At 36.7% G+C, this 72089-nt stretch overlaps 4 protein-coding genes across 4 annotated transcripts in view; all 4 read left to right on the top strand.

The window, feature by feature from the left end:
- The first annotated feature begins 19955 nt into the window (after positions 1-19955).
- Positions 19956-24941, top strand: LOC115421294 (transmembrane emp24 domain-containing protein 6-like). The gene is made up of 4 exons (XM_030137107.1): positions 19956-20633; positions 23461-23587; positions 23666-23832; positions 24556-24941. The coding sequence occupies exons 1-4, from the start codon at positions 20433-20435 to the stop codon at positions 24775-24777; spliced, it is 717 nt and encodes a 238-aa protein (XP_029992967.1). The 5' UTR covers positions 19956-20432; the 3' UTR covers positions 24778-24941.
- A 5114-nt stretch (positions 24942-30055) lies between these two features.
- LOC115421198 (mucin-2-like) lies at positions 30056-34987 on the top strand. The gene is made up of 2 exons (XM_030136971.1): positions 30056-30101; positions 33815-34987. The coding sequence occupies exon 2, from the start codon at positions 33826-33828 to the stop codon at positions 34780-34782; it is 957 nt and encodes a 318-aa protein (XP_029992831.1). The 5' UTR covers positions 30056-30101; positions 33815-33825; the 3' UTR covers positions 34783-34987.
- Positions 34988-39816: 4829 nt separating this feature from the next.
- Positions 39817-57988, top strand: LOC115420470 (mixed lineage kinase domain-like protein). Its single transcript, XM_030135715.1, has 11 exons — positions 39817-39922; positions 44904-45353; positions 47685-47783; positions 52497-52674; positions 52767-52867; positions 52953-53088; positions 53836-53920; positions 54001-54143; positions 55531-55580; positions 56562-56699; positions 57696-57988. Exons 2-11 carry the CDS (start codon positions 44906-44908, stop codon positions 57743-57745), a joined length of 1428 nt encoding a protein of 475 aa, XP_029991575.1. The 5' UTR covers positions 39817-39922; positions 44904-44905; the 3' UTR covers positions 57746-57988.
- Positions 57989-63197: 5209 nt separating this feature from the next.
- Positions 63198-72089, top strand: part of rfwd3 (ring finger and WD repeat domain 3) — a 20057-nt gene continuing 11165 nt past the window's right edge. Inside the window, exons 1-6 of the mRNA XM_030137071.1 lie at positions 63198-63410; positions 64875-65161; positions 67393-67655; positions 69642-69697; positions 71681-71878; positions 71978-72069. Coding sequence (XP_029992931.1) covers positions 64875-65161; positions 67393-67655; positions 69642-69697; positions 71681-71878; positions 71978-72069 — 896 coding nt within the window. The 5' untranslated portion in view covers positions 63198-63410. The remainder of the gene's footprint in view (positions 63411-64874; positions 65162-67392; positions 67656-69641; positions 69698-71680; positions 71879-71977; positions 72070-72089) is intronic.

Genomic DNA, 72089 nt, shown 5'->3' with positions numbered 1-72089 from the left:
GTCTTTAAGGTGTGGCGTTCTCGGTCGTCTGTTTACCTCCGCCAAGGAGGTTATGTTTTTGCCAGGGTTTGTTTGTTTGTTTGTCTGTTTGTTTGTTTGTCTGTTCGTTAGTGTGCAACATAACTCAAAAAGTTATGGACAGATTTGGATGAAATTTTCAGGGTTTGTTGGAAATGGGATAAGGAAGAAATGATTAAATTTTGGTGGTGCTCGGGGGTGGGGGGGCCCATGGGGGGGCCCACTGATCAGCCTTGGCGGAGGTCTGCGCTCTCCGAGTGCTTCTAGTTATTATTAGTCTAGTCAACGAGACGATTTTAGGCACAGGTGTCAAACATACGGCCCAGGGGCCAAATCCAGCCCGCCAAAGGGTTCAATTCGGCCTCTGGGATGAATTTGTGAACTGCAAAAATTATACTGAGGATATTAACAATCAAGGATGTTAAAATTACTTTAGGTCATTTCAATCTAAAGTGGATCAGACCAGTAAAATACTATCATAATAACCTTTAAATAATGAAAACTGTAAATTTGTCTCCTAGTTTTAGTGTAAAAAAAGTACAATTACACAAAAATGTTTACATTTACAGACTAGCCTTTTACAAAAAATGTGAATATCTGAAATTTCTTAAGAGAAGTATGTGGAATTTTAATAACACTCTCCACTGTGATCTCTAAGTTGTGATCCACATGTATAAATGATAAACTCAGGCATATTTTTGTTAACATTGTACTTATTTTACTAACAAATTTTTAGGTTGTTCATATTTGTTCATGTTATGTTCAAGTACAGTTTGCAGATTTAAACATTTTCATTACAGAATTAACTTTTTTCACTCAAAAGTTCTTATCCTATTATGTATATTATTTTACTGGTCCGGCCCACTTTATATCATATTAGGCTGAATGTGGCCCCTGAACTAAAATGAGTTTGACGCCCCTGATTTAAGGTGTGTGTGGATCATTAGATTGTCCTGCCATATTAAGTCTACTGAAGAAGCAGATCAAGGTTCTCTGGCACAACTTCAAATACTTCCAAGGTGCCGAGATAAGAGAAATCTAACGTCAACAAGAACAGACTCAGAGTTGTACTCGGGGCAGAACAGCAGGTCAGCCACCTGAAGGGCATTTCCACTGGGAACCAAACCTCACATCATTATAATATCATGTAAAGACTATTAAACCATTATAGCTTCAGTGAGGAAAGTCGTCAGTATTACCTGCTCCAAAATGCATATTAGGTTTCAGTTTGAGTCTCCCTGTTCTGTCATATGTGACAGATACACCAAGGTGTCATTTTTAAATGTGTTATTGTTCTCTTAATTCAGGTTGAAAACAGTTATGAATGATTACAGATATGTATGATACATTTAGGAATAAAACTATCAAGTTGTTAAAAAAATATACCAAAAAAAAGTAAAGGTGTAAAAAGTGGAAATCACTCATGAATAAGTACAAATATTTATGTTAAAAAATTAGGCAAGGCAATGAAATTTATCAAGAGGGAAATAAATTACAAAGTGCTTCAGCAATTAAAAAAAAAAAAAAAAAATCTGAATATTTTAAGGAAGGAAAAGTAAGTTGTCAAAAGTAAAGTAAGTAAAGTAAAGCAAAGCAAAGTAAAGTAAGTAAAGTAAGTAAAGTAAGTAAAGCAATGTAAAGTAAGTAAAGTAAAATAAAGTAAAGTAAAGTAAAGTAAAGTAAAGCAAAGCAATGTAAAGTAAGTAAAGTAAAATAAAGTAAAGCAAAGTAAAGTAGTAAAATAAAGTAAAGTAAGTAAAGTAAAGTAAAGCAAAGCAAAGTAAAATACAGTAAAAGTAAAGTAAAGCAGAGTAAAGTGAGTAAAGTAAAGTAAGTAAAGTAAAGTAAAGTAAAGCAAAGCAAAGTAAGTAAAGTAAAATAAAGTAAAGCAAAGTAAGTAAGTTAAATAAAGTAAAGTAAGTAAAGTAAAGTAAAGTAAAGTAAAGTAAAGTAAAGTAAAGTAAAGTAAAGTAAAGCAAAGTAAGTAAAGTAAAGTAAAATAAAATAAAGTAAAGTAAAGCAGAGTAAAGTAAGTAAAGTAAAGCAAAGTAAAGTAAACTAGGTAAAGTAAAATGAAGTAAAATAAAGTAAAATTAAAGTTAGATTGCGGTAAAGTGTTCTCCTTGAAATTTATCTCAGACATTTGTCGTGTATTATGTAAATTACCAGACTGGAAGCGAAATTTCACTCAAAACAGCATAAAACTAGAAACAACACAGACATTACACTAAAATGGAATGTGTTATAGTACTTGTAGTTGTTATACTGCTTTTGCAGGTTAACAGAGGCTGGAACAAACACCTTGTACCTGAAAGCAGCGGTTCATACTCAAAATTTCAACCTTTCATATGCGCTTTGCTCCTTTGTGGTTAAGATCATCTTGCTTTACTCTCAAATAAAGGTAAAATAATCAAATGTAACTTTGGGCGTCAAAGGAGGAATTAAAAAAAAAAAAACTAAAATTAAAAAATGAATTAAACCAAATCTGAAGACAATTAGAGCACATTTTCTGTAGACATACTGTATGAAAGTTAAATTTCCCTTCTTTTCAACTGAAAATATACTGCTTAAAATGAATCTACAGTTACTAAAATAATCCAAGTCTGCTTTTTAAGTAACATATGCACATGGTTCTGTGTTATTTTAATTTAGAAACCAAGTGAAGGATAATTTATTGCATCAAACTTTCTTTATTATTATTTTTACTTCGTCTTAAAGATTCTACTTATATTAGATAGCAAATTTTATGAAACTTTTTTTTTTTTTTTTTTTTTTTTTTATAAATTGTTGCAAATCATTGTAATGTGCCAAGTGAAACATTTTTACATCATGGTTAATGACCTCAGAATGTTATGATCTCAGCAGGATTTTAACTCATGTGCACTTAAAGAGAGAAAAGTGTCCTTAGGTGTGTGTTTTTTAAATTTTTTTATTTCAAATATGATATGTGTGTATGGACTGTACTCCATTTTATAAAATATAAATATAATATAGAATGTAAATCATTTATACTTTAAAGTGCTATAAGATTCTGATGCCAATGTGCAGTGGTCTATCATCATAAGCTAAAATTATATTAAATTTGCACTATTTCCTTTATTTAATGTCCCTGTCTTTTGCAGACAGCCATGGAATACGTGGGACAGATCTTATCCCAGTGCCGGAACATCTCCTGGTCGGTTTCTGAGGTGAAGATATTGAAAAAGCGCTGCCGTCTCCTCTGTGACAGAGTCCGAGCCTTGGAGGAACTGGTCCAGGGCCTCCAGCAGAGGGGCTCGGGCTCCATGACCCCCTCTGTGACCAGAGCCCTCCATAAGCTCTGCATAACTCTGATGAGTGCCGAAGACCTGATCAAGAAATGCACCAAGACCAGACTCCTGTCTTCCAAGTACAAAAGCGAGTTTAACAGTGTGAACGAACAGCTGCGTGACGCCTTCATGGTCCTCTCCAGCGTTCCTCAGATGAATCAGGGGGCTGCGATGCACCCGATCTTTCAGGATTTCTCTTTGGATGATGATGATGAAGACTTGGATCTTGGACTTGGTCAGGTGGTCCCTGTGGGGTCCCGGGGTGCCATGGCTCCTGCAATGGCCCCCAGACCTTTGCTAGGTGCAGGTCCCCCAGTGACAGCTGTGTTTGCATCCGTGGTGGGGGTGGAGGATGACACTGTGGTTGTCACAAAGGCTTTCTTTATTTCTCAATGAGGTGGATCAGAAAAGACCACCGCTGAAGTCTAAGAAACAAGGAATGAGTTCTTTTCAAGGTTATTATCGTTAACGAAAACGAACGAAATGACGAAAACTAAAATTGAAATAACATTTTCGTTAACTGAAATAAATAAAAACTCTAATTAAAAGAAAAAAACGATAACTAACTGAAACTGTATTGTGAGTTTACAAAACTAACTAAAACGTATAAAAATTATGGATACAATTCCCTTCGTTTTCGTCTTTGTCAATGTCGGATTGATATGAAATTAATTTATTCCGCTCCAGCAGTTTGAGCTGGTGACACCATACGACACTTCACAGTCTGTCATGTCTGGTCACTGGTGGTTTCCAGTCATCTTCTGGTCCCCACTCTACCTGGAACATACAGACTAAAGCTGGGACAAAGCAGCACAGTCCTGTCTGGGGTCTACTGTAGTGATATATGGGTCGGGTTTTTTTTTTTTTTTTTTGAGGGGGGGCGTACCGTGTGTGTGCGCGTGAGTGACAGAGACAGACCAGAGCTAAAGGACAGAGTCAAACAGGACTAGCATCCAGGTTAAAACTGGAGAGTTTATCACCATGAAAAGGCCTTCCAAGCCCTGAACTGCACAGTTTAGAAGAGGAGAAAAGAGGAGGATGAAAACTAATCCAATTACAGAGGTACGGAACCTGTTAGAATGTTAAAAAACGTTTGATGTTACTAGCTACAGCTAGCTGAACTGAACTGAAGCAAAGTTGGCTAATAATGGAACTGGAGATGATTAAGATATGAGATATCTGCTAAGGTGTGGTTTACTGATGATGGACTGGGTTATATATGTTTATAAGTGGTTTATATATGTTTCTGTCTGCTTTAACTGCTGGTTAGCTGGTTTATATATGTTTCTATCTGCTTTAACTGCTGGTTAGCTGGTTTATATATGTTTCTATCTGCTTTAACTGCTGGTTAGCTGGTTTATATATGTTTCTATCTGCTTTAATTGCTGGTTAGCTGGTTTATATATGTTTCTATCTGCTTTAACTGCTGGTTAGCTGGTTTATATATGTTTCTATCTGCTTTAACTGCTGGTTAGCTGGTTTATAATATGTTCCTATCTGCTTTAACTGCTGGTTAGCTGGTTCATAATATGTTCCTATCTGCTTTAACTGCTGGTTAGCTGGTTTATATATGTTCCTATCTGCTTTAACTGCTGGTTAGCTGGTTTATAATATGTTCCTATCTGCTTTAACTGCTGGTTAGCTGGTTTATAATATGTTCCTATCTGCTTTAACTGCTGGTTAGCTGGTTTATATATGTTCCTATCTGCTTTAACTGCTGGTTAGCTGGTTTATATATGTTTCTATCTGCTTTAACTGCTGGCTGCTTTGTGCATCTGTCATGTCTGCTCCCAGACTGTGTCTGTCTTTTCTGTTTTCTCTGTCATTTCCTGTTTTATTTTGCTAAGTTTCCCTCTTGTGTCATGTCTGGTGTTTTTACTTCCCCTCCTTGATTGTTTCACCTGCTCCTGATTACCTGACTCCTCCCTGATTATCTCCACCTGTGTCCAATTGTCTTCCCGCCCTCTTGTGTATTTAAACCCTGTGTTTTCCCCTGTTCCTTTGCCAGTTTGTGTTCTACCTTTGTGTGCTCACTTACCAGCGTTTTTGGATACCTGTCAGTCTGTCTGCCCGTTCTTGACCCGTTTTTGCCTTCCGACCACCGATCCTGCCTGTTCCTTGTCTGCCTGCTCGTCTGGTTCTGACCTGGTTCGTACATCGACTTCTGATTCTGCCTATTCCCTGACTACCTCAGCCTCCAACGTGTTACCTTGTGTTTCGACCCTCGCCTGGACCTTGACCGTGAGTAGCCTTTCCCTCATGTCCCGTTGCCTCCTGAATTGCCCTCCTGTGTATGACCTGGCTTGTTTTTTGACTATCCTCTGTTTTGCCCTAGTCGGGGTGTTGACGGGAATCCTCCGGCTCGGCCGTGCTGACCATCCATATTCTCCGCTCACAGCCCGGACGAAGAGTCCAGTATCACACGCCTTCACAGACGTGTTAACAATTTTGTGCTGTGTTTTTACTACCGTGATTGTGTTTAATAAACACTCTCAATTGGTCATCTGTGTTCTGGTCTTGCATTTGGGTTCAGCCTTTGTACTAGTCCCATTACAGTACAAACTGGCCAATAAGATGAACCCAGCAGACCTAGACCAGGTCCGGGAGGCAGTTCGGTCCCAGGGGCAACGCTTAGGGGGACATGAACAGATTTTGCACTCCCTAATGGATAAGATGAATCAGCTGTCCGTTCAGTTTTCCCAGTATTCTGGTAACCAGGCTTCTGCTCCGGTCCCGCCAGTCGAGAATATTAACTCTGTCTCACCCGTTAAAGCCTTGGAGGAACCCAACATCCCACCTCCATCTAAGTACACAGGTAACCCTGATACTTGCCGTAATTTTTGTACGCAACTGCAGCTCATTTTTGATTCCCAGCCCCGCCGTTTTGCTAATGAGTTAGCTAAGGTTGCATATATTGCTAGCCTGTTGGAAGGCCCTCCTTTAAGCCTTTTCAACGCAGCCTATGAACAAAGGTCTCCCATCACTCAGTCAGCCTCGAGTTTGATGGCTGAGCTAAAAAGGATTTATGACCATCCTATCCGTGGACCACAGGCCGGTCAAAGACTCATGAGGCTGAGGCAGGGAGATCGCCCCATAAGGCAGTATGTCAGTGAGTTTCGTTCGTTGGCAGCAGAATCTGAATGGAACGAGAAGTCTCTGATCTCTGCATTCCAGAGCGGTCTTAACCGCACTATCGGTCGTGAGATGGCGCTCCGGCAGGAACTCCATTCACTGGATGAGGTCATCGAGGCAGCTATTCGGGTCTCTGACCAGTCGGCGTTTTGGCAGCCAGAACCATCATGGAACCGCCAGCCTTCTGTGAGTAAGCCCCACTCAGAACCCCCTCACCCAGTACCTGAGTCCAGCGGGGGTTCGAAGGTGGAACCGATGCAAGTGGGTCGGACTCGTCTGTCAGCAGAGGAGCGTCATCGCCGTCTGGTGGCTGGTCTGTGTCTTTACTGTGGTCAGGAGGGGCACCGAGTCAGCAACTGCCCAGTGAAGCCTAGAATGACGGCAGGTGAGGACTCTCTTTTGAGCAGAACGTTCTGTGTGTCCAGCGCCTCTCGTGTTCAGCCCTTGGTCTGTGTGTGCTCTAACTCTGTGTCTCTGCAGCTTCCAGTCCTGATAGACTCCGGGTCAGACGCTAATCTTATGGACGAAGAATTAGCTAAGCAGCTCCACCTCAGTCTGCTCCCGGTTCTGAAGCCCCTGGAGGCGAGGGCTTTAGACAATCACATTATCTGTAGAGTGACTCAACGGACTCAACCAGTTACTGTCCGGTTCAAAGATGGTCACTCTGAGGAAATCAGTTTTCATATTTACCACTCTGACTCTCACCCTCTCATATTAGGTCACCCCTGGCTTTCTTTCCATAACCCCTGTATTAACTGGCAAACGGGGGAGGTCCAAGCTTGGGGAGAGAGGTGTGGTTCCTGTCGTGAGGGGGTCCGGGATCCTGACCCTCTGTCCAAGCCAGTCCAGGTCACTGTGGCTCCTGTCATTTCTCCGGAGGAGCTGGAGACGGTGTTTCCTGCTCTTAGTAAGGTACCTGAGTGTTATCACGACCTTAAAGAGGTATTTAATAAGTCACGCGCTACTGCGCTGCCCCCTCACAGACCGTATGACTGTGCCATTGATTTGCGTCCTGGTACCTGCCCCCCTAAGGGGAGGCTGTATTCTCTGTCTGGTCCGGAGACGGCCGCTATGAAAAAATATATTGATGAGTCCCTGGCGGCCGGCCTGATTCGACCATCCTCATCTCCAGCTGGGGCAGGGTTTTTCTTCGTCGACAAGAAGGATAAGACGCTACGCCCTTGTATTGACTATCGTGGCCTTAATGACATTACCATCCGTAATAGATATCCGTTACCCCTCATGTCTTCAGCCTTCGAACTATTACACGGGGCCAAAGTATTCACCAAGTTAGACCTCCGTAACGCATATCACTTGGTGAGAATCAGAGAAGGGGACGAGTGGAAGACTGCCTTTAACACCCCAAGTGGACACTATGAGTACTTAGTGATGCCGTTTGGTCTCACTAACGCCCCAGCTGTTTTTCAAGCATTAGTCAATGATGTGTTACGTGACATGCTCAATGTTTTTGTATTTGTGTATCTGGATGACATTCTTATTTTTTCTTCGGATGAGAGGTCACATGTCCAGCATGTCCGCCAGGTGCTCCAAAGACTGCTTCAGAATCAACTGTTTGTAAAAGCTGAGAAGTGTGAGTTTCACCGCCCGTCTGTTTCCTTTCTGGGTTTCATCATCGCGGAGGGGAGTGTCCAGATGGACCCAGACAAGGTCAGTGCTGTCAGGGATTGGCCCACGCCCACCAGTCGTAAGGATGTCCAGAGGTTCCTTGGATTTGCTAATTTCTACAGGAAGTTCATTAGGGGGTTCAGCAGTGTGGCTGCCCCTTTGCATGCTCTAACCTCTCCCAAGTCCGTTTTCAGATGGAATCCCGAAGCTGACGCAGCATTTGTGAAGCTGAAGAGGGCGTTCACTTCGGCCCCCATTCTGTCGGTTCCGGATCCAGCTCGTCAGTTCGTTGTGGAGGTGGACGCCTCTGATCTGGGGGTTGGGGCAGTCATTTCGCAACGCTCCCCAAAGGACAACAGACTTCACCCATGCGCTTTCCTCTCCAGGAGACTGTCGAAAGCGGAGATTAATTATGACATCGGCAACAGGGAGTTGCTAGCCATCAAGGTGGCCCTGGAGGAATGGCGCCACTGGCTGGAGGGGACCGAAATACCATTCATGATCTGGACGGATCACAAAAACCTGGAGTATCTGCGGTCGGCTAAGAGACTCAACTCCCGTCAGGCCAGGTGGGCTCTGTTCTTTACACGATTCAACTTTTCACTGTCATATCGGCCTGGCTCTAAAAATGTGAAACCTGACGCTCTGTCTAGACTCTTCATGCCCGTCAACTCTGATTCTGAACCGGGACCTATCCTCCCTGAGACCTGTGTGGTGGGGGCGGTACAGTGGGAGATTGAGAAATCTGTTATTGATGCTTTACAAGACTGTGATATCCCGGCTGGCGTTCCGCCAGACCGTCTGTTTGTCCCTGATCACCTCCGCCCGCAGGTCATCCACTGGGCTCACACATCCAGGCTGACATGTCACCCGGGAGTTCAGCGGACTGTTTTCGTTATTAAACAGCGTTTCTGGTGGCCTGCTTTGGAGAAAGAAGTGGCGGAGTATGTCGCTGCCTGTCCCGTCTGTGCTGCGTGTAAGACCTCCAATAAACCTCCGGTTGGTCAATTACACCCTCTACCTGTTCCCAGTAGACCCTGGTCTAATGTGTCACTAGACTTTGTGACGGGGCTGCCCCCGTCTGATGGAAATACCACTGTGTTGACCATTGTTGACCGTTTTTCGAAGATGGCTCACTTTGTTCCACTACCTAAGCTCCCCTCTGCTAAGGAGACAGCAGAGGCGATCTTGTATAATGTCTGTCGATTACATGGTTTTCCCAGAGACATTGTTTCGGACAGAGGTCCTCAGTTTGTCGCACGTTTTTGGCGTGCTTTTTGTTCCCTTATTGGGGCATCTGTTAGTCTGTCCTCGGGCTATCACCCACAGTCCAACGGTCAGACTGAGCGGCTCAATCAGGTGCTGGAGGCCGGTCTTAGAGTTTTGGCCTCCCAGAACCCTGCTTCCTGGAGCCGCCAGCTGATCTGGGTTGAATATGCCCACAACTCGCTGCCCTGTGCTTCTTCTGGTCTGTCTCCTTTTCATGTAGTTTGTGGTTATCAACCTCCTCTGTTCCCGGCCCTGGAGAAGGACGCCAGTGTCCCCTCAGCTCTGGCGCTGATAAGGAGATGCAAGAGGACCTGGATTCGCGCCAGACAAGCTCTGTTAAAGGCCTCGGGGGTCTACAAGGCAGCTGCAGACCGGCACAGGACTCCAGCCCCGGTCTACCAGCGCGACCAACGTGTGTGGCTGTCAACCCGTCATCTTCCCTTGAGGGTGGAGAGCCGCAAATTGGCACCCAGGTTCGTGGGCCCATTTCCTATCTCAAAAATTATTAATCCTGTCTCTGTCCGTCTGAAGCTACCTAGGACCATGAGGATTCATCCTACCTTCCACGTGAGTCAAGTTAAACCGGCTAAGGAGAGCCGGTTAGTTCCTCCCACCCAGCCACCACCGCCACCCCGGATCATTGATGGAGGCCCAGCCTACACTGTACGCCGGCTCCTAGCGGCCCGTCGCCGGGGAAGAGGATTTCAATACTTGGTGGATTGGGAAGGATACGGCCCTGAAGAGCGTTCCTGGGTGCCCGCCTCTTACATCCTGGACCCGGACCTGATCCGGGACTTTCATCGCCACCACCCGGAGGTTCCTGGGCCGTCCGGTGCCGTCCCCTAGAGGGGGGGGTACTGTCATGTCTGCTCCCAGACTGTGTCTGTCTTTTCTGTTTTCTCTGTCATTTCCTGTTTTATTTTGCTAAGTTTCCCTCTTGTGTCATGTCTGGTGTTTTTACTTCCCCTCCTTGATTGTTTCACCTGCTCCTGATTACCTGACTCCTCCCTGATTATCTCCACCTGTGTCCAATTGTCTTCCCGCCCTCTTGTGTATTTAAACCCTGTGTTTTCCCCTGTTCCTTTGCCAGTTTGTGTTCTACCTTTGTGTGCTCACTTACCAGCGTTTTTGGATACCTGTCAGTCTGTCTGCCCGTTCTTGACCCGTTTTTGCCTTCCGACCACCGATCCTGCCTGTTCCTTGTCTGCCTGCTCGTCTGGTTCTGACCTGGTTCGTACATCGACTTCTGATTCTGCCTATTCCCTGACTACCTCAGCCTCCAACGTGTTACCTTGTGTTTCGACCCTCGCCTGGACCTTGACCGTGAGTAGCCTTTCCCTCATGTCCCGTTGCCTCCTGAATTGCCCTCCTGTGTATGACCTGGCTTGTTTTTTGACTATCCTCTGTTTTGCCCTAGTCGGGGTGTTGACGGGAATCCTCCGGCTCGGCCGTGCTGACCATCCATATTCTCCGCTCACAGCCCGGACGAAGAGTCCAGTATCACACGCCTTCACAGACGTGTTAACAATTTTGTGCTGTGTTTTTACTACCGTGATTGTGTTTAATAAACACTCTCAATTGGTCATCTGTGTTCTGGTCTTGCATTTGGGTTCAGCCTTTGTACTAGTCCCATTACAGCATCTCCTCTCATGCTTTGCACATCTTCGCATTGTTTCACGTAAGTGACGTTGTGTATGGATTGCACCTCACCTCAACCTGCTATAGGGAATTTATACATTGTACGGTACATTGTGTCTCTGCTCAGTCCATGAGCCGCCCTAACCCGACCCCCAAATAAAGTGTCCAGGGTAACCCATATCTGCACCTCACTAATTTCTTTGAATAGGATGATGAGGAAGATAAAATATATGAAATAACTAAAACTAATACTAAAACTAAACTAAACTAAAACTAAGCATTCAGAAAAAAACGATAACTAATAAAAACTAACAAACCTGCTCTAAAAACTAATTAAAGCTAACTGAATAAGAGAAAAAAAAGTCAAAACTAATTAAAACTAAACTATAATTAAAAATCCAAAACTATTATAACCTTGGTTCTTTTGAGCCTTTCTCGTCTTTTTAAACACATTTGATTTCAGTATTAAAAAATGTTTTGGAAAATCCCCATATTTTGACTTTTCTGAGAGTTTAAGAAAAATCACTTTTGTATTTGAATGAATGAATTTATTTTTTAGTTTTAAATCGATCATTGTACTCAGTATATTAATTGTAATAAACATAAAAACCATAAAAGGAATAGGCTAGAAGCAAAAGCTAATTTTTTTGCCTATCCTTTTCCACTAATACACTGCTTATATCAACTTAAATGTGTACAGCATCGAGCATTCACACCATAATAATTTTTTTAAAAAACAACAAAAACATATCTACCATCTCTTTTCAATATTTCTGAATAATTTTAAATTTAAGGTACTTTTTGTTTTTTTTTAAACTTCGCCAAAGGAGTGGATAACTTAAATGCATCATGAGGTCCATTCCATAATTTCACACCCACAGTCCCAGTTCATGTAGACTTCACATTTGTCCTCACTCACACATATGAAAATCTCTGAAATTCAAATTACTCTCTCTTAATTGCAAGACCCACAACTGGTATTTGAGACAATACTATTTTTGTCCTTCATGTTCCATATACCTATTTTCCATTCCATTTTATATTGTATATCCGTTAAATTACAAGTATATTATTCTTCTGGATTAGGCAGCATTGGACTTTCCTGTTTCTAGAGTTGGTGAATGGATATCAACAAAGGAGGGTTTTTTTTTTTTGGACTTCACAGATAATTTTGGTTTACACTATAAAAAATGGTTGTCTTTTTTCTCTATATGAGGAAGATGATGTCCTGAATTTAACACTATAAACTCACTGTCAGAAATAAACCCTAGGAAATACCAAACCACATGTGTTAGTGCATCTTTTCATACTTTATATTTGCAATATTTTTGTCGACCTGCTCAGTTTCCACTAAGATATAACTCATTTAAACCTAATCACAAATACAGCTCTGGATCCTACTACACTGTTGACCATAAAGATAAAATCAAATATTTTTACCTCTTCTCATGAAATTAATAATAATAATAATAATAATAATAATAATAATAATAATAATAATAATAATAATAGCTTTATTTATATAGCACCTTTTTGAGCCGCATTATATAATAAATTCCCATTATGTAATAAAAGTTCAAAATGTAATAAGAATGTCACATCATCTTGTAATAAAGCCACATTATGTAATAAGCTAACGCATTTTGTAATAAACTACGTCAATGCATTATATAGTAAAATTTTTCACATTATGTAGTAAGTTATTACAATTTGAGAAATGTATTACAAAATGCACTTGACACGTTTTTATTAAAAAAAAAAAAAAAAGTAATAACGTGTTTCATTATGTATGTACCAAAGGTGTAACGGTTTAGCTCTTTTTTTATATCCAGAAATGTTGTTTACATTGTTAAAGACACTTTCCTGAGTTGTTTTTTGTTTTTTTTTCAACTGGCATAGACACCTTATATTGATCAAAATATTTAAATTTGCCTTAAAAAGGTCCTGTTTAGAAATAAATCCATTTATTGGTCAACATCAGCGTTTTCTACTTTGTGTGTGCATGTTGGAGTGTGTGGACTAATTGCGAATGTAATGCTAATAGGAAGGCTATCATTCCCACTACTACAACTACGAATCTGCAGGGCTACTTCAATTAAAGAGGGCAAAAAAAAAAAAATCTACTTGAGTGTCGTTATTACGTAATGAACCATGTTATTACATTTTCCTGAAAATAAAAATGTGTCAAGTGCATTTTGTAATAAATTTCTCAAATTGTAATAACTTACTACATAATGCGAAAAAATTAACTGCATAATGCACTGAGGTAGTTTATTACAAAATGCGTCAGTTTATTACATAATGCCGCTTTATTACAAGATGACGTGAAATTCTTATTACATTTTGAACTTTTATTACATAATGAGAATTTATTACATAATGCGGCTCAACACACCTTTAAAAACAAAGCTTATGAATTGCTGTGACAGACAAAGCAGAGGGCACAACAGCAGGATACGAGCTGCAAGTAAAAACACTAAAACAGAAGCAACACAATAAGAGAGATGTGTAAAACAAATGCAAAAACATGACACTCAAATAAATTAAGTGAATCGGAATAAAGAGGGCAGGGATAGCATAACATGATGCTGTCAAATCAATGCAAAATTGAAGAAATGAGATAAAGCAACATTATGTATGAGAATATACGTGATAAAATTCAAATTAACTCTTTCATGCATAGTGGTTACCACAGTGGACAGCTGTTCTACAGCTGTTCTCTGGTATGTTCATGGATTTTGTTGTTCTTTTCGTTGTTTTTTTTTTTTTTTTTTTTTTTTTACACATATCTTTATTAAAGTTTTAAGACACTACATATCTTTTCTGACACGAATTGGTAACATTATGTGGATCTCTCTTGAGCCAAACCCCCAGAATCACAAGCCTTCCCCATAGTTTTCACACAATTTATCAGTAAATATATGTTTCTGTGTGTCAAAAATTAAACGTGTGGTGTCCAGCTGAGTGGATATTTTTGCAACTTCATGAAAAATAGGTTCATAAGAATTTTTTTGTCATTATTACTTTTTAAAATATATTTTTAAATTTTTTTTACAATTATTTTTATTTCATTTATGTATTTATTTATTTTTCAGAAGAAAATTTTCAGTCACAATGTTTTTTTCATGCCCAAACAGGAATAAAAACACTCAGGAAAAAATTTTGATGAAGGTTCTCATAATTTGTGCATGAAAGGGTTAAAAAATGAAAATTAAAAATTAAAAAGGGACAAATATCACATAAAAGCAAGTCTATAAAAATGTGTTTTAACAAGTGATTTAAAAGATGTTAATTATCGTACTACAGTGATTTATTCTTGATAGATAAAGTATAACTGGGATTCAGTATGTAATCATTGAACCAGGTCAAAGGTGATTACTGATGTGTAGAAATAGGAATAAAAAGAGGAATGTGCCTGAAAACTAAACTATTAAAATTTTATGAGTAACAGTGTATTTATATGCAGTAATTTTGTTTATGCCAGGAACAATATTCAGTCAAATTTAAAATAAAATATTAACCCTTTTATGCATGAATTATGAGAACCTGAATCAAGCGTTATTTCCTGAGTGTTTTTTTATTCCTCTTAAGGCATTAAAAAAACAATGCGATTGAAAAAAAATTTTATGAACCTATTTTCCAGGGAGTTGCAAAAATGTCCACTCAGCTGGACACCATGGATATAATTGTTGAAGCAAAGAAATATGTATTTACTGATAAACTATGTGAAAACTATGAAATAAAAACATTTTTAATGCTGCTAATCTGATGTTTTCTCACATTTAAACATACTCTAATACTAGTCAGTACTCACTTCATGGAGATATAATATGCAAAAAAAACCCTTTTTGTTTAAAAAAAAAATGTTAATTGCAGTCTAATAACAATAACAAGCAACCGAATTACACTGAAACATGTTACTGCAGATCAGGTTTATCAAGAACAGCAAAGTTACAGTAATGGTATGAATGTCAGTGTATTATGGGATGGTGCGTAAGCATCCACTGTTTTGGCTGATATGGAACTAAAACAACAAACCCATGAATGTACAAGAGAACAGCTGTAGAATAACTGTTCACTTTTATTTTATTTTTTTAAATAAATAAATACATAAATTTAAAAATATATATTATTATTATTATTTTTTTAATTTAAAAAAAAAAATTGCTGTCCACTATAATGACCACTATGTATGAAAGGGTTAATATTGAAGATTTTTTTTTTTTTTTTGCAAAAAATGACAATTGTAACAACCGTGTCAGAAAATAACATCAGAAACATCCGTGCATTTCTTTAAGATGTTTATTCATTCCTCCTTTTTACCCCATGATGTTAAAATTTCCTCAGTAAGAATAAACTAAACTAAGTGTTACATTTATTATAATATTACATTGATGAAGTTTACAGGACAGTTTGTTCTAAATGTGATGCTGCGGAGGTAAACCCTATGAAACCTGACCCTTCAAAAACTATATACCTCATATACCTGCTGTATGAAATGTGATACATGCATATTTAACACAATTTAATACCACTATGAAGAATCAATTATGAAGGAACTATGCACTGTTTCAGTATATTAAGTATTTATAAGAAAATAATAATTTAAAAAAAGAATAACAATATAAATGTTCTTCTTAACGTAACTTTTTTAAAATTACCAAAGACTTTCCTGCAAAAACTGTGTGGATGATTTAACGATAGTGGCTATATTGAAAAAGAAAAGAAAAAAGAAAAAAAAAAAAACAACCTTCTAATGGCTGCAGTGGGTTGATCATGGGACAAAAAACACACATCCGTTAATATACAACAAGTTAAGGAAAGTATTGATCTTGTATTATTTTTATTCAGTTATTTTATTTGGTATTGGTTTACTGTTCTTATTTTTTGTTGTTTTTAAATGTACAGCTTTTTATGTTCTTAATCTTTTCTTGTATTTTATTCTTTTATTTAGGTTTTATCTATTCTTCTGTATTTTTATTTATGCTTTTTTTTTTTTATAGTTGTCCTATGTCTTTTAATCTATTCTTGTTTTGGTTTTTATTTATTTTCCTGTACAGCACTTTGGTCCACTGTGGTTGTTTTAAAGTGCTTTACCAATGAAGTTGGATTGGATTGTTGATGAGATAGAGGATCCCATAACCTGGCGTAGCAAATGTGATACAAATGGTTTTACAGGGTTTAGCTTAGTGGATAATTGAATTTTCAGACACACCGTTTATTTCTTTATTCACTCATTGGTCTTTTTAGTTCTTTATTTCACTCCTGCAGATAAAATACAAGCAGCTCAGCTTTGTTTCATAATCTGTGATCATCCGTTTTTCTCTTGATCACTTTTCAGAGGTTTCAAAGAGCTTCAGGTCTGAACTTCAGCAGACACCTGCAGAGCTGCACATAGTCTATACTGTAACTCAAACAAACAGGAGGAAAGAGTGCGTCTGCGCTTTAGTCCACGTTTGTTGAGTATTTCTAGCAGCAGGATGTGGTGCAACAAATGCTTCCTTTTTTTTTTGTTTTCCTTTGTCATAAAACAAAAAATAATATGGGAAGAACAAATTAAAAGGAAGAAGACCAACATGTACAAATGTTCTTTTTTATGTGTTGAAGGGACAGTGGTCAGGGGAGGTCACAAGAAGCACAAACAATCGTTGCTATAATATAATAATATTTAACTTCAAATCCTTCAACCTGAATGAAAAAAAAACAACAAATAAAACAGATGAAAACAGCAGATAAAATAGAGTAAATTAAACATAAGAATCAAAAAACATAGGGGAATAAATTCGGCTAAAAAATGTAGGTTTAATATATACCAAAAAAAAAAGTGAAAATAGAAGGGATAAAATTTTTGTCAACATTTTTTAACACTTTAAAAATCATTGCAATTAGAAGTTTACGTTCTTGCTAGCAGTTATTTAAAACATTTTTGTGCTGTTTTTTGTTCATATTTAAACTGTAGTTGAGTTCAATATTTTTCAGCGTTATTTATTCCCCTGTGTTTTATGATTCTTTTGTTTATTTTACTTTATTTTATCTGTTGTTTTTGTCTGGGTGCTTCTATGAAACTGGTCCCTAAAAACAGGACATTCAAACCAGAAGCAGAAGCACTTTGGGTCTATTTTTAAAAATGAATATGGACTGAGATAAAAGAGAAACAACTTTTCAGATAAAACACATTTTTTGTATTTTTAATATCATTTTTTAATACAAAATCTGCATGTAACATGTTAAAAAGGACATGAAAATTATGTGCAACTATTTTTTTGAATATCTTTTTATTCTCTCACAGGTACATTTTGGGAATCAAAGTGAATATGCAAGGCAGAGTGTTTAACAAAATGACCGCTGTTGCAAAATCATTCACAATTTATTTGTGTTTAAATGGGCAGGTTCCGCATGTAACACCAGTGGACACGATGGGTTACACACGAAACCTGCAATGAGACTGCAGAGTCATGAAAAACCCACGTCTGGATTAGAAAAAACACTAGGATCGACACATTTAACACAGTGTCTTAATTTATAGTCTATATAAGACCATTTACAGCTATGTTTTCCAGATTAGATTTACTGACACTTAGGTAGCTTTTCCTGTCCCAATTTTGGTCCTATTTTTGGCCCCAATATTTGATAAAAAAAAAAAAAAAAAAGCATTAATTTTGGGATGGCTCAGAGCAAGAGTATATCATTTTTTGGCATTTATCAGAGTTCATCATTAGGTTCATCCTGAGGGAAAATATGTCTAAATTTCTCTTTTATTATTGGTTCTAAAAAGCTGTTACAGTGCCAGACACTAAAATAAACCAAATTCCGTAGAAACATCTATATGTTTTATTTGCTGTCTTTTTCTGTCACGGGTAAGGATTTTAAGCTAAGTATTATAGTATCACAGCAACACAAGTCTGTGCTCCTTGCAAGGTTATAATAGTTTTGGATTTTTAATTATAGTTTAGTTTTATTTAGTTTTGACTTTTTTTTCTCTAATTCAGTTAGTTTTAATTAGTTTTTAGAGCATGTTAGTTACCGTTTTTTTCTGAATGCTTAGTTTTAGTTTAGTTTAGTTTTAGTTATTTCATATATTTTATCTTCCTCACTATCCTATTCAAAGAAATTAGTGCGGCGCGAATCAGCGGGTTAGTCTGGACACTTTATTTGGGGGTCAGGTTACGGCAGCTCACTGACTGAGCAGAGACACAAACACATGTACATTATGATGTATAAATTCCCTATAGCAGGTTGGGGGTGTGTGTGTGATCCATACACAACGTCACTTACGTGAAAACAATGCAAAGATGTGCAAAGCGTGAGAGAAGATGCACAAAGCAGCCAGCAGTTAAACCAGACAGAAACATATATAAACCAGCTAACCAGCAGTTAAACCGCATAGAAACATATATAAACCACCTAACCAGCAGTTAAACCGCATAGAAACATATATAAACCAGCTAACCAGCAGTTAAACCGCATAGAAACATATATAAACCACCTAACCAGCAGTTAAACCGCATAGAAACATATATAAACCAGCTAACCAGCAGTTAAACCAGACAGAAACATATAAACCAGCTAACCAGCAGTTAAACCACATAGAAACATATATAAACCAGCTAACCAGCAGTTAAACCGCATAGAAACATATATAAACCAGCTAACCAGCAGTTAAACCGCATAGAAACATATATAAACCAGCTAACCAGCAGTTAAACCGCATAGAAACATATATAAACCACCTAACCAGCAGTTAAACCACATAGAAACATATATAAACATATCTAACCCAGTTCATCATCAGTAAACCACACCTTAGCAGATCTCTCATCTCTTAATCATCTCCAGTTCCATTATTAGCCAACTTTGCTTCATTTCAGTTCAGCTAGCTGTAGCTAGTAACAGCAAATCAGCGGGTTAGTCTGGACACTTTATTTGGGGGTCAGGTTACGGCAGCTCACTGACTGAGCAGAGACACAAACACATGTACATTATGATGTATAAATTCCCTATAGCAGGTTGGGGGTGTGTGTGTGATCCATACACAACGTCACTTACGTGAAAACAATGCAAAGATGTGCAAAGCGTGAGAGAAGATGCACAAAGCAGCCAGCAGTTAAACCAGACAGAAACATATATAAACCACCTAACCAGCAGTTAAACCGCATAGAAACATATATAAACCAGCTAACCAGCAGTTAAACCGCATAGAAACATATATAAACCACCTAACCAGCAGTTAAACCGCATAGAAACATATATAAACCAGCTAACCAGCAGTTAAACCAGACAGAAACATATAAACCAGCTAACCAGCAGTTAAACCACATAGAAACATATATAAACCAGCTAACCAGCAGTTAAACCGCATAGAAACATATATAAACCAGCTAACCAGCAGTTAAACCGCATAGAAACATATATAAACCAGCTAACCAGCAGTTAAACCGCATAGAAACATATATAAACCACCTAACCAGCAGTTAAACCACATAGAAACATATATAAACATATCTAACCCAGTTCATCATCAGTAAACCACACCTTAGCAGATCTCTCATCTCTTAATCATCTCCAGTTCCATTATTAGCCAACTTTGCTTCATTTCAGTTCAGCTAGCTGTAGCTAGTAACAGCAAACTTTTTTTTTTTTTTAACATTCTAACAGGTTCCATACCTCTGTAATTGGATTACTTTTCATCCTTCTCTTCTCTCCTCTTCTAAACTGTGCAGTTCAGGGCTTGGAAGGCCTTTTCATGGTGATAAACTCTCCAGTTTTTACCTGGATGCTAGTTCAACACTGACTCTGTCCTTTAGCTCCACTCTGTCACTCACGCGCACACACAGTGGGCACAAAAAAAAAAAAAAAAAAACAAAACAAAAAAAACCCGACCCCACACATCACTAAAGTCAATCCCAGACAGGTCTCTGCTGCTGTGTCCCAGCTTCAGTCTGTATGTTCCAGGTAGAGTTAGGACCAGAAGATGACTGGAAACCCCAGTGAGCAGACATGACAGACTGTGGAGTGTTCTATGGTGCTGCAGCTCAAACTGCTGGAGTTAAAGAAATCCATTTGATATCAATGCGACATTGACAAAGACGAAAACGAAGGGAATTTTATACATACTTTTTATACGTTTTAGTTAGTTTTGTAAACACACAATACAGTTTCAGTTAGTTATCGTTTTTTTCTTTTAATTAGAGTTTTTATTTATTTCAGTTAACGAAAATGTTTTTTCAATTTTAGCTTTCGTCATTTCGTTCGTTTTCGTTAACGATAATAACCTTGGCTCCTTGTGAGTTTTTCTTGCGGCTGATTGGTCCTTATGTTACAGACAGACTCAGTATTAGTGATATGGTTGTAGATGGAGTTAATAATTCTCCTGGGGTTCATATCTGAGAGCTAACAGAAGAAAGTGGTGCGCTCCTTGTCCTCCACAGTGAAGGTAGAGCCATGCTGGTGCAGACTCTGCTCATACTGGTGGGCTCCCAGTGTCTCTGGGCCAGAAAGTCCGAACCCTTCCTCGGAGAAGCTGACGCCGGTGTGTTCAGGGGATCAGATAAATATGACTTTGCCATCGAGGTTCCTGCTGCAGGGATGGAGTGTTTCTGGCATTTCGCCCACCAGAGTGGAAGCTTCTACCTGACGTTCATGGTGAGACTTGAACGTCTGTGATGGGTGTCATCCTGTCTGGAAGATAAATATGTTTGGAATTTGTGCGATGAAATGAATTGACTATAAGAAAACTAAGGGTGTGAACATTTGACTTTTCTGTTCCTTGAGCTTATCACAACAGTTCAAGGAGATTTAGTCTGACATTCAACATGAGACATGGGTACACAGGTGGAAAGTAACTCAGATTATTTTAGTATTTCTATTTCATGTTACTTTATGCTGCTATTCAGCTTCATCAGTCAAATATTGAACTATTTACTCCATTACATTTGCCTGACAGCTTTAGTTAATTCTCAGGTTTCAGTTTTCACTCTTTTCCCATCCTGTGAAAACCATATATCTCCAAATGTGTTGATTTTTAATGTTTGTGAGTTTAATCCTTATTGTGGTAACTTCCAAAACAATTTTCTCCATACAGCCTTTCCAAAGAGAGTTTTCACTATTAATTATGTTGTCATTCTATATTTAACTTACTGACCCTATAGATATTCATTAAAACCCATGCCACTCAATGTCTTTTTGTTAATTTAATGCAGCCAAGCAGAAGGTTTGGAACTTCTCCTGTACTGTGTAAGTGGTATTTTAAAAAAAGATAACAGTTCCATAAAATAGAGATCTTTAACTAACAACTGAGCCCACTTGATAAATGATATGTGAAAATGTACTTTTTCATGTTGATGCTCACTTTCACTCGATCAGACCGATATACTACTGTATGAACTTATTCTAACTCTACCAGTCATGCTAACATGAATGTGTTATTAACATGTTACTGCATCAATTCAAATGAACCACCCATAACATTTATATGTCTAAGGGAGACAGCTTGTGAAGTGTGTATTTTTGGTTTTAGGACCATATTTCTGCCTGTGAATACCTTTAAATGCAGGGTCTAGGAGTGAGAGTAGAGTCCTGAAGACTTTTAAAGTACTTCTGTTCTGTACTGATCCCAGGTAAACAAGCTCTTTTTATAGAACTATTTACTCCTCTGCTCTCCATGTAAATGATCTCATCTCAAGGTCTACAGCAGAGTGTGTCAACCTTGGGGTCGGGACCCCACATGGGGTCACCTGGAATTCAAATGGGGTCATCTGAAATTTCTAGTAATTGATAAAAATAAAAATAAAAAACTTACTTATAAAAAATATATGGTGAGTTCTTGTTTGTTCAGTATTAATTGTCAGCCTTGTAAATCCAAGCTGGACTGACTGTACATATCCTGACCAAGGAAAATAAAATTCTCACTTTGTGCAGTAATCTACACCTGGCTTTTCTGCCTCCGTCCATAATAATATACATTATACAGAGTAAATGTCATCTAAAAATTAACGTTTATTTGCAACGTAGTACAGTAAACTATTACATGACCAAAAACAAATTAATTTTAGCCAAAAAAAACGTCTGTTTTGAATGTCTGGGGTCGCCAGAAATTTGTGAAGTTAAAATGGGGTCACAAGCCTAAAAAGGTTGGGAACCACTGGTCTACAAGGTCATACACTCTGCAGATTATTTACACTGATATCAAGAAAAATCATCTAATTTCAAACTACCTACATCCAGATGTTTTCTCAGCTTCCACTGATGGTGTGAATTAAATGGAGCAGCTGAGTTCAGAAGAACTCATCTAACAGTCACACCTGCTAACAACAGTTTTCCTCCTGTAATATGAGAGCTTATTTCATCACTAGGAAGGTTGATAAAGGCTGGGAATCTGCCATAGGGTTAGATTTATTGGGCAAAATCAGAATAATGCTCTGGATGTTTGGCACACAAGAGTTTAGGCTTTAAAAAACACTTTTCTGAACCACTTAATCCTCACGAGGGTCGCTGGAGCCTGTCTCAGAAGACAGAGAACACCCTGGACGTGTTACCAGTTTATCACAGAAATCACTCAAGATTATACTGTATTTTTTATTTAACCTCAGCATGTATTTGCATAAATTGAACAACAGCAAAGCAGTGATTTAATCAACAATTTAAAAAAACAGATAGTTATTTCTATTTGTTTAACCCATAAAGACCCAGTGCTACTTTTGTGGCAGTTCCCAAATGAATTTTTCTCTCCATTTAACCTTTCTTAAGTGATTTATCGCCATTTATTATAATATTACCCTCTGTATTTTGCATTTCTTCAATAAAAATCTGGTATTTTCCCATATTTCTTTTACTGATTACGTAGATGTCTATAAAAGCTCAGATTGAAGGTAACTGTCATAATATCAGAAACAGAGAAAACTTAAGATAACTTGACCTTTTCAACAAAATTTATCATTAACTGAACGTGAACCAAGTGTCTCCATGCACTTTCATTGATCAAACTCCATGGGTTTTACTGGTGAATCAATGTTGTAGAAGATGACAGTGTTTCTGTGTTCACTACGGAACCTCTGAACGTCCAGATGGGTCATATCTGATGACCATGAAAAGATGACAAACTGTATTTTACACCAATTATTAACATGGATTGATAGGTTTAATGGATCAGAAGTTATCAAACATTTCATATTGGTAGATGATTTTGATCACCAGTGGTTTTTTGGGTCTTCATGGGTTAATCAATAGAAATGACCTCATTCATGAACATCCTTATATTTACATGATTCATCCAGTTTTGGCATCACTACAATAAAATGCAATCTGCTTTAGTGTTATTTAACTGGTTCATTTTTATATGAAACTTTTGTGTCCATGTTATCGTAAGTCCAATGCATGTCATTTAGAGGTAGTAGTTTCTCAGTATGTAAATATAAATATGTTTATATTCTGCTGGTTTGAATATGTGGTTCATATGTGTCTGTGAACACAGGTCCAGTGGGTAACAGGGATGGCCAACAATCACAGGCTGTTTGTAACAGTGAATTCACCAAACGGCGCCCTCATCACTTTGAAGAACGAGGCAGTTGGACACATGAACTTTCAAACTGAGGTGACAGGTAGGAAACACTGACCACCTGCAGTTTGGTAAATATCTGAAACTCATCTCTGATGTTGATGTGGACTCTCCCTGCCAGGTTTTTACCGACTGTGCCTCAATAACCATGGAAACCAGTTTGGTGGCGTCAGAGTCTTTGTGAGCTTTGGTGTCATCTATGAAGGGACTGTGGCGTCAGATGGAGTGATGGAGAAGGAGGAGGAGGAGGAGAGGAAAGTCCTCAACAACACTTTGGCCAGCATTGAGGTGTTTTTTTTTGTTCTCTTTAATTTTCTGTTTCATATTTTTATTGAAGTGTATACAAGAGAAACAAAGGTACATACATGTACCAGGGCACACTCATGTCAACATTAACCATGTTTATATACACTATTAGATTTAGATTTGCATATTTTTAACAACAAATAACAATGAAACCTGACAAATAATACAATGAAAAGAATACTAGGGCAATCTGGTCACTTAAATATAAGAAAAAATTAAAATAAAAGAAAAATGAAAAATAAAGAAAAGAAAAAATAAAAATAAAGAAAAGAAAAAATAATAATAAAGAAAAGGAAAAAAAAAAAAATTTGTTTTGACTGATTTGTTTGACCTGATTTCACTTATTTAATGCAGTAATAATTACACATCTTACTTACTGCGGTTTATGTTAACCCAAATATTTTAAGTGATTAATATCACTTAATTAGGGTTCCTCAGCTGCAAATTAAAGGGTTAGGGTGGATTCGATTTTTTACTTTGATTAAGATCATGTATGACTTTCACAGTTATTACGAAGTACAGCAGATCAGCAACCAGGTAATAAAAAAAGGTAAAAAAAATAAATAAATAAATAAATAAAAAACTATCTCTGCTCACAACACTAACTTTTTCACACATCTAACTCTGCAATTACTTCTCACCTCTGTCATCAATAGTGTCTTACAAAGTTTTATAAGTGATATTAAACAGTTATTTTTTTTTTAGGAAAGCATACAGAAGCTTCAGAATCGGATCTTCCACATGTGGCGGCACTACAACTTCGCCCGCATGAGGAAGGGGAAGGACCACTACCTCCTGGAGTCCAACCTCAACTACGTGGACTGGTGGTCGGCGACTCAGAGCGTCGTCATCGTCCTGTCTGGATACCTGCAGCTCCTGGTCCTCAAAAGACTCTTCTACACAGACTCCAGCAGACCACGATGCTGAAAGACATCTGCTAAAAATAGAATAGGTTTGAGTTCTGCAGAGGCTGCACCTTTAAGTTCTTAAATGTGGTTTCACTCAAGTACTGTAGGGTCAAAACATAAATCTCTGACGGGACATTTTAGAGACAATTTGACTCATTATTGTTGCTAAATGACCCAGATTTTTACTTTTAAATTCATTTTTGCTTTAGTTGGACCATAAGGGATTATACAAAACAAGGAACTACTTCATATTGAAATAAATGTTGGAATGGCAATGAATTAATGTTCGCTCTCTGACGGGACATTACTGTGTTTTGACCCTGTACAAAAGTTAAATATTGAGCTACTTGTATTACATTTCACAGACCAGTATTGTACTTTGGATTATACTGTGTTTATATGACAGCTTTTCAGAAGAACTTTACACAATAGATGATATACAAAACAAAATACAACAAATTAAAGATTAAACCAGTGTGTTCAGTCAGATCCCATTTCATTTCATTATTCTTTAAATACATTTCCACTACTGATACGTTCATTTACAAACATTAACAAAACCAACTGATGCCTTATGATAAAAAAAATAAACCTGTTGACTAAAAGTGAAAGTAAGATAACATCAAAACGTGCGTAGGTTTGACAGTGAACAGATACCTGAGGTGGTTTGGGCACATTTTTCTCTGGCAGCAGCTGATGATTCACTGCATCACGTCAATAAGAAAATGTCATACAGTTTATATGTTGTGTCTGTTGAAACGTTATTGCAGTGGTTCCCAACCTTTTTTGGCTCGTGACCCCATTTTAACATCACAAATTTATAGCAACCCAAAACATTCAAAACAGAGACATTTTTTTGCTAAAATTAATTTGTCTTTGATCGTGTAATAGTTTGCTATACTATGTTGCAAATAAATGGGAATTTTAGATGACATTTATGTTTATGTTCATGTTTATGCATTTGGCAGATGCTTTTTTCCAAAGCGACTTACAGGGGAAAACCAATTAAATCACTCAATCAATCAAATTTTATTTATATAGCGCCAGATCGCAACAAAAAAGTTATCTCATGACACTTTATATATAGAGTTGGTCAAAACCAGACTCTAAGCCAATTTACAGAAACCCAACAGAATCCTCCAGGAGCAAACACTTGTGAGTGGTGACAGTGGAAGGAAAAACTTCCCTTTAACAGCAGAAACCTGGAGCAGACCCAGACTCCTGGAGGATGGCCATCTGCCTTGACCAGTTGGGGTTAAAGAGAGAGGGTAAAGAAAGAGAGAAAGAGAGAGCAATAGAGATAGAGACTGGGGGAGAGGGTGGAGAAGGGGAGTAGGGGGAGACACATGGAGGCAGTTGAGGATAAGTGAGTGATGATGATGAAGGCAGGAGAGAGGCAGGACCACTGCAGCAGGTCCAGAGATAATCCTGGGAAAATCTGTGATAAGTCTGGGAAGAACTTTATTAAAATATTTAAAATGGAATGTCTGCCAGTGCTAGGACAGGAGGTGCTCCTGGAAGAGCTGGGTCTTCAGGAGCTTCTTGAAGATAGGCAGGGATGCCGCTGTTCTCATAGTACTTGGTAGAGCGTTCCACCAACGTGGAACGACCCATGAAAAGAGCCTGGATTGTCTTGTACAAGGTCTGGGGACCACCAGACAATGTTCCCCAGACAAGCGGACTGGTCGTGGGGCATTTAGTCTATATAATGTATATTATTATGGACAAAGACAGAAAAGCCAGGTGTAGATTACTGCACAAAGTGAGAATTTTAGTTTCCTTGGTCAGGATATGTACAGTCAGTCCAGCTTGGATTTACAAGGCTGACAATTAATACTGAACAAACAAGAACTCAGACTATGAATTATGAAAGAGCTGCAGCATCTGAAACTGACCACAATGAACATTTGACAGATAAACAGTACCACAGTGCTTCAGTTTCAGCTTCACAGTTTGTCATGTCTTTTATATATTGGGATTGTCTCTGTCAACTCACCATATATTGTTTTATTAGGATTTTTTTTTTAATCAATTACTAGAAATTTTTGGCAACCCCATTTGAATTCCAGGTGACCCCACATGGGGTCCCAACCCCAAGGTTGAAAAACACTGCATTAGTGACTAAAGCTGTGAGCACTGGAGTAAAATTATATGTAAATCAAAATAATGACCATAAAACTACACTTTTTAGACACTGGCATAGCTAAGTCATTCAAGATGGAAATTAAGATTTGGTGATAATCTTACGTGACGCTCTCTTTTTATTCTGCTTCTCCCCCTCAGTAGTTTTCCACCTTTCTGGTCAATCCTTTACTCTGTCCAATCTCTTATCAATATAATATAAATATTCTGGAAACAACAAAGAACTCCAAGGCACTCTCATAGACCCATGAAAACGATTATACTTCAACATGTTTTGACATTAATCCATAAAGATCCAGAGTTAATTTTGTGCCAGTTCCCAATTGAATTTTCCATCTATTTTTAACCTTTCTTAAGTGATTTATCACATTTTTACCTAATATTGTTCTCTGTATTTTGCATTTTCCAAGGCAAGGCAAGGCTGGTTTATTTCTATAGCACATTTCATATACAAGACAATTCAAAGTGCTTTACAGAAAACATTAAAAGCATTACAGCAGAAGCAATAAAAAGTATAGGCATGAGAAAAACAAACAAACAAAAAAATCAGATAAATAAATAAAACCAATCAACAGATAAAACAGACAAGCAGATGAAACAGATGAAAAAATTTTAGCTTAAAAGGAACAGTGCAGGTCTGAACTGATGAATATAAACTCTATTCAAATGCAGCTGAGAACAGGTGGGTCTTTAACCTGGATTTAAATAAACTAAGTGTTTCAGCTGATCTGAGGTTTTCTGGTAGTTTGTTCCAGACATGTGGAGCATAGAAGCTGAACACAGCTTCTCCGTGTCTGGTTCTGACTCTGGGAACTGACAACAGACCAGATCCAGATGACCTGAGGGGTCTGGTGGGTTCATACTGAGTCAGGAGGTCACTGATGTATTTTGGTCCTAAACCATTCAGAGCTTTATAGACCAGCAACAGAACTTTAAAGTCTATCCTCTGACGGACAGGCAGCCAGCGGAAGGACCTCAGAGTTGGAGTAATGTGGTCCACTTTTCTGGTCTTAGTGAGGACTCTAGCAGCAGAGTTCTGAATGAGCTGCAGTTGTCTAATGGATTTTTTAGGTAGACCTGTAAAGACACTGTTACAATAATCAAACCGGCTGAAGATGAATGCATGGACTAGTTTTTCCAGGTCCTGCTGAGACATCAGATCTTTTATCCTTGAGATGTTCTTAAGGTGATAGTAGGCTGATTTTGTGACTGCTTTGATATGTTTTTCTGTCTGAGTCCATCACTACACCCAGCAAAAATCAGGCATTTTCCTATATTTAATTCACTAATCATTCATTTATTTTATTCATTTTCTGAACCTGCTTTATCCTCACTAGGGTCACGCAGGTCACTGGAGCCTATCCCAGCTACTTTATGGGTGAAGGCGGGGTACACCCTGGACATGCCACCAGTTCATCGCAGGGCTGACATATAGAGACAAACAATCACTCTCACATTCACACCTATGGGCGATTTAGATGAACCGATTAACCTATCAGTGCATGTCTTTGGATGGTGGGAGGAAGCCGGAGTACCCACAGAGAACCCATGCAGGCACAGGGAGAACATGCAAACTCCACACAGAAAGGTCCCACCTCCCATCGACTGGTGTTGTAATCGAACCCAGGACCTTCTTCCTGTGAGGCACGTGTGCTTAGTGGATAGAGTTCTTTGTTTTCCGACTATATTTCCTCATTTAAATGGCATTTCAAACAAAACAACCTTCTTGAGTCCGAGACACAGTCCTGTTCCAACATTTCATAACATAGTATGAATACTGCCCACTCATCTTCCCTGTTCATATTACAGTACTCTTTCTCCAAACTGTGAGTTAAAGCTTTGTTACTGTCTCAGTCTAATTTTAAGTACAAATTCACATATTTTATTGTTGTAAAATGTATTCTGTGAAGTCAAACCATGTTACTGTATAGGGCGACCAATGCTGGTGGTTAAACCTTAATAAACTGACACTGCTGCTGTTCCTTTACCCACCATATGATTCAGCTTCTACCTGTATCTTTTTCACATTTGGCTCAAATACAGCGAGTAAGTCAGAAGGAAAGTAAAGTCATTTTCTGAAGTCATTTTCAGACCTAATGAAGCAGCCTTTAGTTCTCTGAGATCTGCACAACTACTACTATTATACTACTATGACTAAAACTAATACTAATACTATGTTTAGGTTCTTTTTCTTATTTGTTTTCCATTTCCTCTACTGTCAAAAACTATAATTTATTTTTATTTCACTTATTATAACAAAGTTAGATGTGGCCTCACCTTGTCCCAGTTATATCTGATACAACCAGTAGATACAGACTGAAAATAGGAGTTCTCTGTGTGAACCATCCATTCCAAAAGGTGGGTTGTGAGTCTCAGGACATTAAATTTGGGCTAAGACAGTCATCATAGCTGCATTTGCATCTGTAAGGCAGTAAATTACCTTCACAAATGACTAAAAAAGCCACCTTATACCTTCGATTACGCAACTGAGATCTTATAACAATGAGGAAAATTAGGCTCTTACATGAAAATACTGCTGTAAAATAAAGAACTAACAAAAAGAACATGCCTCCTTTCCTTTGTCCAGTTTAATGTTATAATTTTACAGAGTTTGGAATCACTGGGTCACATGACATGGAAACAAATTCAAAGAAAATCAGATGAATGTGATTAATGTTAATATAAAATAAGACGTCTATGTTCTTATTGGATGTTAGAGCTTCTTCCTTTTCATATTAACACAAGATCTTATTGTATAATACAATGATGTCTTTTCTGCTAGTTATTAGATCAGCATCAGAAAGAAAAAGTGTCTAAATTTGTTTCTGTTTAGTGAATTAATATACTTACAGTATGTGCAACAAATAGTGTGTGAAACCACTGAGGACTAAATACTGTAACACACTGCAAAAAAAAAACTGTGGATGACAAAAAGATGACACTGTGTGGATGTTTTGATGCTTTTTCTTAGACACAAACTTCCTTGAACAAGTCAGACAGGTTTGTAACATTCTATTGTGATGTGTTTTGCAAGCAGATTCCACAGATGATGTTTCAAGGAAGATGAAACATGAAATATGCAAGTTATCTGTGGTGAAAGGAGGCGCTAAGGGGCTGAAACGAAAGACGAAAGTAAGAAATTCTCAGTCTGATCATTTGGAACGAGTACACTGTGATGTCCACAGGAACATCCACATACAGGTGAATAATATTTTAGGATTTTTCTTACTTAAACTGTCATTGAATTCTGCTGCTGTGTGACATTTACCTATAATACATGTACATTAATTAATAGTGATATAGAAAGATTTTGACATTGTTTGCGACGGAGCAGGAAGTTTGAAATTTCCATGCTGTGTGTAAAAGTGAAAGGGAAAAAAGTAAGAACTAAGATGTGGCATTTTATGATAATATTCCCTTATTGATCCTCAGGGGAAGGTAATTTGCTGTAATCAATCCTGTACTGATTTATAGTGACACTCAAGGCAGTTACAGTCGTAGTTTTGCAGAGTTATAATGTGCATTTATAACAATAAATATGCAGGAAACAAACACATAAAATGAGAACACAATAGCCTCTTCAGGTAAAATTAGTATTAGTGTGATGTATGTAGTGTGAAAGTACATACATTCATTTCTGTTAATGATTTTAAAAGTATTATGGAGAATGCAGTGAAGGAGGAATGTCACTGTTTTTTCTTGATGCCATTATGGTTGAATAGTTGTTAATGTGTTTTAATGTTCATTGTGTATCATGTATGTGTTTTATGTTGTTTGGACTTTGTATGGCTGCTACCTTGGCCAGGTCTCCCTTCCAAAAGAGATTCCTAATCTCAATGGGACTTCCTGGTTAGATAAAGGTAAAAATAAATGGATAAATTTGGATTCAGTACATCATCAACTCTTTTGGGTTGACTGTCTGGATGTTTTCATGGTCTTTTATCCTTTTCTTTGTCCAGATGATCCATATGACTTCTAAAATATTCAGATTTTTTTTTTAAATGCATGACCATACATGTATTTCTCAGTCTTTGTTGTAACATATATGCAACTGGGAAATGCAGTAAATATTTAACAATGTAAAAAAAAAAAAAAAATGCATTTCAGTAAAAAGATATTAATATTTTTTAAGCTAATGGGATCATGTGGACAGAGAAAGGAATAAAAGACCATAAAAGCCTCCGGGACGATCTGAAGATGTTTAATATAACACAAGATTATCTAAGAAAACATCCAGACCGTCGACCCAAGAGAGGTGACGATTCACCAAATCCAAATCACACTAATACGGACTTTACCTGCAGATTTTTTTTTTTTTTTCTCTCTCTCTTTCAATACTGTTCTCATGTATATTTCTTGTTAGAAATAAAGATGCATGTAAATTATAACCTTGAAAAAACAAGAAATCTAAAGGCTGCTTAAGTCTTCTGCACAGTACTATACATGTTAATGATGCACCATGTTAACGAAACTTAAAATTTGCTTTGAATGTATGAATGTGAAAACTATTTATTTTATTTCATTTGTTTCAATTAATTATAGTAAGGGCTTATAATGATATATGACACACAATATGGTAGTAATAGAGTTAATGTTTAAAAGTGTTGAAAAGTCAGTGCATTTTACATTTTTACTTAAACTAAACATGTGAAGGATGTTCATGACCGTGGTATTGCTTTACTTTTGGGAATTACACCAATTTCCCGTAACCTGCAACCTTTAACCACAGAGATACCATTTTATGAAGTCTGAACAAGACTGACTTGACAAACTGGAATGCATATGCATGCAAAGACGATCAGAACTGTACAGAAAAGCACAGATACGTGTCATTATCTATTAAATCGAACTGACTTAAGATGGAAAATTAATTTAAGTTGTTAGAGAATTATGGCTTAAATCTTAATATGTGTTAAAACTGGATCAGTTTGGCTTTATTCCACAAGCAAGAAGCAAAAGACAAAATAAAAGAGAAGACAGATTTCTTAGGGTGAATTTGCACAAACGTGAACTGTGCGAACTCTAAAGCACCAGAAAAGGTTCAAGGTGGTTTGTCTATTACCACAGAGTCAGTCAGCTCCCTTGTTATATCATGTGTAGACTGGTAACTTGTCACGTCCTGAAACATCACATCCTGAAAAGTAACAAGGCAATCAGATAGCCAATAGGTCAAACTTCAAAACAGTGGATGTTCAGCTCAGAAGGTAAAGCTTCAGACTGTCATGCAGAAGATTAGGGTTTGCTACCTGGTCAAAGCAGCATGTTTTTTTTTTTTCTGCAGCAGCATTTTTTTTCTGCAAATTTTCAAAGGGGGTGTGGGGTGGTGGTGGTAGGTAAATTCGACATTGATATATATCAGCCACTGAGACAATGTTCAGAGTGCAGAATTCAGACCACGGCACTCAATACACTACACTGACACAGAACTGAGAAGTCACATGACACATGTAGCTCCACCCACCTTCTCATGCCTCAATCTCACTGACTGCACAGAGAAAAGAACACCATAAAACAACAACACACAGAGCATTTACAACAATTATTTCTATTCTATATTATCACTATTTTGTCATTCCTTCCCTCAGTTGTCACAGTACTGTGGTAGCAAAATGCACAAAAGAATGAACTGAAGTATACGCCATATATCACCACAGTACTGTGGCAAAGAGAGGAGAATGAGTTCATGGAGCAGTATCCACGATTGGTTCTAGTACAAATGTTAACATTTAACTGGCTCTGTGGCAATAGATAAACCGATATTTTGTGGCACAGTACTGTGGCAGTAGTCATTGCCCATTTATTATTTCAAATAGTCACATGAATAGAATTTTCAAAATGTAAATATAAAGAATAATAAAACTAAAACAGTAAAAACCCAAGAAACATTCCAATATCATGTTTCAGTCATTACGTTTAACCTTGACCTTTGACCACCAAAATGTAAACAGTTCATCCTTGAGTCCGAATGGATGTTTGCACCATTTTTTTTTTTTAATGCATCATTAATATATAGTAATATGTTCTGTTCATAAACACAGACAAACATGAGGTCAAACCAAGCTTGACATTTGACCACCAAAATATGCTCAGTTCATCTTTGCTCCCAAGTGAACATTTGTGCCAAGTTTCCCTCAAGGCATCCTGGGATATCACAAGAATGAACAGATTAGAGGACCAGCTCCACCCAGGACATAGTACAACATGTCACTGTTGGAGTTGGTGGAGGAGCAGCTGGTTCACCAGATAATCCTGAAGGCTGGTGGGAATTGGAGAATAAGGAGTGTTCAGTTTTGGACTTCTCAGGTTTTTTTTATTTTATTTTGGTGAAATGATTTGAACATTTATTTAAGAATCAGAATCAGAATTTCCTTTATTGTCATTTGATAGCACAGAGTATATCATATGAAATTACGATCGATGATTAGGGACATCGAGCCACTGCAACAAAGTGCGCTGCCATAGAACCCTTTTCTTCGAAATTTGCAGTGATGAACATGGGAATAACGCAAAGCACAGATATAAGACATCATACAGTTTTCACACATTACACATGGACACATGCTGGTATTTTTTCTAGGATTTGATAGGATTTGGGGGATAGGGTGAAAAAAAACCAGAGTTTGAGAGCAGAACAAGGTTGGGAGTGGGGAGGGGGGAGAATGTGTGTGTGTTGTGAGAAATTTGGAGGGGAATTACTATTTGGGGGAACTGTTAACGATGAAAGATGACCAGAGGACTAAACAGTTGGATGATAAGTACTAAAGCTGTCAGATAAATATGGACCAAAAAGTCCATTATCAAATATATTGAGTAGATATACAAACGTGCAAAAAATGGAAATTCTCAGAATAAAAGAACTACTGTATAACTTTCTCAGCGTCACTCACTGAAGCAACCTGCCTCTGTTTTTACAGCTCAGCTCACAATGGAAGTGGACCACGTCTTGACCTTATGCACGTCTATATATCGTATAGTTGAGAACGCCAAAGCCAACAAAGAGCGCTGCCAACGAGTTGCCAAAAGAGTCAAAGCTTTGGAGGAACTCGTTCTGACCATCAAACAGAGAGGATTGTGCCAGTTCTCAGACCCGGTGAACAATGCTCTGAGGGAAATCTACCAGACTTTGTCATCGGCCAAGGCACTGATCACGAAATTCACTGAAGCAAAACCTGTAATGAACATTTTGAAATCTAGCAGTAATGAAGACAAGTTCGCCAAGATTAATGAGAGACTAAACGATAACTTCCAAATTCTCAGTGGGGCTCTACAAATTGAGCATGGAGATACACTCAACAGAATGTGTCACACTCTTTCAAGGTGCCGTTCGCTTAGCCAACAAGGAGATACACCCGACAGAATGTATAACACTCTTCCAAGGTCCCATTCGCTTGACCACCCACCAGAAATTGGATTTGGGAATCCAACAAGTCTTATGTCTCAGGACTCTGTTTCGAGCCCCACAGCACCCCCCATGACTCCAAGGCCACTGATGAGTCCTACAGCTTCTCCTATGATCACACCAGCTATACCCGTCACCACCCCCACAGCTGCCATGCCTGTCCGCAGTGTGATGCCTCCCATGTCTCCCAGTCCCATGATCCCCATGCCCACTCCCAGCATCATGCCTGTTAATAATCCCATCATGCCTGTGAATTTCTGTAGACCCATAGCACCTTCAGTATTCGCTCCAACAGTTGTGTCCCAACCTTACGTGAACACCGTCTTCATCCCCCCCAAACCTGTCATTCGCACCATTGCCCCAGTGACTGTGCGGCCAGTGCACACAGTAACCCAGATGTTCCCTGTTAATACTCCTCAAATGGCATTTTCTCAAACAAACCAAACTGTTGTAACAACTTATGTGGTGAAAAGGCCTTTTTAATCTTGATGGCTTAGTGAGTAAGTTTTAGAAGGGGTTTGCTGTTGTTATCTTACAGTGTTTCAACAGTAGCTCAAAATGGACTCCTTCTTTTATCTTCTTCTTCCATTTTATAATGGGTAACATCAGCGTTCAGGTGTATTAGTGTTACCAGCCATGTTTGAGTGATTACCAGGCTTATTACGTTTAAATCAAACACTGGCTCTAATGGGGATTTTTTTTTTTTTTTTTTTTTTTTTTTTTGTGGCCACCATAGGGGAAAGTCAGGCAAGAGGTATTTAGAGAGTTGCAATCTGCTATTTCACCAATAGATGTCATGAAATATTAGACAAAGAAATTTAAGAAAAATGGACCTTTGACATCGGAGGGTCACAGTAGGACAGAGCTCTCCCTCAGAGGGTGGTATAATCAGTGTTGAAGAAACATAAGAGAAGACAATAGCTGTTGTAGTTTATCTCACTAAGCCAGAATATGTTTGCACAAAGTACTATTTGGCAATATCTAAAAGGTACAAAATGTAACACTGGTTTACTCACATAAGGCCAGCGATGCTAACAGACTTCTTTTTTTACCCCTTGGTCAACTTCTGGCTGAAGGGGTATTGTAATCGTTTTGTCGTCTGTCCGTCCGTCCATCCGTTTGTCCGTCTGTCCGTTCAACAACATAATCGCATTATCTGAAGAGAGCATTGAGATATCTGCTCCAAATTTATACTGTGGATGCATCTTGGCATGGAGCAGAAGTCTATTGAAAATAGGTGACCTTGACCTACTTTTTCAAGGTCAAATGGCCCTGTGCCATGTGCAGTTATAATCTCTCTCTTTTTTTTGGGGTGGAGTATTTATCTTTTTTGGGCAATGTAACAATACTTACGAAGAAGTGGAATTACAGTGTGTACATTGTACTTTGCCTTTTATACCATTTTCCCCCCATGCCCAAACCAACCCAAGGCCCTCTGAGAGGGGGCAACAGCAGGAAAAAGAACATTATAACAAAATCTCTACGCAGTAGAAAATTAAATTAAGTACAAACAGTAACAAATCTGTGATATACAAAAATAATAACTGCAGTTATAATACCTGAGTACAAATATAAACATGTATGTAATAAGTTTTACACAAAGACAATCTAATCTAAATTATAGGACAGTAACTTTTAACAGCATCTTATACCATATTTAGCCGTGGGGTATTAAAAGTGCACATCATGTTATGTTAAGTTAAATGTAAATGTTTTTCAATGCCTTTGTAGAGGAGAAGAAGAGAAGAAATGAGTAACTCATGACTAAGCACTAGGATTATTCTGCATAGAAATCTGTGCAGGCTGTTGTCATGGATGTAGGAAACCTAAACAGTTGGAGAAAGTGTTAATTTTCTAAGATACATAAAAGCAGCAAAAGTAGAAATCAGGGGGGAAAACCCCAGAAACTCACAGTACCGGTACATCTTTCCACCACACCTATCTGCTCTTTGTTCGAATAAAAAGATTAGAGTATAAAACTATTAATACTGGGTGGTACGGTGGTGCAGTGGATGGCACTGTTACCTGGGTTTGATTCCAACATCAAGACCCTTCTGTGTGGAATTTGCATGTTCTCATGTTCTGTGTTGGCATGGGTTCTCTTTGGATACTCCGGCTTCCTCCCACCATCCAAAGACATGCACTAATAGGTTCATTGGTTAATCTAAATAACCCACAGGTGTGAATGTGAGAGTGATTGGTTGTTCGTCTCTATTCGTCAGCCCTGCGATAAACTGGCGACACATCCAGGGTGAACCCCACCTTCGCCCATAGGTAGGTGGAATAGGTTCCAACACCGCAACGACCCTCTTGAGGATAAAGCGGTTCAAAAGATGACTGACTGACTCTAAGTACGCTGTGATGCTGTATTATGCTGCTGTGCAAAAGAGAAGAAACTTTTCCAACCTTCCGTCACCCCTTGCCCAACATGTTTTGTAATTTTTCGCCCTGTTATCTCTCTGTAACCATAACCAAGTACTGTCAGTGACTAAATGTAATATTGAAAGTGTGAAATAAGGATCTGCAAATGTTACTTCATAGAGACATGGCTGAAAAGTGCAGTTAGAGCACAGTGATAGACATGACTCTAGAAATGTTGAGATGAAACAAGAGGTTATGTGTAATTGTCTGGTTTATGGGTATAGACATTATTAATGAAGTCAAATAATGCACATTATCAAAAAGACTAACCTATATTTTACAGTTTGCACATGTTTATTTGTATTATGTATAGGTGATTGTACTGTTACTCTTATAAAGTTTTGTATTTGTATTTCTATGCTATCTTAATTCAGATTGTTTTGATTGTATTATGACATTATCAAATTATTTTACTGCTCCATCCGAAGCACTTTGATTAGGCACTATGTCTTTACATGGACCATTATATATATTTTTTAATTCTTTTAAGCACATACTCCAGTTACTCTATATAGGAAAAAGGGGTCAGTTTGTGTTGTCATCTATATATACTGACAAAAAAAATCTGTGCATTACAAAGAAAGCTCTGTATTAAAGAAGCAACGATTAACTGCACTGGACTGAGTTCTTTCTTTAAGTTTTTAAGTCAAAGCTCATTAGATTAAAACACAGAAAACTGAAAAAAGGTCATTTTTTAGCAAATTGTATCAATTATTGAACAATTATAACCACTGTCATTTGTCAAATTTCATGGGTTTTACTGATGAATCAATGTTGTAGATCAGGGTTGTCAAACTCATTTTAATTCAGGGGCCACATTCAGCTAAATTTGATCTGAAGTGGGCTGAACCAGTAAAATAATAACATAATAATATCAATGGCCAGAATACAAATCCTCCTATCTGAAAAAAATCACTTTTTTTTAGGAATCAAAAAAAAAAAAAAAAAAAAAAAAAAAAAGTTTAGTTTTATTATAGTATGGTCTTTGTTAAAGATATCCGAGCATATTCTACTGTTCTCAGACTCTCTTTCTCTATTATGTGTTAACAATACATACTAGGTATTTATGCCTCCGAAAGTGGAGTCCATTTAATGTGAAAACTCAAAATCTAAAAATTTGCAGATAGGAGGTTTTGTTTTTTTGGCCATCGATACATAAATAATGTCAACTCCAAACTTTTCTCCATGTTTTAGAGTGAAAAGAGTAAATTTATATTATGAAAAGGTTTCCATCTACAAACTGTCCTTTCAAAAGATGTGAATAACATGAACAAACTGAAAAAAAAAGTGTAATTTTAACAATATTATGCCTCAGTTTATCATTTACACATGTACATTATAACTTACAGATCACAGTGGATCTACAAACACACAAAACATTTAGTTACAAGCAGAATTTTGTTAAAATTGTAATCACTTCTCTTAAGAAATTTCAGGTTGTTCATATTTGTTCAGATAATTCACTTTTTTTTTTTTTTTTCAAAATTATACTTTGTTTTAGTGTAAATACATGAAAATATTTACATTTACAAAGAGAAAAATTTGGAGTTGTCATTATTTATATGTTATTATGATAGTATTTTACTGGTCCTGCCCACTTGAGATTGAATTGGTCTGAATGTGGAACCTGAACTAAAACGATTGTTCACATCTTAGTGTAATTTTTGCATTTCACAAATTCATCCCAAGGGCCGGACTCGACCCTTTGGCGGGCCGGATTTGGCCCCCAGGCCGCATGTTTGACACCTGTATTGTAGAAGATAACAGTGCTTCCATGTTCACTGCTAAGCCTCTAAACATCCAAATGGGTCATATCTGATACTGTTATTTTAACTGCATTATTTCAATGTATAAAATCAATGGTTTTAACCCTTTCATGCATACTGGTCACTACAGTGGACAGCTATTCTACAGCTGTTCTCTCGTATATTCATGGATTTTGTGTTTTTTTGTTTTTTTGTTTTTAACACATATCTTTATTAAAGTTTTAAGACACCACATATCTTTTCTGACATGAATTGGTAACATTATGTAGATCTCGCCTGAGCATAAACCCCCAGAATCACAAGCCCTCCCCATAGTTTTCACACAATTTATCAGTAAATCCATGTTTCCGTGCATCAAAAATGAATCGTGTGGTGTCCAGCTGAGTAGACATTTTTGCAACTTCATGAAAAATAGGTTCATAAGAATTTTTTTTTTTTCATTATTGTTTTTTTTTATGTATTTTTTAAAAAAAAATTTTAAAATCTTTTATTTCATTTATTTTTTAAATTTATTTTTCAGAAGAAAATTTTCAATCGCATTGTTTTTTTCATGCCTAAAGAGGAATAAAAACACTCAGGAAAAAATTTTGATGAAGGTTCTCATAATTTGTGCATGAAAGAGTTAAAGTTATTAAACATGTTAGGTCACCAGTCACAAGTTTTTGCTCCTGGAGGATTCTGTTGGGTTTTTGTAAATTGGATTTGATTTTGATTTGATAAAGCACTTTGTGACTCTGTGAGTGAAAAGTGCTCTATAAATAAAATTTACTCACTTAGATCAGTAGATCCTTGTCATTTCCGGCAACTGTTTAGGTCTGAGGGTGAAAAAGAGTGTTGAAACATGAATCTGAGCTATACCTTTCTAGGAATATGAAAAAATAATTGCATGTGCTCATTACTTAGACCTGAAAATATATGTATAACTGTGTTTTTTGTGTTTTACAGTTTGTTTTCTCCTATAACAAACCTTTTTTTCATCTAAATTTATGAAACAATCTGTTCTCTTGGTGGTACAAATGCATCCTCACCTTTCATGATATTTATATAAATATAAAGTAAAACATAAATGACTTTAAGGGCAGAGCATTATCAATACAGGTGCTATAAAAGTGTAATAGTGTAATAACAGTCAACTCAGCAGGAGTTGAGGTATTGGTGTTTCCAGCTGCCTCAACAGATGATCAATACACTGATGGTCAGGATTACAGGGGTATGGAAGCCATCAGTCATGGTTCTGCTTTAAGGATAAGATACGTAAATAAATCTGGGGCGTGTCAGAGCAGGGAAGCAATGAATAACTCCGAGAGAGGAACAGGAAATTGCGAGTGCAGAGGGAGGAGCTGAAGCTGAATCTGAAACCGGTTTCATGTTTTTTCTCAGCATTCATACATACACCTTGGTGTCGGCAGGCAGCGTTCACTGACGTCTTCTTCCAGGTAAATACTGTTTTTATTCTGTAACAGTCTATCACAAGTCACTCCTCTTGGTTTGGGGTCTTTGGGGGGATGACTCAGCTGTAGATGGAATGGACAGGATCTTTAAAATAGTGCATCGTTTCATAGTAACTGTATGAACAAGATGAAACCTGACACTAGTTATTTACCTTTAAGGCATAGAGAGCTATAATTACACCTAATTGTCCAGTGTAATAATAAGCTTTGGGTGTGATTTGGGGCTGATTTTCTAGTATGAATGTATGAAAACAAAGATGTATAGTAAATGATTTGTCATGTATTGGAAGGAGCATGCCCAGTGGAAGGAAATCACAGTTTTGAGTCACTAAAATCTGGAAAAACAGACAACAAAGAAGAGAAAGAAACAGTAAATAATGTGCAGGAAAACAGTAAATAAGCTTTTTGAGAGTTGCTGCAGGACTGGCCTGATGGCTAGAAAGACAAGTCTTAACAGGTTCAAGTGCATTTTTTTTGCTGCCTGTGCATGCTGAATGGTTATATTTATTACTCTGTTTGGATATCTATCTTATTGTGACTACAGTTGATATTTGTAATAATATTGCGTTAAATGCGATGGAACATACAGACTGAAATGTGAAAGGTACTGCTTACAGTGTTCTTTTAGGTCACATCAGGCAGGATTCAAGGTGTGGAAAGCTGTAAAAAGTCTGCAAACCATAAACAGCACACCTACAGGATGAGATGTATTTTCCTCAGCTTTAAAAGGGGAATAAACAAATGCATCTCCTATGGAAAAACAGAGATATGGAAAGGGAAAGATGAAGATTAAGATAGAGTGAAAGTGTCTGTTAGATAAATAGGTGAATAAACAGCTATTCCTGAACATGTTTGAACAAAAACAAACACACCAAAGCCTGGTTGTAGTAATTTTCTGTAAATTGAGAGAAAAAAAAAAGTGACACAGTAAAAGTGGCTGTGTCCTACTTTCAGTAAATAAAAGGTTTCACTTCCTGTTGTGGACAGATTTTCAGAGACGTCAGGGTGTTGAGATGTGAAACTAGCAGAGACAGAGGGTGGACTGCAGCTCAGGGACATATTTTACTGTCAAAGTGAATTATTAGTGGACCGTGCCTTCATTCACCTGAAACATCAGATCAGAATTACACTCATGCCCCCTGGGAAATTTACTGCTGAGATGATCTGCTTTAGCATCAATTCAATACATAGCAAGTGTCTGATAGAGTGAAAACTGTGCTTAGCGGGGCAAATGGACTGATGGATGGATGACAGAAAACAAGTTATTTCCCTTCAGGGGAAAGAAGAAATGTCGTTATTTCTTTTCAGCTTTTAATCGTCAACATGATAATAAGAGCTTTGGGTGCGAGGTGTTGATAGATACTTTATATAAAGACTGTTTTCAGGGTTAATCTGTTTTATCTGTTAAAGATCCAAAGTGTATGATTTGGGGGGGGGGTTGGAAGCTCCACTTGTAGAAATTGAATATTCATAATTATTTTTTCATTTATGTATAATGCTTCTACAATTGGTCTACAATTTTTTCAATAAATTATCAGCCTCAGAGGTAAAAAATGTGCTGAATCTTACATACTGTAATAAGATGAATTGGAAAACAAACTATTAATGTGCAGGTATACTAATGTTTTCAGTGTATATGGTAAAGGGATATTAGACAGACAGACAGACAGATAGAACGATAGAACGATAGATAGATAGATAGATAGATAGATAGATAGATAGATAGATAGATAGATAGATAGATAGATAGATAGATAGATAGATAGATAGATAGATAGATAGATAGATAGATAGATAGATAGATAGATAGATAGATAGATAATCAATCAATCAATCAATCAATCTATCTATCTATCTATCTATCTATCTATCTATCTATCGTTCTATCGTTCTATCGTTCTATCGTTCTATCGTTCTATCTATCGTTCTATCGTTCTATCTATCGTTCTATCTATCGTTCTATCTATCATTCTATCGTTCTATCAATCAATCAATCAATCTATCTATCTATCTATCTATCTATCTATCTATCTATCTATCTATCTATCTATCTATCTATCTATCTATCTATCTATCTATCGTTCTATCGTTCTATCGTTCTATCTATCGTTCTATCTATCGTTCTATCTATCATTCTATCGTTCTATCAATCAATCTATCTATCTATCTATCTATCTATCTATCTATCTATCTATCTATCTATCTATCTATCTATCTATCTATCTATCTATCTATCTATCGTTCTATCGTTCTATCTATCTATCTATCTATCTATCTATCTATCTATCGTTCTATCGTTCTATCGTTCTATCGTTCTATCTATCGTTCTATCTATCATTCTATCGTTCTATCTATCATTCTATCTATCGTTCTATCTATCTATCTATCTATCTATCTATCTATCTATCTATCTATCGTTCGTTCGTTCGTTCGTTCGTTCGTTCGTTCGTTCGTTCGTTCGTTCGTTCGTTCTATCTATCTATCTATCTATCTATCTATCTATCTATCTATCTATCTATCTATCTATCTATCGTTCTATCGTTCTATCATTCTATCGTTCTATCTATCGTTCTATCTAGCTATCTATCTAGCTATCTATCTAGCTATCTATCTATCGGTCTATTGTTCTATCGTTCTATCGTTCTATCTATCGTTCTATCTATCTAGTAGATCTGTCGCTCTGTGACAAATATTCCTTTTGAGTAAAACCCATTTTTATTAATTTTCAGAATTTCACAGTTTGACCCAAGACTGTATCTTGGAAACTACAGCTAGCCAGAATTCTTTTCTATTTTATTTTATTTTTTTGATAGGTGACTCAAATGTAAAGTTTCACTACTTTTTTTCTGGAGCCATTTTACTTGTAGAATGTTGGTGTTTTCATTTCAGAAGTGCTTGAGTGTGAGCTGGAATTCACTAAAAACTCCAGAACACTGACTCAGACTTGACGACATTTCCATGTTTTTTGTTTCCACCACAATAGGAACAAGAAAGTCATTTTCAGTTTCAATGTGCAACCACATCAGTAGATATCTTTAAATATCACACACTGACCATTAAAGATCGCAGAAAATTTTAATTTGCTTAAGACCAAGATATAACATCTAACTTTACAAAACCCAACAATATTCTCTTTATTATATATTCATGGCAACTTTATTAGTAGACAATGTATACTTAAAAACAATCACTTACTAAAAAAGAATGATATTATGATGATTTTATTTGTTTTATCTATCCTTTATTTATCCAGGAAAGTCACACTGAGACACAACACCTGTCTATCCAGGGAGTCCTGGTCAGACTGACATTTTCTAGAGAAATTATATAGAGCAGCAATAGGGTTTTTCATGACAACTGGTATCATACATTCTAGTAATGGGATGATGTTCTGCAATTCATAAATGCCCATGGTGGAAAAACAGAAAAAGTAGTTTTCACTCTGAGAAAGTTCTGAAAAATTCAAGCCATTGATCTAGTTCTGTAGAATGAAACTGGAGAACTGGAGAATTGGATAAGTAATTAATTATGCCATAGCAGTGAAAAGCTTTTTTCTCCATTGATTTAAAGACAACCATTGTGCAGATTCATCTAAAATGTAGTGGTGAGTGCATGAAGCAGCATTTCATATTAAGTGTACGCATCAATTATAAGTTAGGATGTAGCTGCATGGATCTAAATCACATCACCATAATCTAAACAATCATAATCTAAACACAGATAAAATGAACAATGCACATTTGTCTTTATGGCCTCAGAAAGAACATGTGATTTTAATCACAGAACAGAAAAAAGTGTTTAAGGTTGAGCTTTTTCTGTAGATTGTAAAGTTTCACATTAAATACCAACTTTTCATCAAGTTATAAGAGATAACTCTCCATTCATGTACCATCTGATGTAGAAATACTGAAAGCAGCTGTCTTAGAGTGGGAGTGAGTGAAGGTCATGATTTTTTTTTCCCTTTTTTTTTTCTTTTTTAATGTAAACCTCATTTTAATTTTAACAAGTGTTGCTGTGCGTTAAAATTACCCTGCAGGTGCTCTGTGGTTTTATTCAAAGAGGCTGCCACCCTATATATATATGTGTGTGTGTGTGTGTGTGTGTGTGTGTGTGTGTGTGTGTGTGTGTGTGTGTGTGTGTGTGTGTGTGTGTCTGTTATCTGCATATAAACGGAATTTAGCAGCAATTATTCCATTACCTGAATTATTCACTTTTGCCCATGAAGCAGGAAAAAATTTGTTTTCAGACATATTTTTTGTTTTTATTGCTATTGATACACATTCGTAATCACCTTTGAACTTGTGCAATGATTACATACTGAATCAGTTACACTTTATCTACCAAAAATAAATCACATTGTCACAATCATTTCATTAGAAGAGATAAAAATATTTTATTCCAACTTAAAAGACGCAGTAGTACAAATGAAAACAGGCAGCAAAACAGGCACTAAAATAGATCCTTGAGGGACACCTATGTTTAAAATAAGCAAGGCCGATGTATAACTTACTAGAGTGATAGTGAATGTTTTAGATATATAGGCTTCGATCCAATTTAGAGATAATTTATTAAATCGTCTATGACTGAGTCTCTGTGGTCCCAGTTTGTAATCTACAAACTGCAGAGCTCTGCTGTTTTAGGCAAATCACCAGAGCTGCACAGTGCTGTTTGCTGTTAAGATCTCAGTGGTGACTGTCATAGCTGCTGTTAATCTACTATGGCCCGATCAGAAACCTGACAGTATTTTTGACCTAAACAACAAATGATTGAGATGTTGTTATTTTGATTTACAGAATCTTTTCTCTAGACAGCAGCAGAAATTAGTTTCAGAAAACTGTGGTGCCAAAAAGAAAATTATTTGTGATTTTCAAATGATAAAATAATATGTGTAACACACGGTAACACACTGAAATAAGGCTAATTTTATTTTTATTATCTCATGTATTCTTCCTTTTTCTGACTCTAGCCATGGACATCATAGAGCCCATCCTGTGTGTTGCGTCTGAGATCTACAACCTGGTTGAGCTTGTGAAGGCCAATAAGAAGCGCTGCCGTCGAGTTGCGGACAGAGTGAAAGCTTTAGATGAGCTGGTGAGGTCCATCCAGCAGAGGGAGAGGGTCCGAACCTCTGCAGATGTAGTGACAGCCCTCAACGAGCTCTCCATCACTCTGAGATCAGCAAAGGAGCTCATCATCAAATACACCTCTGCCAGCTGGATGGAACGCATCCTGAAGTCCAGCAGCCACGGAGACGAGTTCACCAGTGTGAATGACCGGTTCAATGACGCCTTCCAGGTTCTGTCTGGAGCTCTGCAGGTGGAGCAGGGGAACATGCTGTACCAGGTGTTTGAACTGACCTCCAGGGAGAAGCAGGATGAGGTGGATGGAAGAGAAGATGACGCAGAGCTACAGAAAAGTAAAACGCTTATTTTGACTATATGTAAACTAAAGTGAAAACAAGTGGTGCCCGTCACAACAAACCCCGCCCCTCGCACGTATTGTAATTTATTTTGGCATCGATCCACCTGTTGTCATTATGTCTATGCGTGTGCTGATGTCAGCATATCAGTCGCCTCTATATATGTGCCATGTTTAAAGTAAATTAAAACAAAATTGATGTTTTTATAGACATTTTATAGACATTTGAAATTTCGCTCATTATAAGTAAATGGGGAAAAAAAAAATTGTAAAAATTCATAAAAAAGATTAACTTTGACCTACTTTTCTCAAAATGGAACCACATCTATTCTGGGTCACTGGCAATCTATAAACCCAATTTGGTATGAATTCAACCAACAGTTTTGCTGCCACACACATTTGAAATTTCATCCATTCTAAGTAAATGGGATTTTTTTTTTTTTTTTTTTTTTTTTTTTATTCATTAAAATTTTTAACTTTGACCTACTTTTCCCGAAATGTAACCACATCTATTCTGGGTCATTGGTGATCTATAAACCCAGTTTGGTTTGAATTCCACCTGTAGTTTTGCTGGTACAGACATTTTAAATTTCATCCATTATAAGTAAATGTGAAAAACTTTTTTTTTTTTTAATTCATTCAGATTTTTAACTTCAACCTACTTTTCCAGAAATGTAATCAGATCTATTCTGGGTCACTGGTAACCTATAAACCCAATCTGGTATGAATTCAACCAATAGTTTTTCTGCTAGAGTGTTAACAAACACACAAACAAACAAACCTAACCAAAAACACTACCCCTTGCCTCCCCCCTTTGGGGGGCGGGGTAATAACCCTGCCCTCCTCTTCCACCAAGTTTAGTGCAGTTGTTTTTGTGAATCCTGACAGGCTAACAAAGTAGTATCTCTAAATAAAATAGATTTCAAATCTTTATGCACTTTCTCTATAAATAACCCTTCTACCAGACACTTAACATCAGGGGTGTCAAACATACGGCCTATGGGCCAAAACCGGCCCGCTAAAGGGCCCAATCCAGCCTGGTGGATGGTTTTGCAAAGTAAAAAACTTACACTGAAAATATTAATAATTAATGGTGTCAAAATTACTGTAGTTCAGGGGCCATATTCAGCAGAATGTCACCTCCAGCTGGTCGGACCAGTAAAATAATAATAGCATAGAAATTAATAAATAATGACAACTCAAAATTTTTCTCTTGGTTTTAATATTTTAAAAAAAACTGAGTCACAAAAAATGGCCTAGGAACAACACGAAATTTATTACATAAAATGAGTGCCGTTTTAACAGCATTATGCCTGTGTTTAAATGCTTTGTGTGTTTGTAGATATACTCCAATCTATGAATTGTAATGCACATGTGTAAATGCACAGATGAGGCATAATATCGTTATTTTGATTATTGAGATTTCAGGTTGCACATGATCAAGTTATTCACATGTTTTGTGAAAAGATAGTTTGTAAATGTAAACATGTTCATAATGTAATTTTACTTTTTGTACGAAAACAGAGAGAAAAATTTGGAGTTGTTATTATTTATAGGGGTTTATGGTTTTATTTCCCTGGTCCAGCCCACTTGAGACCAAATTGGGCAGTATGTGACCCCTGAAGTAAAATGAGTTTGACACCAAGGCATCATCCACTATCAATATATTATGATGTTTTAATTCACAAAATTAATAATAAAAAAAGGCTTTTCTTTTATTTTTCCATAACATTAACTTTGATTAATTTATATAAAAACAGAACTCTCACAGGTTCAGTTGCAAAAATGTTCATACATTGGCTTAGAAATCAGGTTCTAAATGACACTTTAGACAAAAAAAAGTTACCTAATACATTACAATACAAATGTCTACTTGTATTTTTCAGCTCCTGTGTTTTATAATGTAAAAACTATAGACCTATTTACCATAATGCTGTTAAAGTTGTCTGTTTCAGGTCTTTGAATTTATGTTTCTTGCATTTTTCCAGTCAAAACAGATATACAACATAAAACATGTACCTATTCACCCCCACTTGTGAATATTGTTAATAAAATCCATGCTTAAGTGTTGCATAAGCTTGATCCTATAAGATTTACTAAATCCTGAAACTATCAAATGACAAGGCATTTTTTTGCTACTTCTAAGCAATTTGGTCATTCCATAAAAGTATCAAAGATCAAAACTCAACCCTGGACCTCAGAATCACAAACCTTAAACTGGAAAAAAGGTTTGTTTGATAGAAAATGTTGAATTACTACGAATCAGAGAATGTATTCATAATGTGGTGTCTACATGTTTCTTTATCGTCAGTGTTTGTTTGATCCTCAGTGCTGCTGGACCATGTGACGGAGCAGAAGGAGAAAACAGATCGCATGTTCAGTGAATTCAAAGAACTCAAAGTCAATGTGGAGAAGGTCGTCAAAGAATGTGAGTATATCAACTTAACTCAGTAGAAGCTCTGCTAGTCCAAAAAAACTAGGTCTACCTGCACTACTACTTCACAAATCACCTTTTCTTCCAAGTGCTTTTCCCTAGGAGGTAGGATTCAAAACATCATTCTTAAACACTGGAATATTCTCAAAAGAGATCCTTCCTTTAATGACATCAGCTCTGTGCCACAGTCAAACATAACTGGGTCCTTCTATGAAACTGGTCTCGAAAGCCAAAAGCTTTAGGGAGCTAAAAATTCAAACTATTAGTAGACTAATGTCATGAAGCACTTTGAGTCTATATTAAAAAATATATATATTTACTGAGATAAAAGAGAAACTATATTTCAGATAAAACACATTTTTATATTATTTTTTATACAAAAATCTGCATGTAACACGGTAAAAAGGACACAAATATTATGTCCTTCAGTTTTTTTAATATCTTTTTGTTCTCTCACAGGTACATTTTTGGAATCAAAGTAAATATGGAAAGCAGAGTGTTTCACAAAAATGACCGCTGTTTCTCATGATTTATCTGTGTTTAAATGGGCAGATTCTGCATATAACATGAGTGGACACGATGGGTTACACACAAAACCTGGAATGAGACTGAGATTTATGAAAACCTACATTTCTGGATTACAAAAACCACTAGGAGCGACAAATTTAACACAGTATCTTTATTTATAGCGGTATATAAGACCATTTCAAGCCATGTTTTCAGGCTCAAATGCACTGTCACCTAGGTAGCTTTTCATGTCCTAATTTTAATCCTATTTTTGACCCCAATATTTTATTATGAGGTCATGATTAGGTACATCCTGAGGAGAAATATGTCTAAATTTCCCTTTTATTTAGTATTGAGTCTAAAAAGCTGGCAAAGTGCCAGGTACCAAAATGAACCCAGTTTCATAGAAACATCCAACTGTAATCTGAGAAACCAGAAAACCATAATGTCTTTGTGCTGTGGCCATTGTGCCCCGTGTTTAGATTTTCTCATGTACCACACACTGGTAAGAAATACAACATAATCCTTTATAAACAGTAGAAGCAACAATGTTTTATGTTGAAAATCCCCTCAAGGCTTGGTTTATGTTGGACAAAAGACCAGTATTTATGAGCATAAGACTACAATACATACAAAAAATCTAAAGCTCGACACTATATACAGGTATATCACAGCACTGCAGCCAGTTTAAGGTTCTGGGGTATTGAAAATGTTTCGACCATTTCAAGAAGTGGAGTTAATAATTTATTGCTCCGTAGAGACATATTGGATTTGTACGCTAAACAGAATGGAGCCCCTTTGCATAAATAAAAACCTGACTTTGTCATGGTTCCTTTTCTTCTTCACACATCAATAATTCTTGTGGGTGTGTATTAATTTGGACTTTGAAAACCTGCCAAGAAATGGTTAAGTTCATCCTTAGTAATTATATATTACAATACATGGATCAGCCATAACCTTCTGACCACTGACACAGAAGTGCTAATAACATGGATTATTTCATTACATTGGTTCCTTTCACTGGGTTGGATATATTAGCCAGTAAGTGAACATTTATTCCTTAAACTTGATGTGTTGGAAGCAACAAAATGATCAACATCAGGAACTGAGTGACTTTGACCAGGTCCATATTGTAACAGTGAGGACCGGGTCAGAGCATCTCCACAACTGCAGGTCTTGTTGGGTGTTCCTGGTCTGCAGTGGTTAGTACCGACCAAAAGAGGACTAAGGAAGGACATCCCAATCCCAGGACAACTGATCATCCACGGGAGGTGTTGGACAAATAAAAACCAATCCATGGAGGCCCAAACCTGTCTACCTAAAGGGCGTCAGGGATCTGCTGTAACATCTTGGTCCAGATACCACAGCACACCTTCAGAGGTCTGGTGGAGTCTAGGCCTCTGGTCAGAGCTGTTTTTGTGGAAAAAGGGGGACCCACACAATATGGTAATAATGTTACAGTCACATAGATGCTCAGTTGGTTAAGATCCAGTGGTTGTTCTTTAGACCGCTTTTGGGAAGGACCAACAAGATCTGGAGATGCTCTGAGCCAGTGATTTGACCATTAGATTTTATCCTTGTCAAAGTCGCTCTTATTACTACTCTTGCCATTTTTGTTGTTTCCAATACATCAACTTTGAGGGTTAAATGTTAAATACGGAGGATGTTGTCAAAATTAGACCTTGAAATGATCATTCATCTCATCTCTTATTGACTACTGCAATTCTGTGTTTGCTTGTTTCAATAAGTCGACTCTCCACAGACTTCAGATGGTACAAAATTCTGCCGCTAGAGTTTTGACAGGTATGCCCAGAACAGCCCACATCACCCTCATTTTGTCAGCTCTTTATTGGCTTCTACTCAAATCTCATATTGATTTTAAAATTTCATTCCTGACTTTCCGGGCGCTGCATGGTCAACCACCCCATTATATTGCCCACTTGTTATGCCCCTTACTCTTCAGGGTGCACCCTTAGGTCTTCAGGCCAGAGTCTCCTGAAGGTCCCAAAGACTTATTTTAAAACCCGGGGAGACCTGTCCTTTCAGGCTGTGGCCCCCAGACTCTGGAATGACCCACCCCGTCCCTTCATGTGGTTGACTCTATGGACTCTTTTAAAGAGCAGCTCAAGACCTTTTTATTTAGGAAAGCTTTTGGTTGATGCATTCATCCTTTTTAGTTATTTGATGAAATTATTCTTATGTTGTTTTATTGCACCCATTTTATGTACAGTACTTTGTGATTTTTATCTGAAAAGTGCTTTATAAATAAACTTCACTTACTTACTTACTAATATATCCCACCCACTGTAATGAGTTAATCAAAATAATATCACTTTGCCGGTCAGTGGTCATGATGTTGTGGGTGATTGGTGTATATTGAAATTACACTTAAATATTTGTGCAATGCTGTTATAATATTTCAGTTTCATTTATTGTTCAAATTATATGCAGTACACTGTAATCAATTCCTCTAATTTGGAACCCTTGGCATGTGTTCAAAGAAAATTGGAGAAAGAATTGGCAACAGAATTTTCTGAAGTTGTATAGCAATCTATACTTCACAACATTCATTCATCCTCAATCTGTTTAAGACACAGAGTAATTCAGTTCAAAGTGGTTCACAGACTGCATTGGTCTAAAGTGAAGTTGACAAAAATTCAGTCAGACTTGAATCCTACTTGTGATCGTTGTGAAGCTGAACCGGCCACACTGTCTCATATGTTCTGGTTTTGTTCAAAACTGAAAGTCTAAAACAGTCTATATTTAAATTTCTTTCTGATGTAACAGGGTCTCATATTGAACCTGAGGCAACAGTTGCAATATTTGGCATTACGTCACATTTTTTTGTGATTGTGATTAAGTGATTTAGTGATTTATTCCGAACATGCAATGAAATTTAACATATATGCACTTGCAAAACATACATAATAATACAAATATCAAGAATCATAACAATCTTAGTCAGAAGAAAAGCACAATAATTACATTTACATGCCCGAAAAGGGGTGGGAAGAAGTATAATTTATTTAATCCCACCCCCTCTCCCTGCAATATTATTAATAATATATGTCCCTCTTCCTTTTACATTACTCTTCTATATTTATATATCTATTCACACACACACACACACACACACACAAACACACTCATTCATCCATATATACATATATACGTTTATACATATACACACATACAAATGCACATATAATCTTTTACCAATGCCTTCCTTAGTTGTGCTAGCTAATAAATAAACAAATAATAACTAACTCAAGGAAGGAAATATATATGTAAACAACAGTGAACATATGGTGACAATTAATAACCCTCATCCTTATATCTTGTGAAAAACATATTCTTATAAGTGTTTTTGAATTGTCTTATGTTTGAACATTCCTTGTGCTCCTCCCTCAATCTATTTCGTACTTTAACACCGCACACAGATATGCTAAAACTTTTCCTAGTAGTGCGCACCCTCTGAATTTTGAAATTAAATCTACCCCTTAAATTATAACTCCCTTCCCTTTCAGTGAATAATTTCTGTATGTCTCCTGGTAGTAGTTTTCATTTTAACCAAAAATCTAAAAATCTAATTGCCTTCACCACTCTTCTAGCTTGTAGACTAATACTACTAAAATGGAAAGATAAACAACCTCCAACATTTAAATCTTGGTTTCTGGATCTTTTACATCATTTAACATTGGAAAAAATCAGATATTCTATAAGAGGATGAGCCAATAAGTTTTTTAGTACCTGGCAACCTGTTCTAAATCACATAAAAAAGGTAGATCTCTCACTTATTCCACCGTAATCTCATTAATACAAGTCTGTGACTAATATCTGTGTTCCTTATTTATTTATTATTCTTATTGTCAATTATTATTATTATTTGTATTTATTTATTTTTTGACCCAACAGGGTGGGAATGTTTATGGGTTTGGGTTTAAAAACAACAACAAAAAAAACGACAGTATTATATTTTTCTGTGACTCGATATGTAATGAAAAATACTTTGAACAAAATTCTATACAGTATATATAAAAAACACCCACAATGTGTGTTTCATAATTTCATAATAGTAAGTGTTTGTTATTGGTGATTTGACTGAACATGTAGAGCTCTGTGTGATGTTTAAGGACATTTTGATGAACAGTTAATACACTAGTTGGTGGTTTATCAAACCTCTGTATTTGTTTTTTGCAGTAAATAAGCCCAGCATCACTGGTGAGGTGATCCGAATGATCAAACATGAGGAACTGAAGTATGATTATCCCCACAAACCCTTCATGACGACGCCATCCTCAGAGGTCTATAAAGGAGAGTATCATGGTTTTGCTGTGGCCATCAAGAGATACCTAGACCCTCTGAACACCAACGCAAAGTCTGTAACACACTAGTGCCAACATGAGCATATTTTTCATCAAATCTGCATGAATCTAGTTAAACTGCTTTAACCACTTTCTTCATTTGTAGGGAGGTGCGGTCAATTTTTAATAAGGAAGTTGAAACCATGAGGCGGTTTGAGTCACCAAACATCCTACGAATGTTTGGCATCTGCGTCCAGGATGAGGAGGGTAAATGGACCGTGATGTGAGCCACTGGACAGGATACCGTCATTACACTGATGTTAATGTAGTCTGTCTGTATCTCTGCCTGTAGGACCCAACGCCCGATTTCTCATCATCATGGAGTACTGTGAGAAAGGGAATCTCAGAGAGGTTCTGGACTCCAAGTGCAAATTGTCCTGGATCAGAAAAGCTCGAATGTGTCTGGATGCAGCTCAAGGACTCTACAGGTGAGTCTACAGAGCTTATGTTAGCTGATGTTAATTTACTATTTACTATTTGGTTTTGCATTCCACACTGACAATTTTTTTTTGCATATTTAAGATTCTCATTTTTAACCCATAAAGACCCAAACATCCACCGGCAACCAAAATGATTTACTGATCCTATCAATACATGTAAATAATTGGTATAAAATGCAATTTGTCATCTTTTCATGGTCATACGATATGTCAGATATCACCCATTTGGATGTTCAGAGGCTCCATAGTTACTATGGAAACACCATCATCTTCTACAACATTGATTCACCAGTAAAACTAATGGAGTTTGATCAATGACAGTTGATGGACACATTTATTTTATCTTCAATTAATGATAGATTTTGCAGAAAAATATACTTTTTCTTCAGTTTTCTCTGTTTTGATATAATAACCTTTGGATTTACTCTAAGCTTTAATGAACATGATCATGATCAGTGAATTAAATATCAAAAAATACCTGATGTTGACTCAAAAATGCTAAATACAGAGCACAATGTTAAAGTAAATGGTGTTAAATATTTTGAGAAAGGTTAAAAATGCAAAGGAAAAAATCATTTGGGAACTGCCACAAAAGTAGCACTGGGTCTTTATGGGTGAATTTATTTCTAGCGGAATTGTTTTTCTGCTATTAGTCTGATCTTGAATACTAGTTTTTATTAACTGTAATAACCCTGACAGGTAAAGGTTGTAATATTTATCAATGCTGTGTCTCAGACTTCACCAAACAGAAGAAAAGTCCAGGGTTCATGGATGCATCAGCAGCAGCAAGTTTCTCGTTGCTGAAGGCTACAGAGTCAAGGTACTGAGCACAATGCATGCTGGGACTTCTTCACCAGATTAACGGTATTTAACATCCTTACCTTTTTGTTTTCTGGACAGTTAGGAGGCTTTGAGCTGACCAAAACAGAAACATCCCTGAAAAAACACAGTGGATCAAAAATGTCCACATCGCTGCGCTACTGCTCTCCTCAGAGGCTCAGCAACATCAACCACAACTACAGCAGAGAGTGTGAGATGTACAGGTCAGACACAAAACCACCTGTTTCTCTCTTTCTTACATGGAACTTTAATTGCTTAATCTTATGAGGTACATCTTTACCCCACCCCCGGAAGGGGAGGCAAGGGGTATTGTCATTGGTTCGGTTTGTTTATTTGATTGTTAAAACTAGCAGCAAAATTATTGGTTGAATTCATACCAAACTGGGTTTATAGATTGCCAGTGATCCAGAATAGATCTGATTACATTTTGGAAAAGTAGGTCAAAGTTCAAACTTTTTATGAATTTCTAAAATCTTTTTTTGCCCTATTTACTTATCACGGGCAAAATTTCAAATGTCTGTAGCAGCAAAATTATTGGTTGAATTTATACCAAAGTGGGTTTATAGATTGTCAGTGACCTAGAATACATATCATTACATTTTGGGAAACATAGGTTAATGTTTCAATTTTTTGTGGATTTTTTAAAATCTTTTTTTCCCCATTTACTTATAATGGGCAACATTTCAAATGTCTATTCAGGACTTGCAGCTGACATCACTGGTCATGTGATTGTTGTTTACACCACCATATTGGTAGGCACGCTATCTGGATCCAGAAAGTCAGAACTGTTGCTTTATATCATGTTTTTCTTTGGCCTTGTGTTTGCGTGTTGTTGTTTGTGAGTATGTCTGCTTGTGATAAAGGCACCATAGATGAGTTTCTATGTTTACTAACAACAGTGATGCGCACACAACTCAAAAACAGGAGTACCAGCTCCAACCAGCTCACATCAGCCACGTACACCTCCAGGCTCTGCTCCGGAACTCGTGAACGAGCCGATATGTTAGCTCTAAAACGGTCCATTAACCCTCTCTGTCCTAAAGCCAATCCCATCTTCTCTTTCATGGCTGCATAATTTGACTTGATCACATGGGAAAGGCTGTCCCATAGTAGAACAGCAGACTGTCACAGACGGGTGGGGAGTATTGTCACCAGCTCCCCCTTGAACTCACCGGTGTCACCCGCCGTAGCTCCAACTGCCACTTCCAGCTGAGGAAACTCTGGTCTGAAACTTTACAGATTGGGCCGAAATTTTTTGGGGGAGTTACTAATATACAAGAGATCAGCTGGTCAAATTAAGAGCTTGATCGGAAAAGAAGTCCTGAAAATGGGATGCCCTAGTGTAGATGTATTCAGTTCATCTTTCTACAATCCAACGCAAGGGCATCTTTGGCAGAACTCTTTATTCTTAACACTTTAATGATACTTTTAGGTCCTTTTTTAAATATTTGAAAGTAGAAATATTACAGGTAGCCTCTTCAAGCCATGCAGACTCTGTAATTTTGGGATTTCAGTATCAATCCTTTATTCATAAATACTACATTGTTTCAGTTTTTTTTTAAACCCAAAATTGGATTTTTTGTTTTTCAGCTTTGGGATAGTCCTGTGGGAAATTGCAACAAGACAGAACCCTTTTGAAGGTATGCATCTGCAATATACATATGTATATATATATATATATATATATATATATATATATATATATATATATATATATATATATATATATATATATATATATATATATATATATATTTTTTTTTTTTTTTTTTTTTTTTTTTTTTTTTTCTCGGTTGGTGACATGCCTGTTTTTATACTGTATATATATTTACACTTCCTTTCTTCTTTAAACTTTTGCACTACGCATCACCAGAGAGTTGTCACTTACAATTTTGTTGTACATATGTATAATGACAATAAAGGCATTCTATTCTATTCTATACTCTATTCTATTCTATTACTCTACATTAACCCATAAAGACCCAGTACTACTTTTGTGTCAGTTCCCAAATGAATTTTTCTCTCTATTTAACCTGTCTTAAATAATTTATCACCATTTATTGTATATTATCCTCTGTATTTTGCTTTTTTTTTTTCAGTCAAAATCAGGTATTTTCCATTATTTAATTTGTTGATTGTGAAAATGTTCATCAAAGCTTAGATTAAACTTGAGGTTTCTTACATCAAAAACAAGGAAAACTGAAGAAAAAGTGACTTTTCAGTAAAATATATCATTAACTGAACATAAACAAAGTGTGTCCATCCACTGTCATTGATCCAACTGAATGGGTTTTACTGGTGAATCAGTGTTGTAGAAGATGATAGTGTTTCCACGCTCACTACGGAGCCTCTGAAAATCCAGATGGGTCATATCTGATGACCATGAAAAGATGACAAACTGCATTTGACACTAATTATTTACATGCATTGATAAGATTAGTGAATCAACAATTATTAAACATTTTAGATCAGTAGATGGGTTTGGTCACCAGTGGCTGTTTGGGACCAGGGAACTAGGTTTGGTTTGGGGAACAATAAGATCCTAATTTAAAAAACATGCTACGTTAAACATAGGAATTCCACTTTTCTATTTGTGTTTTAATCTCTTCTCACTTTTTCAGGTTGTTCAAATGAAGACATACAAGAGAAAGTCTGCTCTGGATACCTTGAGCCACTTCCTGAGGACTGTCCTAAAAAACTGGGAGATCTGATTGACGCCTGCCGGGCCTATGATAACTTCCACAGACCACCTGCTGGAGGTGAATTATAGTCTCAGTCATTCAGACGCTTCAGATGCACTATTACCTACATTTTTTCTCATTCAGATACTGTATATACGCCCAATAAGTAAGCAGTGAAATCTCTGACAGATAAAGCCTGGTCAGATGACAAAGTGGATTTAAACAACAGCAAAGCTACCTTTTTTTTTTTTTTTTTAACTTATTTTATTCAAGAGATTTTTTTCAAGACAAAATTGAAAAAAACACATAATGTAACATAACATAATACGTAATACTTTAAATCGCAGTATCCTATGTGTTCATTATTACGAATGAAGTACAGTAGGATGTGTTTCACAGAAAATACAAGTTTGTGAACAATTCATGGAAATTTGTTCATATTCCTCTAGGAAAATATCACTTTTTCCATTACATGTATATAATGTACTTCAGTTTTATATAGCTGCATATTTTTTTTTATAACAAATGAAGTAACAAAACAGTTGTTGTACATCATTTAAAAACTAAATTTCCTTCCGGCATTTATGAGATGCTTTGGATGGATAAATAGATTAACTAGAAAAATCATAATATTTATGACTTTTTACTCTCATATGATATATCAATAGATGAAATGCTATATAAATATTTCCTGGATAATGTGATCTACATATTTTTATGTCAGTTTTGGTCCTTCATAGTTGCCACAGTGTCTTTTTATGCACAACCTGATTACAGCTGGGCACCTAAATGTTTAATACTTACTGTTTAGACTGTGAATCACATAATATCTGTTGTTTAGGACTTGGAGACTTTCTGATTCTTTGTAGTTTTCATTTAAATTGTTTTTTATGTCTCTTTTTTTTAATTGTTATTCACACAAAACATGATTACCTTTCAACATAACCATATAATACTGTTTAATTTGCTTGGAACATCTCTAAAATGACTGAAAGTATAGGGTAGATATGTATATTGTTTTCTACAAGGTGTTATAGAAAGACTGAAAATATAATGATCATTTTTCTTTTTCAGTGCTGGTGGATAAACTGCGCTGTGTGGTGGCAGAGTTAGAGGAGGAATGAAACTCTTCAGGAATGTTCTTCATGTCATGTTGAGGCTGGGATAAAATGTTACAAATCTAGTTGGAAACATGTGACTATATATAATCCAAAGAAACTGAATTTGTGGTTTGAACATATCTTAACCTCTAAGGAATTTTGCAGTATTAGTAAGTCTTTAACACCAATAAAGCTCGCAAATGATATTATGACTTCAACAGTGCAGTTCTACTGGTTATAAATCAGAAATGTGTAACAGTAACTCTTGGAAAAAAATGAGTTTGGAGAATGTTCTCAAATTGGAAATGGCTTCACCTAGTGGTACAGTTTTTTTTTATTGCAACAAACTTCCTTTTTGTATGAGATACCTGGGGGGTTTGTGTCATTACATTGTTTTATCTAACATTTTTGTAGTTGAAGGGGTTGCATTTGTAGATAATGTCGTTTCTGGCTGCAAAAATTTTCTTTCAATCCATGTGAAAAAGTCAAACACTGTTGTTTTCACCTGTTGAGATGTGTCATTTTATTTGTTGCATTTTTGTCTCACATATAATGCCTTTGAACGCGAAACCTAAATTCAACAATTAAACCACAGATTTATGTGAATGTACTGTAAACCCAGTGTGTTGTATATGTATAATGACCAGGTTTATATATTCTTAATCAATACAGCCTATTTGTTTCATTTATGTTTAAGCAATAAGCACAAAGTATTGAGCCTATTATCTTATTTTTTGCTGACACTGTGGAATCTAATGATCTAATCGGTTATAAAATCAATATAGTTTTTTCAACAGCAGCAGAAGTCTTCTCTTGCACTTTTCATCAGTTTCACATTTGTCACACACACACACTTTACTAAACAACAAACACACTGCATTAACAGTGTTGAACAAAAGGAGAGCACTTGATGCAATTAACTAATCCTTCACACAGCTCTTCTATCAGCCATCAGTCCTTCATCAGCTACACAGACACCCCTCTGTCATTTACTGTAGTCTATATTTTCGAGTTTGAGAAGTATAGAAACAAGATCTGTCACAATAAACTGACTTTCATGTCACTTTGAATTGTGATGCGTGACAGAACTCAACCATAAATGCAACATTCACATTCATTTGACACATATAAGCAAATATACTTGTAAGACATGACAAAAAAGTGACAACCACAGTTTATTCAACTTAAAAGCAAGGGCTTGAATATACACCACTTTTAATCATAGTGGAGTACTTTCACAGTGTGGTATTAGTACTGTTACTGTGGGAAATAATCAGAACATTTCTGACACCATTGGGTTTGTGCCAAGGTTATAATAGTTTTGGATTTTTCATTATAGTTTAGTTTTATTTAGTTTTAACTTTTTTTTCTCTAATTCATTTACTTTTAATTAGTTTTTAGAGCAGGTTTGCTAGTTTTTATTTGTTTTCGTTATTTTCTTAATGCTTAGCTTTAGTATTAGTTTTAGTTTTCTCTTATCTTTTATCTTTTATTCATTTAAATCCCAGACAGGACTCTGCTGCTTTCTTCCATGTTTCCAGGTAGAGTGGGGACGAGAAGGTGACTCTAAACCACAAATGACGAGAAGTGATGGACCATGAAGTGTCGTATGGTGCCACAAGCTAAAATTGCTAGAGCGAAATAAATCGATTTCATATCAATCTGACGTTGACAAAGATGAAAACGAAGGGAATTTTATCCATAATTTTTATACGTTTTAGTTAGTTTTGTAAGGACACAATACAGTTTCAGTTAGTTATTGTTTTTTCTTTTAATTACAGTTTTTGTTTATTTCAGTTAACGAAAATGTTTTTTCAATTCTAGTTTTCGTCATTTCATTAGTTTTCGTTAACAAAAATAACCTTGGTTTGTGCACATGGATCACCTCAAAACAAAAAACAAAAAAACAAACAGATTTGAAAAAATAATTTGAATGGAGCACTCAGACTGGTAGAGTGAACCATAGTGCAGGTTGGCTTTACCAAAAAAAAAAACAACTTTGGTTTGTTGTCTTATCAGATAAGGATTTTTGGAATAACTTTTGTAGATCCACATGTTATTTTTCTGGAGTGTAGGTGGTAACATCCACAACTTTTTCCATCAAATATTGTTATTCCAATAAAAAAGTAAGAGAAATTGTTTTTTACTGATCTGACCCACTTGAGATTGTATTGGTTTGTATGGGGCCCCTGAACTAAAATGATTGTGAATATCTAAGTTTAATTTTTGCATTTCACAAATTCATCCCAAGGACTGGACCCTCTGGTGGGCCAAACTTGTCCCCTGGGCTGCATGTTTGACACGACTGGTTTAATGTGAAAAAAATTATAATTATTTTTTATAAAAATCTTCATATTCACAAACTATCCTTTCACAATAAAATGCAAATATTTATTAACTTTTCTTTAGCCAGGAAAAAAATGACTCACTGAGATTTAAAATCTCTTATGCACAAGTGTCTTGGATTAACCTGAACAAATATGAACAACCTGAAATGTCTTAAGAAAAAGTATAGAATAGAAAAAGTATACAATATTATGTCAGTTACTAAATGTATGCATTTGTAGACCCACCATGATCTGTGATTTGTAATGCACATGTGTAAATGATAAACTGAGATATAATATTGTTAGAATTTTACATATTTTTTGTGGTTGTCCAGGTTATTCACATTTTCATTATGAAATTTTTTTCATATAAAGACAAAAAAATGAAGTTGACTTTTAAAGGTTATTTTGTTATTACTTTACTGGTCCACTGAGCTGTATGTGGTCCCTGAACTAAATACCACAGCAGTAGGATTGTTCACAGTGTAGTTCATCATCCCTATAGACCACAGCTGTCAAATATGCGTCCCGGGGGCCAAATCCGGCCCGCCAAAGGGTCCAGTCCGGCCCTTGGGATGAATTTGTGAAATGCAAAAATTACACTAAGACATTAACAATCCTTTTAGTTCAGGTTCCACATCAGAACAATTCAACCTCAAGTGGGCGGGACCAGTAAAATAGTATCATAATAACATATAAATAATGACAACTCCAAATTTTCTTTTTTGCAAATGTAAATATTTTCATGTATTTACACTAAAGTAAAGCATAATTTTGCACAAAAAAAATGTGAATAACCTGTAATGTCTTAAGTGAAGTAAGTACAATTTTAACAAAATTCTGCCTGTTACTCAGTGTTTTGTGTATTTGTAGATCCACTGTGATCTGTAAGTTATAATGTACATGTGTAAATGATAAACTGAGGCAGAATATTGTTAAAATGACACTTATTTTTTCAGTTTATTCATGTTATTCACATATTTTGAAAGGATAGTTTGTAGATGTAAACCTTTTCATAATGTAAATTAACTTTTATTGCTCTAAAACATAGAGAAAAGTTTGGAGTTGACATTATTTATATATTATTATGTTATTATTTTACTGGGTCGGCCCACTTAAGATCAAATTTGGCTGGATCTGGCCCATGAACTGAAATGAGTTTGACATCCCTTTTTTTTTTTTTTACTTTATTGAAAACATTTAAGTATACAGTACAAAAATTTGAACAAACAAGATGTCAAAAGGGAAAAAGCATTTGAACATATAAGCTTAAGAAAATAGTAAAAGATACAAAGCATAATATACAAATAATAGTATAAAAAAGTAAATAAATAAATAAAAATAACAGATCTAACAAATATAAATAAATAAATACAACAGAGAGTTCAGTCAAAATTAAATAATTGTTTATAAATAGCCAGGGTGTTTGAGCTTTTTTTTTTTTTTTTTAAATTATGGATAAATTCTAAAGATTCAATATAATTTTCAAATTCTAATACGAAGATTTTAAAATTTGGGTGTGTTTTAGTGTATTTATTTTTATATATATGAAATTTTCCAAATAAGTTGAACAAATGTACAACCAATTCTAAATTGTGAATATCATGTTTAAAATATGTGATTACATTTTGGGATGTTATAGTTATATTATTATTACTTTTAGATATGATATATTTTTCAATTTTGGACCAGAAATTAAAAGAATGTACACATAAATAGTTTGACACCCTTTTTTTTTTTTTTGGAACAATGAACATTGAACAGTATATCTACATAATAGTATAAACAAGGGTAGAAAGTTTCATAATTCACAGAATATTTTACATTACAGATATAAAGAAATACCTGTAAGTAAAAACATTAGGGAAAAAATATTTAAAAATATATAATAAAAATAAAAATTGCTCGAGTTATAAATAGAGATTATACAAATTAAATAAGATTATACACTTGACATATATATATATATTTTTTTTTTTGTTTTATTTGCTTTAGAATTTATGCTGTTCCTCAAATCGTCTACATAATTGGAAAAAAGGGCTTTGAAAACAGTTATGTTTGGACGTTGATGTGCAAATTTGGAGCAATGAATGTGAAATTTGGCAAAAATAATCAAAAGGTTGATATATCTTTTTTCTGGAGTTATTTTATCAATTTGTGATAGGCCAAATAAAATGTGTTGAAAGTTCAATTTACATGAAGAGTCCATTTTTGTGTTTATAAAATTATTTAAATCAATCCAAAATATATGTGTGTAGTTGCAATCCCAAAATAAATGACATATTGTTTCCTCTGTGTTGCTGCAAAAAGAACAAAGAGTATCAATATTTCTTTTATATTTTACCAGATAGGTCTTCACTGGATAACATCTATGGATCAATTTAAAAGTAATTTATTGTACCTTATTAGTAATAATAAATTTATTTGACAGGATCCAAGTGTTTTTCCAGTCTATGCCAGAGTAAATATTATTCCAATAAAAAACAGCTGCAGGTCTGGAAACAATATCTCTTTGAATAATTTCTCAAATACATTGGTTAGTGGCTTTATCACTCAATAAAGGACAGCTGTTACCAACATATGTATTAATAGGATTTAGTTCTGGGACAATACAACTTCTACCTTTAGGAGCAGACAAGTTTGACACCCCTTTTTTTTTTTTTTTTTTTTTTTTTTCTCAACTTTTTTGAAAATATTTGAGTATACAGTACAACATTTTAAACAAACAACATGATGTCAAAAGGGAAAAGCATTTGAACATATAAGTTTAAGAAAATAATACATAGTTTTAAAAATACAAAGCATAATATGTAAATAATAGTTTAAATAAATAAAAATAAATAAAAATAAAAAGTAAATAAATAAAAAATAATAATTCTGACAAATATAAATAAATAAATAAATAAATAAATAAATAAATGCAACAGAGAGTTCAGTCAGTATTAAAAATTGTTTATAAATAGCCGAGGTGCAAGTGCTTTTTTTAAAAAATTATAAATGAGTTCTAAAGATTTAATATAATTTCCAAATTCTAATAGGAAGATTTTTAAAATTTGGGAGTGTTTTAGTATATTTGTTTTTATGTATATGAAATTTTCCAAATACAAGTTTGACTCATCTGCTCTAGACGATCTTCGGCGGTGACGTAACAGCAGGATGGGGCGGGCAGAGTTCACTGGCGCCGGGAGATTCGAGCCCCAACAGCGGCGTTAACAGAAATAATACTCGGATGTGATCAGGGAAAAAAATAAATACACCACTGTGAGATCCATTTGGATAGTTTACTAGTTGTGGAGGCCATGTTATCGTGTCCGGGCTTCCAGAGTCGGATGTGCAGCTCTTAATCCTTCATTTCTTCTGAGGTGGGTGTCCGCTTCAAACCCGCGAAGCTGCGGCTGCAAGTCAGCTAGCTTAGCTACCTAGCTAGCTAACCGCGCTAACAAGATAAACTAACTTGTTTGTTGTGCAAACACGCATAATTACAGCAACCACAGCACATGCCGCATTAGAAGTATATATGATCGTTTGTCTCCAGTATCAGTGCATGTCCTTTTTCTATGTTTCTATCTATTATGTCAAGAATGAAAGGTCTTTTAGTAGCTCTAACGTCCATAGTTCCGACCAGCCTTCATCTAAAATAAGAATATAGCTAGATGATTTCTTGTGCTTTGTTTTTTCTATAAATATATTCGTTTGTAGTTATCCAGACGAGAGGTTGAATACATGTTAAGTTCTATCTTAAGAGCTATCCTTGGTTTTGTTTTGCTCGGAGGCCTCATCGACCTCGGGCAGTAGTTTTGATCCTCGCCCGGGAACGCACCACCTGGCCCCGCAGAGCGATCTCCAGTACCTGCGGCTCTGTTCCAGATAACCGATATGATTAAATTAAGGTGATTTCATGGACGGCTGATAGGTAGATGTTCCCACGGACCACGGAGTGAACCGTTACTTTTCACTGACTATCAATTGCAAAAATCAACCTAATCAAGATGGGTAACTCAGATACTACACATGGACAACATATGGTTAGAGCAGTAGCGTCGTAAACTTTCCGATAATTATTTCTAGCTCCATGTTTATCTACATCTGTATCTAATTTCTGCAGTCGTTTTACTTTAAGCCACAGTGTGACGTGTAATGTGTTGATTTATGTTTTTTTTTTGTTTTGTTTTGTTTTATGTTTCAAACTGTGAACAAATGTCAGAAGAGGACATGGCTGATCTGATTTAGTTTTTTCATTGTTTTACAAAGTCCCAAAAATTGTACTGACAGCCGTCAAGTTTTTAATTTCATGGCAAAGCCGCAGTGTTTGTATAGCACAGCCTTTAGCCAAAATATGGTGTCCTCCCTCCCTAGTTTGGCAAGTAAAACCTACTACAAAAAGCATCCCTTAGTGAAGAGTTTCAACTCACGTTTTTAATAATCATTCAGTCAAAAAAAATCAACATAAATAGAAGTGCATCCCCTATATTTTTGTAGATGGGACAGTAAATATAAAAAATCCATTATTTTTTGCTTTTACAGAACACTTTCTGCGTTTACAAAACTTTGTTTGTGGTTATAAAACTTTTCTGTGGTTACAAAACATTGTGGCCTCTTTTTGACGTGGGGGCATGGTTAGATGAGAGATGTGTCCAAGCCTGGTCCAGACAGGAAGCAATATTAGTGGTGATGGACAGACATCGCCTCATTCACTACAGTGGAACCAGTTTTTTCCGTCTGTTTGTCCATCCATAAATAAGGAGATGAGCTACTTACTTGTGTTATGTTTGTTTTAACATATAAAATGATCCAAACTGTACCTGTGTTACTTTTTTGCTGTGCAGATGGAAGCCATGGAGGTAGACTTGCCAGTGGAAATTCAGGGAGGACGACACAGCAGCCAGCTGGAGGTTGCCTCTGGTGCTGCTGCAGCTGCAGCTGCAGGCCAGGCTGAGAACAACAATGAACCACACGTCATCTCAGACTCTGGCAGCAGCACAGAGGTGGATGAGGAGGATGATGATGACAGAAGAGGACAAACGGCACCTCCTCGGCTTCCTGCCACTTGGGCGTTCAGTCAGAGAGCAGTGGGCAGCAGTGTTGATACTCCACCTCTTCGTAGGAGAGTCAGGTGTGTTTAATATACCAACATGTGCATTTAGCACTGATAAATGAGCTTTACACTCAACAGCTGCAGCTGAAAAGCCCAAAACAATATGGCCTTACATCTTTCCTTGACATTAATAGAGATAACAAGAGGTCAAAAGAGAATCTCTGTGTTATTTATTGGGTCTGCGAAGGTGTAACTACAGTGTTCAAAAGGCCAGCTATGGAAAAACACCCGAGATACTCTGAGATAGTTCACAACATTATTACTTTGAGGACATGGCGGCCATGGCTCAGGAGGTGGAGCTGGTCGTACAATAACCGAAGGGTAGGTGGTTCGAATCCTGCTCTGTCCTTTGTGGCCTTGGGCAAGACACTTCACCCAGCTTGCCTCCAGTGTTACTCACACTGGAGTATGGTCAGAGGGGCCATTTGGCACATGTTGGCAGCCACGCTTCTGTCAGCAGGGCACCTGTGGCTACAAATGTAGCTTACATGGATAGAGGAGGTGGGAAAGAATGGAAAGCCTTATGGCAGGTGGTGCAAAAACTTAAGACAACCGGGTGTTTGTTTTTGTACATTATACTTGCACACATTGAAATTTGTAGTGAGCTGTAAAAAAGTACTTTCACTGCATGAAGCCGACCCTAGCCACAGAGCTGCTGTGTGTACATCACAACATGTTACCCGGTTACCGGGAGTGACAGCTGTCACATCATATATCCCATCTTCGATGACCGATCGTGTTGTCGAACAAAAAATTTGCGTCTGTTCATTCTTAGCAGAATATGATTTGGCATTCACTCTGTCCCAGCCCATTGTAAGCCTCTGCAAAATATTAGCAGAAGACAAAAATGCGCTTTCTCATCTGTCACTCTCCTGACAGGCATCCAGTTGTTTTATTAGACATGGTACTGCACCCCAGTTTAAGAAACAGGTGGCAGACAAGCTGCACAATTGTCCCTTCTCATTAAATACTGATGACACCACATGAAGCTGGTCTTGTATATTTTAAAAATATGTAAATTTTGTCCAAAGTGGTTCTAGATATAGAGTTAGTTGTCCAATGTGAATTAAACAGCAGTGAAAAAGTAAGACTATATGTATTAATGTTTTTTTAGCCCTGACTTCTTATTTATGGGGAAGTGAAAGCCAAAACCAAGCGCTGTTACATCACCATTGAAAGCTCAGCTCATACTTCCTGATGCAGATCCAGTGGTGGATTAATGAGCAGAACTGCATGGTATTTGTGCAATACTCAAATAAGTAGTTTCCATCAGAAATTGCATTAAAAGGCACTTTAGGTGCTATAATTTTCAAAATTTTCTGGGGGGAGGGCCCCCTGAATCCACCTCTACATGATGTATATTCAGTGTGAGTTGGGTGGTTGAGGGCTACACAACCTTATTGCTCAGGCACCTATGATTTCTTAATTTGGTCCGCTCCTGTGCAAACCTGTGAATTGCTGAATGTAGGCCCGCCGATGACCCATTCCACATGGCCCTGCCTGAAGAAAAATTTTCAGGCTTGAGATTTTTTTTTTTTTTTTTTTTTTTGCAATCACCTCTGCTTGTGAGAATTGGAATAAAAAAATCAATATATGCTACTGGTTACAAAATGGAAACAAAAATCCTTGTTATATTGAAACTGCAAGTTGGTCATGCTCACCCTTCTGTCCACTTATTTATTGGCATGACTCTCAGTTGTAAGAAAAGAAAAATGTTTAAATAATGTTTGTGCAAGGCAGATAAATGGTTAAGTTTTACATGATAATATTTTAACAATTTGTGCCTGAAATGAAATTAGTTAAAGATATTCCTAATCACCAGAAATACAACAGAATTGGGGATGAGGAGATGACAAAATGCAGACTGAGCATAAATGATTAATGGCTTTCATTTATATAGTGCTTTTCTACCTCACTGGCACTAAAAGCACTTTACAATGTTTTTGATTCAGCCATGTGAATACGAAATCTAGAAGTGGATCAGACAGTGGCAGCAAGTTTGGATTCATCATTTTTCCCAAGGATAGTCAGACATATTGACAGGGCCACCCACTCTTTGTTTTAGATAGTGGGATGGTGTGTCACTGTAGATGTTGCTGTCACAGTGTATCCACTGCTAAGGGAGATATGAAAGAAAACTTTGAAGCTCCCTTCCTTGGAACTACAGAATTTCACCAGCTCTGTATCATATACCTGTTGTATTTATTTCACCGTCTTTCTGAAATATTAAACCTGTATGTGATCTCCAGGCAGGGCCTCAGAGTCCACTACCCCAGTCAAACTGCCGCACCCTCAAGAGGCTTTCCAGACTTCCTGCTCCGAGCCCCAGCTGCTAGCGTGGCCGATCCGGAATCGAGTAGCACCACTGAGGTCAGTGAGTCAGATGAAGAAGATGAGGATGAGGAGGGGGCTAATGAAAGCAACTCTACTGCTGCTGCTGCTTCAGGAGAGACCCTCCAACCTGTTTCATCTGTAGGTCTTCACCTCAACACCACAGAAGCACAGGAAGCTGGTGAGATTAAGCACTTTCGCTAAATCTATTTAGTCTGTGTTTTTGCCATTGTAAACCATAGTGGGAGAGTGTAACAGATGTCAAAACAGAGACATGGTGATTACATGCTGTGCATCATAATTACTAGTTCACCTGAGCCGCCTGCTAAGAGTTTTAGTTGGATTTGCATAATGGTTTGTGTTATTTTTTTCCATTTATTTTGAGCAAAATGTCTCCAGATTTAAGGATGCACCAAGCTGCAGAAATATTTGCTGTAGCAATGCACAGATCACATGATGAAGTCTTATACTTTAAAGGCATTGCTACTACGTACTAAGGAAATGTCTATGAAGAAAGTAATAAAAAATTGTCTGTCTCTCATTATTGTGGCATTTAGCAAATAGAAATAATTTTGATAATCGTAACTGACCTAAAAAAGGAAAAGTCTCGCATGTATACACCGTATGTAAACTTCTGATTCCAACTGTAAATCAGCTTAAATTTATGTACAAGCTGAATCATGTTTTGCATCACAGGCTCAGTGACAGTAATGCCACAGCCACACCAACATGCTGATGTGTTGTCAGCCTTGAAGTTCTTAACTATGAATGACAAACAAGAGCTGAATGTTTGGAGGTGCTTTGCCAAGTGAAATGAATGTCACATGTCTCTGCAGTAGTACTGCCAGGCTGATAAACTGTGCTGTGAGTAATCATGTAAACTAGAACTACAGTGTTGATAATGCACTGAAATAATGAAGTGAGATATTCTACACTTTGTTTTTCATTTGGCTTTTGGTCCAATCCAATCCAGTCCACTTTATTTTTATAGCACCTTTAAACAACAAGAACGTTTCCAAAGTGATGCACGTAGAATTGTAAAAACAATGAAACAAATATTCTATATTTAGCTCTACCAGTCCTCATGAAAATAACAAAAACCAGTAAGACCAAATAAACGAGAATACACTAAAACAATAAATAAGTACATAAAACTAAAACAATGCTATAAATAAAATAATAAAATCAGATAAATAAAAGTAATAAAATAAATAAAACACATGGAGGACCACACAACTCAAGTGGAATTAAAAGCCTGAGAATAAAAGTGGGTTTTAAGACGAGACCCAGAACACTCCGTGTGTGTGTGTGTGTGTGTGTGTGTGTGTGTGTGTGTGTGTGTGTGTGTGTGTGTGGAGGGTGGGGGGTGGGGGGGGGGTTTAAGTCTCATCTTATGCTGTGTTTCCACTACGTGGAACTGGCTTGGCTCGACTCGACTCGACTCGGGTACCTGGTCCTATTCCTGGAGACCGTTTCCATTACAGGATACTAGTGACTTTACAGTACCTGGACGTCATAGCGATGTGGCGCGTTACTTCCATGTCGTCTGCTCAGAGTTGCTGATAAACTCGTTTGTTGTGTGTTGTCTCGTCAAGCTCACGCTGAATTTTTATGTCTGAATCTCCTCGACAAACCATGGTGTAGTTTTGCAGGCTGTCATCATGTGGATTAACCTACCGCTATATTTACTGTAAACGTCTGCATCTGTTTTTTGTAAAACGGCGGGTCACAGAGACAACTCTCTGACTGAGTGGTCTGCAGTGTTTATACATCACGTTTTAGTATCTGGTCCCCAGTCTTGGAACCTCGGCGGAGGTGATACCAAAAAACTAATACCGGGTACCAGAGTCCAGGCCCTTTTTCGTAATGGAAACGCAAAAAAGGTCGAGTCAAGTCGAGCCAATACCACGTAGTGGAAACGTGGCATTAGGCACCATGAGCTGGTGCTGGCCCTCGTACAAAACGACTCTGTTGTTTATTCTGACATTTGTTGTCGTGTTTGTTGAGTAGCCAGTAAATAATAGTCAAAGTTTTTATAAGAAAAGTTATAAAACAGTTTACGTAGGTGGTCAGTTTCACAGCGATCAGTGCGTTTTTAGTTTGTTTTCTGTGATTGTTCAAAACCTTGTCTGATTTTTATTTACCTTGAATTTTTTTCCCCTTTCAGCTTCCAGTTCAGCTTCAGGCAGCGAAAGGACAGAAGGACAGAATCAGAACGTCCTGGTAACTATCAGACCTTCTCTGTCACATCCTCATACCAAAAGGATTTTTATTCTAAAAGTTTCTCATCAAGTTTTGTTTTATTCACTTGATCAATCTAAAAGAATAAAATAACATCAGTCATATAATAGTTGTACAAGAACAAGCTGTGCAAATGAAACATGTAGCAGATTAGATTTTACAGGGACACATAAGTACCTTGTAATGTTATATTAGAGAGTATTACAGTACAGGTGAAAGAACAGAAGGGATATGAAGCTTTAGTGTTTTTCTGTTTAATATGGAAATATTGTAAGGGAGGAGAAGCTTATGGCTGCCAGTAATACTCACGAATAATTGCATCCTGCGCTTGCTTATTGTAATTCTCAAATAGTAAATGGGTTATTCTGATGAGGAAGTTTGGTAGATTTAAGTGCACTTCAGGGCTTCAGTTTTCTATGGGGGAAGGACGGTATGACAGCAAAAAAAAAAAAAAGAAATGAAAATATTCTAAAAAATAACATAAGTAAATGGATACAGATTTTTAGGCAGGCCTGTATTCTTTGGTAAAACCAGCGCAAAACTCAAACTAACCATTTCAGAGCCTCATATCATTCATCATAAGTGTCTTGTGTTTCTCTGGCATATGGGCGTCCCTGAACTATTCTAACTTATCACCTCCATCTTAGCTGCTCTCCAACTTTGTAGTAACTTTGGGAATCCTGCAGTGGCTAGTGCTAAGAATCACAACAGGGGTAACACAGTTTAGCCAACTTTATTTTTCTCTCGTATTTTTATTTACAACCAGTTTTTTATTTGAGGTCATATTTTCTTATTTCGTCCAGCCAAAGATCCAACATACGAAGATACTGAGTTTGCCATCACATATGACACACAAAAAAAGAGTTAATAAATGATTTGGCTGTAGCAGCTCTGGGTGAAACTGGAAATTCTGGCTCATATTTTGTCTTGTACATATTATTAACACACCTACTGGGTGGGGAAGCAAAATTTACAATGAACATTTAGTTGTTTTTTCTCAGCAGGCACTACGTCAATTGTTTTGAAACCAAACATATATTGATGTCATAATCATACCTAACACTATTATCCATACCTTTTCAGAAACTTTTGCCCATATGAGTAATAAGGAAAGCAAACGTCAAAGAGTGTGTGATTTGCTGAATGCACTCGTCACACCAAAGGAGATTTCAAAAATAGTTTGAGTGTCCATAAAGACTGTTTATAATGTAAAGAAGAGAATGACTATGAGCAAAACTATTATGAGAAAGTCTGGAAGTGGAGGAAGCAACAAAAAACGTACCAAAGCTTTTATTAAAGCTCTCAAATCCAAAATCCTAAAGGATCCAACCAAATCCATGAGAAAAATGGCAATTGAACTTGAGGTAGACAACAAGACCGTTAGAAATGCAGTAAAATATGATCTGAAGTTAAAATCTTACACAAGAACACCAAAACATTTGTTGACAACAGCAACAAATCCAACTTTAGCAATTTTTGGGAATCATGTTTATGGCCGCCTTCTAGCCCGGATCTAAACCCTCTGGATTATGCTATTTGGGGCGTTTTAGAACATGCTACCAATAGAACATCACACAGCAATGTTGACTTTCTTAAAGATACTATTAAAGAAGAATGGGAGAAGTTGTCACCCGAATATTTGAGGAACACTTGCGCAAGTTTCAGGAAGCGTGTGAAGGCAGTTATTGAGAAAGAAGGAGGACACATAGAATAAAAACATTTGCTATTACGTCAATTTTCTTATGGCAAATAAATTATCATGACTTTCAATAAACTAATTGGTCATACACTGTCTTTCAATCCCTGCCTCAAAATATTGTAAATTTTGCTTCCCCACCCTGTACACCACCGGCACTTTCTCTAGAGTTAGAGCTCTAGAGGCTAAAAACATACAGTCTGTATTACTTGAATTTCATTTGCATTTTTACTTAAATTTGTCACTTTAACACTCTTTTTCACATCTAGCCAGCCCCAGCAGCTCCGGCTCCTATCCAGCTGTTGCACACTGAGGAAGGAGAAGGCGACACGTGCACCATCTGCTTTGAGGCGTGGACGGCAGCAGGTGAACACCGACCCTCTGCTCTACGCTGTGGACACCTCTTCGGCTTCACCTGCATCCAGCGGTGGTTGAAAGCTGCTGGCCCAGCTGCGAAATGTCCACAGGTCAGCAACACTACTGTAGTCTCCCAGGAAATTACACCAGCCCTGTGTTTGTACACTTGTCAGATATCATGACTTGCATATTCTCTTGTTTGTGTTCAGTGCAACAAGAAAGCAAAACGTTCTGACATTGTAAAGCTGTACGTTACAAGGCTTAGAGCGCTTGACAACTCTGAGCAGGAGAGCTTAAAACGGTGAGTAATATTTTCTGATT

This window comes from Sphaeramia orbicularis, chromosome 6 (assembly GCF_902148855.1).
Source record: "Sphaeramia orbicularis chromosome 6, fSphaOr1.1, whole genome shotgun sequence".
Classification (NCBI taxonomy): domain Eukaryota; kingdom Metazoa; phylum Chordata; class Actinopteri; order Kurtiformes; family Apogonidae; genus Sphaeramia; species Sphaeramia orbicularis.
The sequence above is the reverse complement of the archived record's forward strand: the minus strand, read 5'-3'. Positions and strand labels throughout refer to the sequence as shown.

Coding starts and splice junctions, on each gene's coding strand:
- LOC115420470 (XM_030135715.1), top strand. CDS start 44,906: ATGGACATCATAGAGCCCATCCTGTGTGTTGCGTCTGAGATCTACAAC. Junction 47,784..52,496: donor GGAGAAGGTCGTCAAAGAAT/GTGAGTATATCA, acceptor TGTTTTTTGCAG/TAAATAAGCCCAGCATCACT. Junction 55,581..56,561: donor AAGACAGAACCCTTTTGAAG/GTATGCATCTGC, acceptor TCACTTTTTCAG/GTTGTTCAAATGAAGACATA.
- LOC115421198 (XM_030136971.1), top strand. CDS start 33,826: ATGGAAGTGGACCACGTCTTGACCTTATGCACGTCTATATATCGTATA.
- LOC115421294 (XM_030137107.1), top strand. CDS start 20,433: ATGCTGGTGCAGACTCTGCTCATACTGGTGGGCTCCCAGTGTCTCTGG. Junction 20,634..23,460: donor GCTTCTACCTGACGTTCATG/GTGAGACTTGAA, acceptor CTGTGAACACAG/GTCCAGTGGGTAACAGGGAT. Junction 23,833..24,555: donor ACACTTTGGCCAGCATTGAG/GTGTTTTTTTTT, acceptor TTTTTTTTTTAG/GAAAGCATACAGAAGCTTCA.